General features: G+C 48.2%; 2 protein-coding genes and 1 long non-coding RNA gene across 5 annotated transcripts; 2 read left to right on the top strand and 1 right to left on the bottom strand.

Annotated features, from left to right (window-relative positions):
* The first annotated feature begins 2,334 nt into the window (after nt 1–2,334).
* On the top strand, nt 2,335–21,394 carry DECR1 (2,4-dienoyl-CoA reductase 1). Its single transcript, XM_039877051.1, has 10 exons — nt 2,335–2,490; nt 9,279–9,478; nt 10,618–10,675; nt 10,794–10,880; nt 11,655–11,802; nt 15,786–15,885; nt 18,126–18,198; nt 20,148–20,294; nt 20,730–20,792; nt 20,870–21,394. Exons 1-10 carry the CDS (start codon nt 2,440–2,442, stop codon nt 20,927–20,929), a joined length of 987 nt encoding a protein of 328 aa, XP_039732985.1. The 5' UTR covers nt 2,335–2,439; the 3' UTR covers nt 20,930–21,394.
* Nucleotides 21,395–21,953: 559 nt separating this feature from the next.
* On the top strand, nt 21,954–33,497 carry LOC120614251 (uncharacterized). Of its 3 annotated transcripts, XR_005655908.1 has the most exons (9): nt 21,954–22,703; nt 23,365–23,530; nt 26,928–27,002; nt 27,297–27,370; nt 27,919–27,973; nt 28,087–28,150; nt 30,193–30,546; nt 30,748–30,995; nt 32,383–33,497. It is a non-coding gene; the product is annotated as an uncharacterized LOC120614251 (long non-coding RNA). The 3 variants fall into 3 exon arrangements; XR_005655909.1 differs by lacking the exon at nt 26,928–27,002 and having other exon boundaries at nt 28,810–30,546; XR_005655907.1 differs by lacking the exon at nt 26,928–27,002.
* Nucleotides 26,606–46,330, bottom strand: CALB1 (calbindin 1). The gene is made up of 11 exons (XM_039877052.1): nt 46,151–46,330; nt 45,623–45,699; nt 41,721–41,795; nt 33,881–33,964; nt 33,739–33,795; nt 30,990–31,067; nt 28,476–28,531; nt 28,350–28,389; nt 28,169–28,222; nt 27,276–27,347; nt 26,606–26,953 (listed from the first exon to the last, which is right to left on the bottom strand). The coding sequence occupies exons 1-11, from the start codon at nt 46,227–46,229 to the stop codon at nt 26,840–26,842; spliced, it is 786 nt and encodes a 261-aa protein (XP_039732986.1). The 5' UTR covers nt 46,230–46,330; the 3' UTR covers nt 26,606–26,839.
* Between the last annotated feature and the right edge of the window lie 24,036 nt (nt 46,331–70,366).

Below are 70,366 nucleotides of genomic sequence, written 5' to 3' on the forward strand. Positions count from 1 at the left end.
GATTGGCCGACCTTCGGAGTAGGATGGCCCTCCGAGGGATCATTTAAGATGCAGACTGCATTCCGGGTTCGAGGTGTGATTTATGGAAACCCTGGGCATCCTGACCAAATTCCTTATATTGATGTTTGGATTGATGTTGTTTCTGATGCCCCTAAATACTTACAGAATTGCAGTCGTGCACCCGTTACTGTAATGGCAGCCATACCCCAGGGTTTTAAGAAGCCCCCACCGGTGTTGCAGGGACCTCTTGCGGAGGATGACTGGCATCCGCCACCCTATAATGGAAATGGGGGTAGACGTCCTCCTCCAGAGGGACCGGAACCTCCTGTAACCCAGTCTAGGGGTCGTAGGCCACCTTCCCCTGATTCAACATCCCTGAAAAGAGCCAGTATCTGTTCAAGCCCCATTGAAGGTGATTCCAGGAGGTGGAGGTGAGCCTACTGTCATCTACTCGCCATTCAGTACTAGTGATTTATATAATTGGAAATTACAAACGCCATCCTTTTCAGAGAAACCACAAGGACTAACCTCCCTTTTAGAGTCTATTTTCTTTACCCATCAGCCCACTTGGGATGATTGCCAACAGCTCTTACAGGTCTTATTCACTACTGAAGAAAAGGAAAGAATTTTGCGGGAGGCGGCTAGAGGAGTAACAGACCCAAATGGGCAGCCCACAGCAGACTTAACCAGGTTACAGGCTGTGTTTCCGACTCAACGTCTCCAGTGGGATCCAAATACAGATCAAGGTAAGGAGGCTCTCCTAAGGTATCGCCAGTTTCTGCTACAGGGACTCCGGGCTGCTGCATGTAGACCAATAAATCTGTCCAAGGTAAGTGAAGTAATTCAGACTAAGGACGAGTCACCTGCAGCATTCTTGGAAAGACTATTAGAGTCTTACCGCTTATATACACCTATTGACCCGGAGGACCCCAACAATAGAAGAGCCATTAATTTGGCCTTTGTTAGCCAGTCGGCCCCTGACATTAGAAAGAAGTTACAGAGATTGGAAGGTTTTGAGGGAGAAAATTTATCCAAATTATTAGAAATAGCTCAGAAGGTCTTTAACAATAGGGACGGTGTGCAAAAGGTCATGTTTGTGGGACAACAAGGAAACCGACCTCCTTGGGAAAAAAAAACCCCTAACCATAGAGGGGAACCTAGCAACGAAGAAGGTCAAAATAGAAAACCTAGGCTAGGAAGAGACCAATGTGCTATTTGCAAAAAGAAAGGACATTGGAAGAATGAGTGCCCTGAAAAGGAGCAACCAGGAGGTGAGAAGAAAAAAAGGCCCCTCATTCTTTTAGAAGATGAATAGGGGCGTCAGGGCTCTTATCTAATGAGCCCCCGAAAGCCCAAGGTAACTTTGCAAGTAGGGGGCAAACCTGTGAACTTTTTAGCTGATACTGGTGCAACTTACTCAGTTTTAACAGAAACTGCTGGTCTGTTATCCAAAGAAAAGACTGTAATTCAAGGAGCCACTGGGAAAGGGAAGGCATACCCATGGACACAGGCAAAAATTACTGACTTGGGAAAGGGAACCATCACGCATTCGTTTTTAGTTATGCCTGAATGTCCTTTTCCTTTGCTTGGAAAAGATTTGCTCCAGAAATTAAAAGCCACTATTTAAGCAACGAGTGGCATATCTCTCAAAGAGACTAGATCCGGTGGCTGGAGGAAGGCCTAGTTGCCTGAGAGCACTAGCTGCTACTGCTATATTGCCCAAAGACGCTTTAAATTGACCTTGGGCCAAAATATTGAAATTGTGGCTCCACATGCAGTTGAAGCCATGCTGCGCAGCCCTCCTGAAAGATGGATTTCCAACGCCCGGATTACTCAGTACCAGGTACTGTTGCTTAACCCCCCACAGACCCAGTTTTTGAAAACTGCACATACCCAACAAAACTCAATTCCAGATGGATCATAGATCTAAATATGAAAGTAAAATGAAGATTTTAAAAGCAAACATGAAGAGATAAATCTTTCTTAAACAGAACACAAAAAAAGTATGCCTTGGACCCCAGAATCCCTAAATTTCACTGATTTGGTGGACCACAGGGGTTTTCTTCTTCAGGATTATAGGCACGTCTCACCACGGCCTCCAATACACTTGCAGATTCTTGTGAATCCAGCCAGCCTGATTGGCAGAACGACCGTAGAGGGTTCAAGCCGCGCCCCCTAGCTACCCTGTGCACCTGCAGTGACGTGGTCACTGCCGGGCACAGGCCCCTGGCCGCCACCGAGAGCGAGCGGGAGCCTTGAGGGACGCCTCTGCACGGCGCCCGGCTCGGGGGCGGGGGCGCGGTGAAGACTTGTTTCCAATGACCTTCTGGCCCTGGGGTCCGCCCGCCCCCGGCCCCGCCCCCGGCCCCGCCCGCGACTGCCCCTCGACCTCCGGCGTCCGGCCCGGCTCACTGCGTTTCCGGCCGCGTTCTGCCCGCAATGGCGCTGCTGGGTCGCGCGTCTTCGCCTCCTGGCCGCGGCCTTCGGCGGGTAAGACGGCACTGGAGGGGCCGGACCTCGGGTCTCCAAGGGCTGTTGTTTCGTTGATACCGTTTCCTCATCCTGTGAAGATTTAGGTTATAGGTCCTTGTAAGAGAGGCCTGTGTTTTCTGGTTGCTTCTGAAGGCCTTGTCATGTCCTACAACATTTCTGTGGGGCAGAAAAGTCTTCAGACGGGGGTTAGAGGGCAGAGGACCTGCTGGAGGGCGTGTGCTTGCTGGCACAGCACGCTGAGGTGGGAATTCCCGGGAGAAGACAAGTCTTCACCAAAGAACATGCTTTTCTGGGCAAATACAAGTTGTTACAGTTAAAATCCCAAATTTGAATACTTTTGTAGCAAGAACCAAGAAAAATGTTTCATTCGTCACACCTCCTGAAGGAGGCCTCATTTCAACACAAACATTTATTCAGAGGTGCTCTATGCCTGGCCCTGGGGAAGCCAGAATTGAAAAAATGTGAACCCTGCCCTCAAGCTGCTCTGAGTTCCCTCAGTCAGTTGTTTATCAGAACATGCTAATTAACTACCCGTTAAGTATTGGGCATTCTTTGGCATCCCTTGGTTGAAAAGGTATCTGCATTCATTGAACCTCATGTATTTTTTCCAGCTAGGGATAATACCCATGATTGGACCTTAAAATCAATTTAGTAGAACAAAAATGAGTTCAAGAACAATGAATTGGAATAGAAGAGGAAGGTACCAGGAGTCATCCCATGTAGTAAGGTTAAGCTTATTTTAGGAAACTTCTTTTTTAATTTACCATTCTTTTGTAAACTCGTTCTTCCATACCAGTGATGCACACTGCCAAGCTTTTCCTTTTGTTCCTAACAATAGTAATAACTTTACTATTTTTGTAAAAATGATGACACTGGTCAATATGAATTCAGGTAATACTATTAAAGAAAAGTAACATGGCCTCACAGTGGCTACCCTGAAATAACTAGGGTTGACATCTGGTTAATGTCTTCCAGCCCTCTGTGCTGATAAGAGCATGGGCGGAGAGACATAGTTTTGCTTGGATGTGTTCCATTTTTTCCTTTGAACTTAATCAGCATTGGTTTGTTGTCTTTTAATACTGAGTATTGTCAGGGAGAAGTGTAAGGCCAGCTGTATTTTTTTTCCCCCTTTTTTTTCCCTGTCTGGAAAGCCTAAGAAATCTTTCTTTACTCAATTTAAAATTCCAGAATATAAGCTTCCTGGAGCCAAGGATTTTATCTGGTTTGTTCACTGCTTTTTTTTTTTTTCCCATATAAGCAAAATTGCAAATCAGAATAACCCTTTTCAAGAGCAGGGGTTGTTTCTTGTCTGAACAGAGTCACGCCAGTTTTGGCTAATGTGATAGGGATCGATCGGAGATGACGTGAATGAGGGGCAAGCTGGAGTGGAGACCCCAGCTGAAAATTTCAAATCGCCTACTAATTTATCTCCTGGCTTTTGTCTCCTTTATCATGTAGCATTGGTGAAGCATCTGTTTCGTCCACGTCTAACTGCCAACATAACTGTAATAAAAACAGGAATACATCCTGTAGCACAGGTCAACTGCTTTTTCAAGGCCTCAGGTTCATTGCTATAAGATGTGTCGTTACTCAAAAATGTAATTTCTGTCTTGCTACTGGCAACAGCTGCATAATTCATCTGGCCACAGGAGCCTAGAGCCCAGCTAACTTTATTTTATATTTACTGAGCGGTCCCTTCAAGTTGCTGTGGCAACGAGATCCCTGTCTGCAGAAGCTTAGAATGTCAGGGGCCTCTGTGCAGAGCCCTGTTTGAGTTGAGCGTGTGCAGGTGACCAGGCCACCCACTCAGGCACAGAGCAGGAGCTTCACGTGGCCGGTGGCAGCCGTGGGCTGGGTCGTTTGGGCTCTTGGGTTCTCTTAGGTTTACAAACTATTGGCATCAGTGGGCGAGACAGCACCTTGTTCTGCAAGACTGACTCTGCCGTGGCGCATCGAGGGGGTGTCCCGTCCAGCCGCCCCTCGTGCGTCCCGATGTCTCCAGCTTTTAACCACGTCCACTGCTGCAGTGGACATGGTCTGGGTGTTGAAAGGAATGCATGCATGGCACAGATGGTGCCTTCTAGCAACGGGGCAGAATTAAGTGGCGAGTGGTGATCGGAGACTTAATGTGTGCACGGACTGTCTGAGTTGCTTTGGGAATGCGAAGATGTGCATTTTTCAGTCATCTTTTGAAAAATAAGATTGTCCAGTCTTTACCAAGTTGGCATTTTTATATGACAGTAAGGCCCGTTTGCAAAGCGCTTATCATGTGAATTTGAGTCTGGACAAATTTGATCTAAAAAAAAAAATTCATTTTGACCTAAACCTGCAGGTACTTAGAAAGTCCCCCAAAATAGATATGATAATACTACGTTGTCTTGATAAACATAGCTCATACTTAAATGTGGAATGTAGAATACTTACATTTCAAACGGAGCACGTGTCCTTATCATGACACTGATCCTATGCTAGGGTATTGTGTGCTTGAATATATAATTTGATTTTTATTTTTAATGAAAAAATAATTTATGAACATATCAAACATTCAGCTGTACAATAGGACACGCAGTGACAATACAGTAAGTCCCTCTCTGCAAAGGTTACTGCTATGAATAGTTTCCTGTCGATCCAGCAATTCCTGTGCACATATCCACATATGTATGAGGATGTCCTCATTTAGGAAAAAAAAATACACACAAATGGGAGCATTTTATGTGTATTTCCCTACCTAGGGTTTTTCCTTAACCCGTAATGCCTCACACCATAGGTATTAATGCATATATGTTGAGTGATTGAATAAACATGTAGATGTAGCAGTGTTTACATATAGCTGGTAATCTCTAGCTTCTCTTAATAGATACAGTGTTTGTTATGTGTATGAGCCCTAATGGATTTGTTACACCCCCTTTGGAAATGCAGATAGGTGTTTTAGCCTTTTCTTTTACAAACAAGCCTTAATAAATATGTTGAGCTATTTTGAGCCCCTTATACTTGAGTCCCTAAAAATAAATTTAAGGATAAGCTTGTCAAGTTTCGCAAAAAGCCAACTGGGATTTTGATAGAAATTGAATCTGTAGATCAATTTGGGGAGTTTGGCCATCTTAACAAAATTAGATTTCCAATCCATGAACACAGGATGTCTTTCCATTTATTTAAGTCTTCTTTAATTTTTAATGATCTTTTATAGTTTTCAGTTAACAAGTTTTGCACTGCTGTTATTAAATTTATTAGGAAGTATTTTATTCTTTTTGATGTGATTGTGAATAGAATTTTTTTAATTTTCATTTTCACCTTAATGGATAGCCTTTGAACATAGCTTTCCCCACCCCACCAAATGAGTGAGTGTATCTGTTGGAAAAAAATTGCCAAATGTGGAGTTATTGGCTCAAAGGGTATTTATAAGTAACATTTTGATAAATGTTGCCAAATTGGCCTCCAAAGAAGTTGTCCCAGTTCATATCAACGAATCGCAAGAGTAGACTTTAGTCAGCAGTTTATTGTATACCGCGTTACAAAATTTTGAACCTCACCGATCTGGTAATAGAAAAACGGTGTCTTCCTTTGTTTAAATATGATTATTCAGCTAGCAGTATGTTTATGTATATTTTCTTTGTGTGGACTACCTTTTAAAGCCCTTTGCCTAGTTTTTATATATACAGATGACTTCTTAATACTCATATCAATAGACTTGGATTTTCTTTTCTTGGGTGTAAACTAATTTCAAGATGCCATTATTTGAAGTCCTCGGATATAACTATTTTAATTGGTCAAAACAAGTGGCAAAGAGTTGGATTTGTGGCATGAGTCTGCGTAAGACTCTTCTCGTCTGTTCTCATACATTCTTGATGGCATTGGAGCCTGGCCAATCAATGTTCCATGCAATAAAACAAGCATTTACTGAATGCTGTTGGTGCCAGGAACCCTATACAGTGGGGAGTGGAGCTTTCTGCCTTCCTGATGTCACAGTGCCCTGTGGAAGCTGCCACCTGATGGGAGGAGGGAGTCGTTCAGCCCGTTTTTAGCAGAGGGACCCTTTTAAAAGTGTCAGCAGAGTTTTTGACACTTTGCTCGGTTTCGAAGGCTGATTCTGCCGGATTTAGAAAGAAAGTGGGTGGTTCAGGCTGAAGAGAAAGCCCGAGCAAAGGCCAGAAGGTGAAAGTAAATCTGTATTGCCAAAACTAGGAAACTCCTTTTAAGAATTTGAGAGATTTTAAAGATCTCCAGAGAACTCAGTCTTGACATGAGAGGTGTTATTTCCATGTTCAAAAAAATAAAACCTTATTGCTAGAAAAATGAGCAAGATTTGAAAATCTTTAAAAGCCTATTTTGTATCTACTTTTTATGATCCAACTTAAACAGCCAAAATGCAATTTCAGGTTATTCAGCATCCTTTGTAGGAACATGAGTGTGAATACAACATGATCCTGTGAGGTCTGCTCATGTCCATGGGTCTCAATGTTGAACAACTTGCTTTTAGGCAAATAGGCGGCTCTAATTTAATATTCAACAGCATACATGCTGTGAATGATCAGAAGGTAATGTGAAATAAAACAGCATATCAGTATGCTCACTTTTCTCTGGTGGGGAGGGGAAGTCGTGTGGTCATATCCATCACATCAAAACAGGTGCAGTGGATGAGATTGTACTGTGTTGTAATCTGTTACATGATAGACACTTATTAGGAATTTTTATTAAATGCGGTTATTTTTACCTTTAGAACATTTTATCTCCCAGTAAGGAGATTGAAAAGTATTTTTAAATAAATGAAGAAAAAAAATTTGTATGCGGATATCTTGCTTAATTTATCTTTCACAGAGCGCCACATCAAATGCCCTACACAAACCAACACTAAGTAAAAATTCAGCCTGGAGCCTTTGGAAAATTAAGAACAGATTTTTTCATTATTACTTGGTAATGACAGAGCGGCCTACTTGTGCAAATTTCCCAGTTCATCACCTCGGTGGACTGGTTCTGGAGGTGGCGGCAGCCTCGACCAAAGCCAAAAAAGGTTCCTGTAGGCTATTTGGGTTTCACGCTTTGGCAAAAGGGTACAGAAAGAAAGTGCTTTGTCAGCGAAGCTAGAGGAGGTGACGTATGACGTAGCCTGCGTGGACCAGATTTGCAGTTTATCTTCACCAATTTTACACATCCTTAAATTTTCTTTCAATAACGTCTTTTTTCCTGATTATAAAATCAAATTATAATTATTGACTAGGTTTTGGAAATACTAAAAACCAACCAAACAAAAAGAGCAAATAATGATCCATAATCTCATCACCCAGAGATGATAACTGTTTGAGGTAATGGAGGACTTGGAAGTCAGACACGTCTTGGGTTTGAGTCGTAGGTACTACTTATTAGTGTCGTAAGTTCGTAACTTGACCTTTCCGTGCGTCAGTTTCCCCATCCATAAAATGGGGATAACAGCAGAATTCTCCTTACAGCGTTGTCGTGCGGTCAGTAGACCTCGACACGTGGTGAATAGGGAACCTGCCACTTGCTGGTGTCACTTCCTTGCCATGTTTTTTCCAAGCATGTATTTTTATTTACAGTTAAGAACATGTTGTATTTTTCTTTTTTCATCTAACATCTTATCCTAAGTGTTTTCTGTGCGATTTCCAGTTGATGAGTAGTCTCACCCTAAGCTGTTGACCTCGTTTCTAGCTGTTCCCTTAGGGTGCGTTTCTAGGTACCCGGGATCAACTGATGGTGGCCCACGTGCTCACAGGAATACTCCAGCAGGAAATGATAGGTTCTGGGGCTTGAGCCTTGCAGGGTGCCCGGATGATTGTCACGCACCTTGGGGTGGCGGTTAATGTCAACAGGAGCTCAGTGAGCAGAGGGAGGCGGTGCACAAGGCCGTTTCACGTGCGAATCTCAGTTCTGCAGCCTGGTCCATATGTTCGACTTCTCTGGGCCCCTTCTGTTTATGGGGTAAAAATACTTCCTATTTCATGGAGCGGGAAGGTTAGTCAGTTTGATATCTAATCTCGACAGGTGATAAACCTTTCATGAACATTAGCTCTCTATCATTTGTCATGATGCTCAGCACGTAAAGTTCGTTTTCATAGATGCGAGAGAATGGCAGTGATTTTCACAAGGATGGTGAGAGTGTAAACTAAAATCTAAGGTCAGTGCAAATGTTTTTTAGTTCAGAATGGTTTCACCCCCTCTCATTTTAAACATAACAGAAATAGTTTATCTGTTCTAAATTTATCATCCAGAAAGCAGCATGGGAAGAGGCATTTGATCTGATAAACCTTCTAAAGAACTTTTTATGGATTTCTCCAGTGATTCAAAGACAAGGTGATTTTTATCCAAAATATCCTTGCTTAAAGACAAATATGCTTTATGTTAGCTTTTAAAGTTAAATATAAGTAAAAACATCTACAAATAATAATGCTAACATTTATAGGGTGCTTAGCATGTGCTAAACAATGTTGTAGTTATTTATATGAACTCGTGTAATCACATTTAATGGGGAAGATTCTGTTATTGTCTTCATTTGCAGAAGCAGCTGAGGCACAGTGAGGTTAACTAACTTGCTGAAGGTTATATACTGGAGAGGAAATTCTGTCCTGTTGTCTCGCTCCAAAGCCCTTGGTTTTAACCATTCTGCTGTGTCACAGCATTCCAATAGAAAAATAATAATTGTTTAAATTCAATACCAATATATGTTAATCCAAAGATTCGAATAATATTACATTCAAGAGTAAGGTTTTGGAAATTCCTCTAGCGGTAACACATAGATGCAAATTTCAATTAATCCCCCTCCTTGCTTTTAGTTTTTCAGTTATGGAACGAAAATGTATCAAAACAGTGAAGCTTTTTCGTCTAAATTCTTTCCGCCCCTTCAAAAAGCGATGCTACCGCCTAACAGTTTTCAAGGAAAAGTGGCGTTCATCACCGGGGGCGGCACGGGTCTCGGCAGAGGGATGACCGCCCTTCTGTCCAGCCTGGGTGCGCAATGTGTCATAGCCAGCCGGTAAGTCACCCTCGGGAAGTCGTGAAACAGGTCAGTGCCTGCAGATTGAAGCGCTGTTTGCCACATTTGTTTCATCTTGCGTCTTAATCTTCCATGAAATATCCTTTAGATTATTTAAATAAAGCTCCTTGGAAAAACCAGTTATAACTTGTGATGTTAGAAACATTTCCCAAAGGTAGTGACAGGATTTTTTTCTGTAGCTGGGGATGATGATAAGAAGTCCTGCGTTGAGGCTGCTCTGATCTCAGTCTACACCACAGGCAGTCTACACCAGGAAATAGGAACCACCCCTCCGTGTTCTGAGCCGGGTGGGCATCTCAGAACAGCTGTTGTGGTGATGGGTGTGGGTGCTGAGACCATGTGAAAGGAATTTCTTACTAGAGAAGCGTGTCCTGGGCCCTGCACCTTAAGTCTAGAACTTCAGACTGGTCAGAAAATCTACCCTTCCTTTTATTTTGAGCAGTGTAAACTTTTGTGGAGGTAAGCAGCAACCTGAATGACAGATCACCATGTTACTCACCAGGGGCCAGAGGAACCGCTTTCCCGTGCCTCCGTTAGTGGAAAGGGGCCAGGCCCTTTTTGGTTTATTTTTATATTGTATTGTTTTTAAGAGTGTTAAAATTTTTTTTGTAACACTACATAATTTATACTCAACGGTTCATTTTTATATTTTTTTCAAGGATATGAGGTTCTGAATTCATACAGTGCATTTATATCCATAAATTTGGTCTACAATCTGCTATCATAGGTTTTACACACAATCTAGATTTTACATAGTATGATAAAGGCTTACATTACACCACGAAGGTATTTTCTTTCTAAAGCAGGTGTGGGCAAGGGAACAGATGGAAAAGATTGTGATTAAGGAAAAAAATTTAATCTATGAGTAGATATAAAGTAACTGGTTTAAATGTAAATAACTTAGTATGTTAGTTTCAGAGATACATAAGTGTTTGAATAACTTGAAAATGAATTCATGCGAACTGATTTGTTTGTGGATATGTAACTTTCGTATTGTCTCAAGAATGCATCTCTTTAAGCTGTAGATTCTCTAGTTTTTAATTTATAGAATTAAAAAGAGAAGATATTATACAACAGCATTCGAAAACTCATGCAAAGCACTGCATGTTTATCTCTAGAAAGATTGATGTTTTGAAAGCTGCCGCAGACCAGATTTCTTCTCAGACTGGAAATAAGGTACGCTCAAAACATTTCATTTAAATTTAGGAATCACAGCATGCTTAAGTAATCTACTCATGGTTTTGGTTTAGGAAGTTTGAAAAATATGGGATTCCTCCTGTCTGTTCCTCTGCAGGTCCATGCAATTCAGTGTGACGTGAGGGACCCTGACATGGTCCAGAACACGGTGTCGAAGCTGATCAGTGTCGCAGGCCATCCTGACGTGAGTGTCTCGGCAACGGGCTTCAGTGGTGGTGCCCCTCCCAACATGCCCCGCGGTGCTGTTCTCTGCCTCTCGCCAGCAGCCGGCTGCCTAGAGCAGGGAGCAGATCACAGCAGACGGAGGCACCACTTAAAAATCGCACTTGTGGTCATGCAGAACACGTTTCACTCTGTTGAATAAGATCGTGACCGGCGAGGCGTCGTTACCCCAGAGCACTGCGTCCGGGCTGAACGAGCCACGCTCTTTGTGTTTCCTGATGAACTCCCATCTCTGTCGGTGGAGAATGATAAAACGGGGCCCACGAGAGAGTCCAGTCTCCTGTCGAGACCTGCGACAGGCGTGGGTGCTCCGCTGCTGGAAGAAGCCATTGCTTCCAGGGGTCCTCAGGGAGGGCATTAACGATGCTGTCAGACGGCCCTGACATCAGACCAGCTGTAGGGACCTTCATTGACAGTGAAGAAACAGGTCCTTGGCCAGAGTCCGATGGAGTAAGTTAAGCTGAAGTGACCCCGAGGTTAAAGGCGTGGCAGGCATGCTTCGTCTGTGTTTATGTTCTCAGTGATAGACTCTACCCTGATTTTGAGAAAAGAGCTGGGACTCTGGAATGTGGTAAGAACGTAGGAGATTTTAACAGGCTCGAGGACAGCGGCCACCTGTCGACTCTCCCGGCATCGTCCCATCGTGGACCGTGCCTGAGGTCGGGGCAGAAATGCCCCTGAGGGCAAACCTGTCTCCTCATCTCAAAGTTGCGGTAACCGTGTGTCCCTCTGGCAGATCGTGATAAACAACGCAGCCGGCAACTTCATTTCTCCCACCGAGAGACTGTCTCCCAACGCGTGGAAGACCATCACTGACATAGTCCTGAACGGCACGGCCTTCGTCATGCTGGCGGTCGGGAAGCAGCTGATCGAGGCGCAGAGAGGTGTGCGTGTGTGTCCTGCCATGCGCGGGTCCCGTGCGCAGCCCCGCAGCCCTGACAGTGTCCACCCCTGGACAGCTCGCCGTGTCCTGGGGAGGAACAACACCTCCCTCAGCACCCTGCGCTGTGGCGACCCAGGAAAGGAGTGACCAGTCCCCCCAGGTGACTGTCAGGTCGACCTGGACTTTGACGGGAGAGGCGGGGACGCAGGCGGGCCTGGGGGAGGTGGTGATGACTCCAGGACTGGTCAGCGCGGGAGGGCCGGGAAGCTGGCCGGGCGTGGTCGGGGCGCTCCTGGCACCACGATGGGAGACCCGGGTTGGTTCTGAAGGAGACGAGGGGTCTCGTGAGGCTGGGACTGGCTGGGACGCGTGCCGAGCGTGGGGTTGGAAAGGTCAGGGACCGTCCGGGCTGCCAGCTTTCCATTGGCAGGCGGAGGGATTGGAACAGATCAGGACCCAGGGAGGATACAGGCAGCAGGGCTCATGGTCAGATGACAGGGTTCTGAGCTGGCGAGTGGTCCGGACAGTGGCAGCAGCGAGGCCGAGGGCACCAGAGGGGAGCAGATGTAGAGGAAGCTACCAGAACGTTTTGTTTGCACGTGAACAGACTCTGGGTAGAAGTCCGTGTGCTGTGACTAGTAGGTCATGTGTGCGTGTGCACGCCTGTGTGCCTGGGGCGGTGACTAGGAGGTTGTGTGTGCGTGTGTGCCTGTGCACGCCTGCGTGCCGGGGCAGTGTGCACTTGCTCATCCAACAGGCTCTACTGGTGCGTGTGTGCTGGGCCCCGCACTGCACACACCGGTGACAGGCAGGCAGGCCTCTGTGCCCGAGCAGGTCGGGGTGGGACAGGGAGCAGTGTTTCCTCTCGACGAGGGGCATCCCGAGCGGGACGTGGCGGCAGCGTCCTTGTGTCCCCTGAAGGATATCCCTCGCGGCCAGAGGGCAGGGCAGTCTGGGCGACTCTGAGGCCTGTGCAAGGGGGTGTAGGGACAGACCGGAAGGTCAGGCGCCAGCTGTGTGTCCAGCCTCGTCCACACTGTCCCTGAAACGCAGACACAGGCCTTCCCACCGCCGCAGAGGGTGAGAGAGGAGAGGAGGCCTCCGAGACAGCGCAAAGGAAGCGGCCTGTGGAAGCGACCGGCCCGGCCGGTTGAAGCTGCTCCCCGCCATGCCGCCCGTGCCTCCCACCCACACGTTTCCCCACAGCTCCGTCCCCCACCTCGAGGACTCCCCGGCTCACATCTGTTGATTCATAGTTTGCCATCCCACCAATGTTCTTATCTCTGTAGCCATGTAGGAATAACAGGACTGGAAAACGGCCTGTTATGTTACCATCAGAGCTCAGGCTTTGGATGGGAATCCGCCGAGCACGTCCCGTCTCCCTGTACGAGAATCTGATAATGGTGCTGATGTCGCTAAGGTCACGGGTTCTACAAAATAAACGACCTGTAAGACCAGTGGTCTGGAAATTCCTCCTCTGCAGCCCCCCACCCGAAGCTGCCCCTCCCGTCCTCAGTCACGAGGCGCCCGGGAACCCTCAGAGGAGTCAGGCCCCTGGCGTGGACACTGCCAGGGTACGTGAGCTGGAAGAAATCTAGCCAAGGGGAGGCCGTGCTTCGGCTCTGTTGAAAGCCCCACGCTCTCTGCGGGCACTAAATTCTCCTTCCTCTAACGAAGCTGTCTGAGTGTCTAATTTCCTCGGACTGTGACAAGGGGTGTGACTTAGGGTGGAGTCTGCGTGATGCTTTTGTTTTTTCTGGTTTTTCAGAGGGGCGAGCAACTGGACAGAGAGACCAAGGTGGGCCGGCTCCTCCGCCCCGTCCACCCGAGGACCGAGGTCTCTGTCGTCCCCCCCACCCCGCCTCCCATGTGTCTCTCCCGCGTCTCCGCCTCCCCCGCACCCGTCCGCTCCTCTCTTCAGCCTCCTCACTGTTCCCGACCTGCTCATCATGCTTCCTCTCCTTCTCACTTCTCTCCCCGCCCAGCCCTGCGGCCCTGCTCCGCCGGACTCCCGTCTTCTCGTCGTTGTCTTTCATGCTAACGCAGACTTCCATCTATTTTTATTCATCACGTTGGATTAAAATTCTATGGGTTCCATTAAAAATATATTAGCCAAGGCCTTTTAAAAGATGGGAGCCAGCCTTTGCCCGTCCAGGAGCCCGGTCAGATAGCGATGCTGCGACCTGGCAGGGCTGAGGACTCGCACACGGGTCGGTTCTGGGGCCGGCGCCGAGGGGCTCTGGCGTGACGACCCCTGGAGTACGTCACGTAGGGGAGCCGGGGTCCGTCGTGGACAGCGGCCCGGTAGCCTGTGACCAGGAGGGAGGGGGTGCTCCGGCGTCCAGGGAGGTGGTCAAGGAAGGTGAGAGCGCAGAGGAGGCGGGCCAGAGCGCGTGAGGCGCCGGCGGACACAGGGCGGACGCGGGCTGGCTAGGCAGGACTCGGGGGCGACGCGCACTCGGAGTGAGGCCGCAGCGGCCTGAGGACCCAGAGCTGTGGCCTGGGCTGGGGCAAAGAGGCCAGCATCAAGCACGTTTCCAGGTGGCGCTGACAGCCACAGCGACAATCAGCAAGTGAGAGACGTAGGAGACCCTTGGAGACAGCAGCTCAGTGCTTTTCCAGCCACAGCGGCCGGCGAACGCGTGGCTGGGCCTTTCAGGAACGGTGTTGGAAATACCCTGTCATGATTCATCACTAGGATATCACGTGTAAATGTAAAAGTTGGTAAATAGTGTGGAAAGAATACCTACTTTTATTAAAGAACTGAGAACTTACAGTGAGGAAAGACTAAAGGACTAACATGGGGTTTTATTGAAGAGTCTGGTCACAAAGGACTTGGGTAGGATACATACTGAATTTTCCCAGCAATCCCTACATCACTAGAAATGAGAGAGACACCTTACAAAGTGACCACCCGATTGGCCGTACCTAACGCCATACATAGTCATTACAGCGTTGCTGACCGCATTCCCAACGTTGTGTACATCACTGTGACTGTTTTGTAACTACTAATGTGAACTTCTTAATCTCGTCCCGTTCTTCACTCGACTCCCCCAAGCCCCCTACCCCTGGCGACCGTCAGTTCTCTATCCGTGAGTCTGTTCCTGTTCTGTTTGTTCGTTTATTTTGTTTCTCAGATTCCACACATAAGTGAAATCATATGGTGTTTGTTTCTCTCTGTTTGAGTTATTTCACTTAGCATAACACCTTCTAGGTCCATCTATGTTGTTGCCAGTGGCAAGATTTCATTTTTTTTTTTTTAATGGCTGAGTGATGTTCCGTTGTATATGTACCACCTCTTCATCCACTCGCCTCTCTCAGTGGACACTTAGGTGCTTCCACGTCTTGGCTGTTGTAAATAACGCAGCAGTGATCATAGGAGTGTATATATCTTTTTAAATAAGTGTCTTTGTTTTCTTTGGATAAATACCCAGAAGTGGGATTGCTGGGTCCCAGGCAGTTCCGTGCTCAGTTGTTGAGGAACCTCGGCGCTGTTTTCCGTCATCAGTCCCACCAGCAGTGGGTGAGGGCTCCCCCTCACGTCCGCCAGCGCTTGTCGCTCGTTGATCGATTGATGATGGCCACTCTGAGATGTGAGGTGACGTCCACTGTGGTTTTAATTTGCATTCCCCATATGTCTATTGGCCATCTGTATGTCCTCGTTGGAGAAATGTCTATTCAGGCCTTCTGCCCGTTTTTTAATTGGATTGCTTCTTTTTTTGCTGTTAAGTTGTATCAGTTCCTCGTATATTTTGGATATTAACCCCGTGTTGGATATATCGTTTGTGAATACCTTGTTCCACTGAGTAGGGTGACTTTGTTTTGTTAATGGTTTTCTGTGCTGTGCAAAAATGTTTTTGGTCACTGTAGTCCGTTTGTTTGCTGTTGTTGTGCGTGCTCCAGGAGCGAGTCCATGGTGGCGAGCGGGCAGAGCGGCATCAGATTGAGCGGGACTGCCACCCACTGTGTTTTTCTCACTTCCAGGAGCAGCGTTTCTTGCCATCACCACCGTCTACGCTGAGACCGGGTCAGGCTTCGTGGTGCCCAGCGCCTCCGCCAAAGCGGGAGTGGAAGCCCTGAGCAAGTGAGTGCCTTGCGCCGCCCCCGGGAGGTCCGCGGTGGGCCCTCGACCCCTTCCGCTGTGGCTCCCGTGACTGAGAAACTAAATGTTATTTAATGTTAATTACCTTAAAATTGCGTCGCCCCGTGGGGCTAGCCAGCACAGGGCGACGGCCCGTTCTCTCACCCGTGTCTTCACGTGCCCGCCCTGCCCTCCGAGCACACCTCTGCGCTTGCGTCGCGCCTACGCACAGGATGGACAGGACAGACAGACCGGTGGCCCCGCAGCGCACGGCGCTTTCGGAACCTGCTCATCGCCGGCCGTCCCCAGCGTCTCTGGCGGAAGGCAGGGTCCGCTGCGCGTGCGGCTCGCTGCGGCCCTGCAGCGTTTCTCTGCACCCAGCCTCTTCCCTCTTTCTTTTTTATTTACATTCCCACCAGAACTTTCTTTCTAAAAATGTATCTGCTTATGAGACTACTCACGGAAAGCCTGCGTCATTTTCCCATCACCCTTTGGAATGGAAGCCAGGCCTCAGTGTGGTCTTCTGAGCAGACGTGTTTATTCACCGACTCGTTGGGTCAGTGTTTACTGCGTGCCTTTGGTGTGCCTGGCCCTGTGCCCGGTGCCGTGGTCATGATGGAAGCGGGGAGACCTCATCCTCGCCTGGGCTCTGCTTCTGCTGAACGGCCCCCACCTCCTGCAGCGCGCTGAGCGTCCCCACGGCTCTGCGCCTGGCTTCGCGCTGTTGGGTCACCCCGATGCTCTGCCTTCCTCCAAGACTCTCAACTCATCACCCTCTTGGGGACGTTCTGTCCAGTTTCTCTGGAACAGAATTAATTGTTCTCCACTCTGTGAACTCTTAAAACTTTATTCCAGTTTAGCGAGGAAACTAAGCCTCTAATAAGTCAGTGCCATCCGGCGTCGTAGATTCTGAAATGCTGGTCGTATAGCAGCACGGGGGGCACAGAGAAGGGCCCTGTGGACAGCTGTTAACGTGGCTTTAACGCCCCGACTTCCCCGCAGGATGTGAGGTCGGTCTCAGCGCTCCCGGAACTGCTCGGCTCCGCCTGTCGTCCCAGCACGCCTTTTGACATTTAAACCAGGCACGCTCGTTTGTTTGAGAGAAAAAGTATTACTTTACTCAGAAGCGGAGTCAGTCTGAACAGCGATAATTGGCCTTCTTAAGGTCGGGTGGTGTCTTAAGGACAATATTAGTATTATAATACACAATTTTCCTTTTGTAAGTCTTGGAAGAAATGTTTTTCTCATTATTTAGCATATCAGAAACGATGTGCTTTTCCTGAGGATCGGCTCGCTCACTTCTCACGCGCACGGCTGGTCACGTGGCCGCCTGGCTTGCCGCTGCTGTGTGGCATCACGGAAGGAGCGACGCGCTGTGGCCTGGTCGCTGTAATCATGTGCAGTGTCGCACTACGTGTCATACTAGCTCCATTCCCGGTATCTTTCCAGTGCCTCGTCCTTGGTTCTTTTCCTTTCTTACCTTCTGCATTTGCACAAATTACCTGAAGTGATTTTTTGAAATTAAATTAAATGTATACATACACAAATGTACATATGACTGTAAAGTCCTAAACTAAGTTTAAAGAATAAAGTTAGGCCTGTCTGTCAGGTAGGCTCTTCATACAGGTTGCTTCAAGGTTCCATGTTTGCTATTAGTGTTGTATCAGTCTCAGGGCACTTCGCAAGATTTTGTTGAATTCCTGTTTCCTTTCGAGTGCAGGCCAACAATTGTATTAAAGCCTAGTTACGCATAGATGTGGTCAACATTTTAAATCTGTGTGATGCACCTCTTCATGGAAGCGTGTGTGGCGTCGCAAACATCGTGACCCAGTGTACTGAATGAAGCCACACTGAACTTCGTAAAGGCGGGACTGACCGTAGAGCACTTAGAGGGGCCACACTTCTCGTGTTTTTATACCCAGCAGTGATGCCCACTCTGAGGATGTGTACTGATATTGGACTTGATTCTGAAATGTAAATAGCGTCATGATTAAGAACACTAAAATGTCAATGACAGTGCAGCCGAGTGACTAAGGGCACAAGCTCTGGAGCTAGGCCACTCACCAGCCATAGCGATGGCTGATTTAACCTCTGTGCCCAGCTTCCTTGTCTGGAGCAATGGTACCTGCCGGCTGGGGTCGCAGTCTCTGGCGTGTAGTGACCATACGTGTAGTAAACATGGTCACTATCATTTTTAACATTTAGTCTAAACTTTAGAATATGTTGTTTATTTTAATTTCTAGGTCTCTCGCAGCCGAATGGGCTAAATACGGAATGCGATTCAACGTGATTCAACCGGGGCCCATAAAAACCAAAGTAAGGCTGAGTTTGCGTGTCCTCGCTGGGTGACTGAGGAGTGCCACATGGGTGGGTGTATTCGGATGGTCGTGCGCCCGAGTTTGGAGCCGTGGGGACAGCAGGAGGGTCGTGCCGCTGTGCGGAGTGAGAAGAGGGAGGGCAGCATGGCAGCGCCGTGCACCCCGCTTCCCCCGCCCGGTCCCCTGCAGCGGCCTCATCTTTCGGGATCTTTCATGTCATCGGTTTTGGTATTTTGTCCAGTTTGCGTCAGTGATCTGTTTTTGTTTTATAGTTTTTAGTTTGTACTATATTTTATGATTCTTACTTTGATTGCATGCTTTTTTTAAGTAAATATGTATATTTAATTGAAGAGATGCCAAAGAAATTTATCGGACAGGCTTGGCTTTGCTCGAGGTAGCATCTTCTCTGACGTGTGTCTGTGCTTTCCACTTTCAACACTCATGCACGTCGTCTGGTTAACAGCCCTCCTGACGGCACGCACTTCACTTACAATCAGCAGTCCTCACGCATGCTCTTTGCAGCTCGTCATTGTCACTGGTGTGGTTACAGATGGTGCACAGAAGGCTCTCTGCTCCCTCACAGTACCCCAAATAACTTCACCCTCACACTTGTTGTTTTCATGGAAGCAGGAATTTATAATCCCTACCGGCGTGTAGCTTTGAAAGCCTAGTTGAGGTTTGATAACCTGGTCCAGTTGTAGAAACACATTGGAAAATAATGCAAAGGCGCATTTGGGTTGTAGGTAGTGCCGGGTGTTAAATACTAACTTGAAAGGGGCTATATTAACTTATTTAGGAGTTTAAAGAGTAGAAAATTGGAAGAAAAACCACCTGAGTGAAACGTCGTTGAATACCTTGCATGTTTAACACCACAGTGATAAAGAGTCACTAAAATAAATGAAAACATAACTCACAAGCACATGTACATCACACGATGCTGGTGATGCTGTGCTAAGGACTCTGAAGAGAATCATGTGGTCACTGAAGCTTCTTTCTAGGACCTCAACATCTAGGAAAGTTCAGCTGCATTTTACTGCTTATTTAAAGTATTTATTGAGTGCCTGCTGTGTGCAAAGGTGCTGAGAAAGGTACGTTTGTGACAGTGCCTGCCATCAGAGACTTTGCAGTCTAGCAGTAGAGGTATGAATTGCACACAACTAAGAAGCATATCGTTTTAAAGAGATCGAAAGGAAATGGAAGTCTAGAAACTCTTGGAGCATTGACAGAGGCAGGATTAGGACCAGCTGCCACCTTTTGTCCCCATAGCTTCATCCCTGCCTGGGTGCTGACCGTCTCACACCCTGTGACTTGCAGGCCCTGGTGCAGAAGGTCCAGGCATTGTGTTGAGCAGTGCGTGCCCAAAGCCCACCATCACCTGCTCCCTCTCGCCCACAGCAGAAGGCAGACGTCCACTTCAGATTCAGTTACGGTGTTCCTCTCTCTGGGATATACCTGAATGTATATTCCTACACACTTGTTTTTGTCCTTGCTTTTTATTTGAGAAGAAAGGAGAAGAAAAGAAATTTCCTCTTAAATATTTCCTACTTGACTCATTTTTCTGTGTCCGCTAAGTCAAATGACAGTGGCACCCCTACCCCACACACTGATTTCTGCATATTTCAGACTGCTTTCATGTCCATTTTCTCATTTGATGCACCCAGCAGCAATTGTGTGAGGTAGCTAAGATGGGTATCCCAATTTTACAGATGAAACTAACATGTATAAGGTTACACTTGCTAGCGATTTTTTTAGGTCAGTATTAGGTGAAATGACCTGTTTTGAGCTAAAGTTAATGTGGAAGAATTTGGCAAAATTCTCCATTGCTTACGAAGCCTAAGGTGTGACTAGGCCACCATAGTAACATTCATTTTACACAGATTTGTTTCTTAAATAGGAAAGGGGTTACGTTAAAGAAAATGCAGCCTAACCATTGTCTTAATTCTTCAGGGTGCCTTTAGCCGTCTTGACCCGACTGGAACATTTGAGAAAGATATGATCGAGAGAATTCCCTGCGGGAGGCTGGGCACTGTGGAGGAGCTTGCAAATCTCGCTGCTTTCCTGTGTAGCGATTACGCTTCTTGGATCAATGGCGCAGTAAGCACTGTGGTTTCTCTCAGCTTTTTGGGGAAGTAGATTTAGGGTGCAGCGTGGCATACTGGGGAACCAGTCCTGACAATGTTGAATGTAAATATGATTTAAAATACTTACTTAAGCTGTGAATAATGTCACAATATTTAGCCTATAGAATTGATTCATTGATAAACTAATTTTATTAAATGAAAATTACTCTGGTAGACATGCCCTAAGGTGATCTTTAAGATTGAGTAGAATTTGTCATTGTGGAGATGGTGGAAGGAAGATTCTGCAGAGAAATCAGTTTAGGTTTAATCATCAGTTCTGTCTTTAAAATTTGGGATTTAGTTGAAAGTGCCAAGGATATATTCCATCCAATGAGGATAGAAAAGTGGCCGATGGTTCAGAAACTTTTGAAAAGGAGTTCGTTTCAGAATGTTTATTAACACGTTTCAGGTCATCAGATTCGACGGTGGAGAGCAGTCGCTTATTTCCGGTGAATTCAACAATCTGAGGAAGGTAATGCCACTTCGTGAATGTAACGTAACATTAGCAGCTGGGAACCACATTAAATTGTTGTTTCTTTTTTGTGTCAGGTCACCAAGGAGCAGTGGGACACCATAGAAGGACTGATCAGGAAGACAAAAGGCTCCTAAGACACTCTGGCCTTCATCTTGGTTACCATGGAAATGACACAAACGATCTCTTTCGGATATTTTCAAGATCTATTTTACTTTCATAGGAATCACTTGTAATCACCAGACTGATCAAGCCCACTGTCCAGCTTCCATCCCACCGCCTCTGAACGGATCTGCCAGGGCATCTGGTTCTGTTTGGGTGGACGTGCTGTGAGCCTTACGCGGAAACCTTACCACTGCCAGGCACGCCCACCGACGGCGACACCGTGGGCCTGACTGGCGGCCTTCACGGTCCCGGCCCCTGCCTCCTGCCTCCTGCCTCCAACCTGGTCTTTTCCACCAACTTACAGCCCAGGCGCCCAGGCTCTTCCTTCAGCAGCAACCCCACCTCCCGCTCAGCGGTCCTCATCTCTCTGGAAGTTGTCAGTGCCTCTCGTAGTATAGGGGTAAGAAGTGCCAATAAATGACCTTGTGCACATCCCACCTCTTCTTATTCTCTTCATTATAAAAGTCAGTTTTATGATATCTGTTACGAGGATTGCATGAGCGGCAGAGTGTAGAACACATAAAGGAAGGGTGGGCTCTCCGGTCTCCCTAGGACACGGTGACGGTCAGCAGCGTGAGAATACAGGAGAGGAAGAGCGGGAGCTGACTCCCTAAAGAGGACGCGTTAACCCTTCGCTGTATTTGTCTGCAGCCTTTGATTTTTCCAAGTGCTACGATGGTGCCCGCCCAGCGGGTCTCTCCCCATATACTGCCTCCGCCATCTTCGCTTTGAACTGTTTCTTTTGTTTTTTTGAATATACACTCTTCCTCTCCACTAATTCTACCAATATAACTATATCTCTATTTTTAGTTAATATTTAGTGTTCACATTTTTATAACTTTGTAAATATTGTTTTTTTCCCAGTGTTTTTGCAGTCTCCCTTTTTTTTAACAGTTTAGATTACGTAATAAATCAGATCTTTTTTTTTTCATAAATATGATTTATTTCATTGTTTATATATCAGACTTTATTTATTCTTGGACTTAGGCCTTTTTTTTTTTCAGTATAATATATAAACCTATGAAGAACGTCTTCACATAAAACATTTTTAGAAATAGGAATTTTTTTTCCTTATGTTATATTCCTGGAAGTAATATTATTAATCAAAGGTTATGAAGCTTTTAAAGACTCTCGATGTACATTTCCAAATTGTTATTCCTAAGGTCCGTATGGGTTTGAAACACCCCGAGCTGTGTGCGATGGTGCCATTTCAACAGAGACCTACCGACATGCAGTATTCTCACTTTCAAACTGTTGACCAGTTTCCTAAGTAAAAACGATAGCTCCTTCAAATGTGTGTTTATGTAGTTATTAGTGATATTGAATACTTTTCTGTGCTTGAGAATGTCCTGTTTGCCTTTTTACCTATTGGTGTTTTAATGGGTAGCATACAATTTTTTATTTGAGTTTGCATACGTTTTTCTTCTGTTAATTGTTTCTTAGAATTCGCTTCATCATTACATATTACAAACAGTGAATAAGCAAAGCTTGCAGGCATGAGAGGGGACCAGGGAAGAGAGACCATGGATATCAGTTCATCGAGATTTCTCCTGAAGAAAGAAATTTCTTAGGCTGTCTGAAAGAGAAACACATCACTGATGGATGGTCACTGTGTTATGATGTACCACCTTTGGGCTGCAACCATATCAGTGTTTCACCTTAAGGATCATTACTTTGTCTAAGAGTCCTGCTTCTACTGCACTAATGGGAGAGTTAACACTCGGAAAATGAAAATGAGGGTTATTTGTAAGTATCACTCATTTGACAACGTGTGAAAACACCTCCCAGAAGTGTTTCGGGACGGAGTGACAGTTGTTCCTTTATTCTGGTGGGAAACTAAAGCAGCGGAATTTAAGTGACTGAAGACCAGAATTTTAGAGGTAGAACAGCCTTAGGAGACACTGTTCTCAGCCCTTTTGTCGTGCAGGCGACAACGCAGCTGAAGCTAAGCAGGTATGACTTGCCCGGGGCCACACAGTCAAGCTCCTGTCTCCTGCCCCACTGGACCAGTTTCTCGGGATCCCAATTTAAACCTAGAGACAATAACAGTCTTTATGAGATACAGTGCTATTGCAAAAACCCTTCAAGGGGAGAAAACCCATTTTTCTTTTGTTCTTGATCAACTTTATTTTGTCCCTTAGACAACAATATTAGACTTTCATAAACCCATTCTCAATCTCAGTCCCTTTAATTCTCCTCTAAGATCTTACATTCTCACCGTGAGGTAAGCTAGTTCTCGGGTTGAGGACAGAACACGTAGTGTGCGTTGCATGGGACGTCTTGCCGCCTCTGCCCCAGGCCCTCCCTGCTCTGGCCCAGGCTCCGGCCCAGGCTCCGGCAGCAGCTGGCTCTCTGCTCCTCTAGGTGGTTCCACCTACAGCCTTGACTCACTGTTCCTTTGTTCTAGGAATGTCCTAGGAATGAGCCCTATGGCCGGCTCCTCCAGACAGCAGCCTTCCCCAAATCCTTGCTCACACGTCATCGCTTTAACCTTTGAATTGACATAGAACTTGGAAAAGTATACAAATAACCAATTCTCACAAAACGAATGCACTCGTGGAACCGCCACCCTGGTAAGAAGCACGACCAGGGATCCAGAAGCCTCCTCTGCGTCCCTTTCTCTCCTTAAAACAAACCCGTATCTTGACTTCTGACACCATAACTAAGCTGCTTTTGAAGTTTCTCTGGTTGGAACCACGCGCTTTGTTCTGTGCCTGGCTTTTTTCTGTGTAGCAATTGCTTGTGCATCCTCATTATATAACATCCCAGTGTGAATACACCACGGTCTAGCTCTGCTATTGGTGAACTTTGGGTTGCTTCTCATTTGGGGCCATGGCAAACACCGCTGCTGTGAACACTTTCGCCTCTTTGGGTGAAGATGTATACGCCTTTCGGTGTTAAGTGCAGTTGCGGGTTACAAGGTACACGTTTTCAAGTTTGGCAGATGCTGCCACACGTCCCAACGGTCTGTTTAACCTGCCGCAGAGCGAGGCGGTTTAAGAATCCCAGGTGCCTCATCCTCCTCATGGCGGGCTGCTCAGAACCGCTTCAGCCCTGGCCTTTCTGATGGGCACGATGGCATCCAGCTGCGTGGTTTGCGCTTACGTTGGTTACTTGCACCGTTTGTGGCCATCTAGATAGCTTCCGGCTCGTGAAAGGCCTGTCCGGCCTCCTTACACATCTTTCCGCTGGGGCGCCTTTCTAAACTCGCGTCCGGGAGCGCTGTGTGCCATCTGGATCCCTGGTTTGTGAGCCCTGCGCGCCACGTGCCGCTGGGGCAGGTCGCGGGGTAGGTGGTCCGGAGTGGGGACGGGCAGTGGGAGTCCCTCCGGCCTCGCATCCGCGGACCATCCCCGCAGCTGGGCCGCTTCCAAGGACACGGCCGGGCGGGAAGGTGCAGGCCAGCACAGGGCGGCCCCCAGACAGTCCCGCGTCCCCGTGTATCCCTGTGCTCCCGTGCTTCCCCGCGCTCCCGTGCTTCCCCGCATGTCCCAATGTGTCCCCGTGGTGTCCCTGACATGCATCCCCGTGTCCCTGTGTCTATGTGTCCCCGTGCCCCTGTCCCTGTGTGCCCCTTGTAGTCCCCACAGTACGATGCCCCGTGTATTGTCCCATGCATCCCACGTGTCCTCTGTCCCCGTGTGCCCCCGGTGTCCCCCGTGACTTGTGGTCGTGTCCCGTACCCCGATGTGGCCCCCAGCAATGTCCCTCGTGTCTCCCTGTGCTCCCGGCGTGTCCCCATGCGTGGGTCCCAGCGTGTCCCCTGCGGGGTGTGCATATCCCCGTGCATCCCGGCGCGTCCTCGTGTGTCCTCATGTGGCCCCATGTGTCCCCGTGCCCCTCCGCATGTCCCCACGTGTCCCAGTGCGTCCCTGTGCCTGCCCCAGGACCTCGGAGGTCGCGAGCCCGTGACTGTCTTCTCAGGACCTTTGCGTCGCATTCAGGACCGCCCGCCCTCAGGGACAGCGCTCCTCCCCGGGGCGCGTCGGGTGTCCCACGGTCCCCGCTGGTCCCGTGGCCGGGGCGTTAGCGGCCTCCCCCACGCCGCCCACGTTCGTCTGCACACCTTCCCGGCCGGAGGTGGGCTGCCCGCGCCACTCGGCTCATCCCGCCCCAGGAGGCTGGCCCGTTGCAGCCGCAGGTGTGGCGACTCCGCTGATTCCCTGTCCACCAGCCCCTGGGGAGTCCTGTGCGTCCCCTGCCAGGCGCTCGAGGTCAGAGGACAAGCGGCAGGTTCTGCTGCACACCTGGCAGCCAACAGCCGCTCCTGCCAGGAAGTGTGTGAAGCCTGCATCCTGCCTGTCCCTTTGGAGACGACCTCCCATCAAGGAACAGTTGAATGTCAGTTGGGCAAACACTCCAAATATCTGGATATTTTGAGATTTGTTTGGATTTTTAATGTTAGAGGTACCTGTTCATTCACTGAGACATCGATAACTACGGAATCAGGCAGGATTCTGTTTATTTAGGTTTCTTAGGCCGTAATAATTTGAGTATCCTCCATCTCCACCGTGACCGATCACAGGTTACTGTCCATGGACTTTTCCAGAAGGAAACAGAAAGACGAGAGATTAGAGTTATTTTCCTCTTTATTTACTCTTAGAAGTTAGGTCTGCCTGAGGTCAGCGCTCCCGTTTACACACTAGACGCAAAGCCAGTCTCCACTCACATTTCACAAATTTTACGGTGGCGTATCTCTTTTCTGATCATTCTTGTAGGAAAGAGATACCTCACTTTTTTATTGTTATTTCTATGAAATGAGAAGGCGCTGAATTTATAGAATAGAGACATTCAAACTGACACAGAACCATTAGCTCTTCAGCGGTAACTTGATAAATTCCACACAGATATAGCTCCCATAGCTTCCTGCTTCACAATCAGAAAATTAGAAATCACCAACCAGCACGTGTCCCCTGAAACCTGAATTGGCTAGTCTAGCTACAAAGAGATGAACTGTGGGAGTCAAAAGAATGAGAATTTCCCTTGATAAATAAGATAAACGATTACGTTAGCATTTTGTGAATGTTATTTTTAACTCATTTGAAACTATTTGCAGATAGAAACAACTATTTTAAGTACCAATCTCAATATGAAATGTAGAACTGACAATACACACACAAAATTATTGATGACAAAACATTTGGCGATCAGGGTGCTATGAATTTTACATTAAATTCACTTATGTAGTAAAAAATAGAGTTGTTATAGCTAGAAAAAAATATTTTGGGAGGCAGCAGATACGCTTGGTGGGAATGAACAGTTCTACATGGAAAGAAATCCAGGAAGTATGCAAACCAGACACCACGAAACTCGATCTATATAATTTAATCAGAGATTACACAGAATAAAACATAAAAACAGCAGGTTGCTAGAATAATTATAATCTACAACACGTGGAAACAATTTAGAAAATGGGTTGGGGTCATACTCTGACAGTGGGCGTGTTGGCACTACAGGCCTAGACAGCTTTACATGTCATCTGGCACTGTCTTTCCTTGGGGTCAGATCGGTTTGAACCGGTGAAAAATGTACATTTACATATCAGAGACTGGAATTTTAGATTAATCCCGGTGAAATTTTTAGGGAAATCTTGTCCAGCTACGTTTATGAAAGCAAGACTATGTTATGTTATGTCATATTTTTAATTAGGCGTGTTGATTGGCCTACAGATAGACGATCTCCTTTTCAGTCATGTGGTTACAAAAACTGTACATTACAAACAGTATAGAAACAAGCCAAAAAGATCGTGCCGCACACCCTGGACAGTTACCTATACGCAGTTAAATGTACAGATATAAAAGAAAATACAGCCTACTCCCTTATAGTGCACAGTTACTTTTTAGATACGGTGTATCGCTAGTGCGTGGCCATGGTCACCAACTCTAGTTGTCCTCGGCACAGAGAATGAGAGCCAGATCCGTCCGGTACAGCTTCCCCCCGTCCGACAAGGCCATGATGCTCTTCTTGTAGGTGGGGATATTGTTGGTGTCCAGATCCTGTGCAGAACACAGACGGCATTGTGGGCCAGTTAGATATGGAGGCTAGGTAAGCACTGCCAAGTGAGAAAACATGACATAGAAACTGCTCATTCCATCAATCCATTAAGAGAAGAGCTGGGTGACATTCTCACACAAACATGAGTAATCACACCTGATCCCAACCGCACTGATTCGGGCCAGTGCCAAATCAGGCGAAAAGCTGAAATCTACCTTTGTCCCTCGACAAACGTTTAAGGTGGATTTCCGAAAAGGGGCGTGTGGTTGCTTCTGGAGGTCTGCAAAGTCTGCTTAGGAAGTAAGTGAAGTGGTGACTAATTACCTGTTTATTCTTCTCACACAGGTCCTTCAGTAAAGCATCGAGCTCGTTTTCGTCTATGTACCCATTGCCGTCCTGAGGGCGGAGAAGCAAAGCAGGTACAGCCAACACGTGCCAGCACGGGGGACAGCGGAATGAAACGCAAGGCACTCAGGCCCTCGGAAAATGTCCCTCCCGAATCCTGGGCAGATGCTCTAACCCCTTGTGTCAGACCCTCAACTTTTCTGACTGCTCCAAGTTCCAAAGTAGATCTGAATGGCCTGTCATGCGGCACCTCGCATTTATTAAGTACCCTGAACGTTTCGAAGTACTTCCACATTTAATACTTCACTGCCTCTTCACTTCACCTCCTGTCGAAGTCAGGGGTCAAAACTGCGTTCCTATCAGTGAGGACGTGGAGGCCTGGGGAGGCCATACAACAGGCCCGATGTCACATTGGGTGCTGGCAGAGCCTACGGAGGCCTGGTTTGGTCCGGGAGTAGAGAAATTAGAACAAATAACGGAGGGTAACTAGCGTGCCCTGGCAAACAGCCTTTACGCACACTGGATGTTACCATCTGCTGCGGGGGGCGGGGGGCCTGCTAGGTATTTTTGGATAAATCCTCACCCCACCTGTAGCGTGGGTGTTTTTGTCTCTTGTCTACAGGTGAGGAAACTGAGGGTCAGAGGAGTGTGAGATCTTATCAACAGCCTCACAGCAGGTAAGTCGGAGCATGAGATTTGAATCCAGATTTGCCCGATTTGGGATGTAACTTTTCTTATGACCAGAATGAATCAGCTGGGTAATTTTAATGGCTCATATTTCTTTTAATAGGAACCTTGAATTTGTGGATTTTCCCCTTAGTCAACATTTTCCAAATTCCTCTAAAGACTTACAGGTAAGAACAAACTTTTACCTGATCGTATAATTCGAAAGCTTTATTGAACTCTTTCCCACACATTTTGACCCCCTAGATAATGGAGAAGAAAGCAAAGGTTAAAACACTGCTATTCTGTGTCAAAGCGTTTTTCTCAGCAAGTCTCCCACATTCTACCTTTTCAAGGAAAATATTATTTGTGGTAGAGAAAAAGAAATACCTGAAATTTCAGAAGAAAATTCTCCTGCACTGGGAGCAACCTTTGAGAGAAAAACATTATATTAGCGGATTAGATTTTTTGACAAGGATCGGCTTATTATAATATTTGCACAGTCCCTAAACTCACCTGGCCATCTCAGTTAATTCCAGCTTCCCGTCATTATTTGAATCAAATAATTTCAGCTGAAAGACAGAATGTCATCATTGTAGCCATCGAAGAATGATGTATTGCACGAAGAAGAAAATTCAAAATAAAGCAGTCTGAGTTATCAATTACAGAAAATTCTAGAAACTAGCATTTCTTAAACTTTCGGTGCAGATATTCAATTCTGTAACTTCTGTAATTGCCAGAGTTTCTCAGAACAGTTTAGAATAGTCAAAAAGAGTAGCAGTAATCTTAGCTAGGCTTCTAGAACACTGTCATTTCTTTTTCTTGCAAATATGTGTATATATGTATCAAGCTGTGGGAGAGACGGTGTTGACAGTATACAACACATCCGGAGTCTCCAAACAATGGTATGAAAATAAATATTTAGTTTGTTTTTTTCTTTTCAAGCGTAGCAGGGTACACGCACAAGTAATAGGCAGATACTGTGACTAAATCCTTGGGGAATAGCAGTTTTGAGTAATTTGGAATTGTTTTAGTTTCCCTTGGATGCAGATACTCTGTAAAGCTCTCTCCTGCCCATTGCACACACATCCACGTCATATACCCAGACACACACGGCGTAAACACTCAAACACTCACATACCTGGACTGAGGGGCAGTCACGCTTTTAGAAAGTAGCAACTGCTACTCTACTGTATGAGTTATGGGTGCAATGTATTAAATGTATCACATGTGTATATTAAATACATGGAAAAGTAGCCATATGACTATCCACAAAGAAGGGAGTGTACTCAGGTCATAATGGACATCAGCTTAGTGAGGTCTCTGGGCAGAAGGGCACCCCGTGTTTGCACCGTCCTCAGAGCCTCTCGTGGGAGGCATGTTTGTTCAGCGTCTGGCACTGACGTTTTATAATTCATTGACCATATTTGCGATACTGCCGCCCTGTCTACTAAGACGCTGGACACCAGCTCTCACAGTTTAGTGCCCATAGGGAAATACTTCCCCACATGTATATTTAAGTTTTAATTAGTTCTTGACTAATTTGCTTCTCCGTTTTGAACTGGTTTATGACATTTAATCAGAAACGCCAGGCCAACAGGGGAAAACTCCCATCTGAGTGGTTTTAAAAAGGCTGCTTCACATCGCTACCTGGGAAAGAGTCTTTACTTTAAATAGATATCCCTTGAGATTGGCACAAAACAGAAAATTGATAAATGTAGGTTACTGCCCATTTCCCAAAAGTTATTCAGCCTTTCGATCTGCCCACCATGACACAATTATGAGCCGGCAGTGTGAGAAGTGGGATGTAATGAGGACAGGTCCTCTCAGCGCAAACTTTTTAAATTGTTCTGAAACCAAAGATTAGTCCCACTTTATAATAAAGGTCACTGTACGTTGAATAAGGCAATAGTTAAGTTCCAGTGGGTTTTTTTCCCGCACTTAAGTAGGCCGACAGGCTGAAAGTAAACCCGAGTTATACCGAGTATAATCAAATCCTTTAGAGAGTTATTTCTCAGGGTAATTAAAAAGTTTAACTTTTTATCAGTCTTCTAGAACAATTTTTATAATATACACTTACATTTTATAGGTTGTTTATTTAAATCTATGAGGTAAAAATTCACTGTAACTTTACCATCCATAAAGCGTGTATGTATAAATATGTGTTCTGATCTGAATAATTAAACTTTTTCTGAATTTAAGAAAAAAAACAATTAAAATCATATTTCCACAGTATTGGCCCGTGGCTTAAATCCATCTAGCAAAGACTTTTTCTTCATAGTCCCAATGCCATAATGAGTCAAAATGAGCAAACTTTACCCACTTGGAATCATTTAACTTCGTGGGCATGAGACCGTTTTATCTGGGACTCCGTAAACTGCTTTGACAGTCGTTCCTAAAGCATCCAGCGCCTGTGTGCACGTCGTTTTCCCGGCCCTGTCGTCAGCATCCCACGCTAGACCTCGCTGACACCGTCACCCAGCAGCAAGGTGACATACTGAGTTTCCTTCCACAAAGCACCGAGACAACATTCCGAAACAGCAGGCTCAAAAGGAAGAAGGAGGAAATAGCCATTTCCAGTCGCTCGGTGAGTAAGATAAACCGGAAGTTCTCATTCTAACAAAACCTATGATTTCCTAAGTCATGAGAAAAATTGGTTCAGAGCTTCTACAATTAATGAGTTTCTAGGGGCGTGATTTACATATCGATAACATAACGTACGTAAGTCATATAATTTAGTGATATAATCACACTGGCTTTGTGAGAAAAACAAGTGATCTTTCGACAGATAAAAATGACAGCTCCGCAGAAGGGAAGAGCTCTGCGGTGGAGCCGGGGAGCCCAGGCCTGCAGCCCGCAGCGTCACCAGACGGCCGCGTCCTTAGGCGTGTGGCCCTTCAGAGGAAGGGGCGCCGTGTGAGCGGGGCCCGCACCACGGCCGTGCGCGTCACGCGGAGCAGCGCGGGAACCGGCGGGAACGCAGCGCGCCTCCCGGGCCCTTGGCCACAGCCCTGCCGGGCTCGGTCTCACCATCAGGTCTGTGTACTCGGCCAGTTTTGCATCATCGACAGCCTTGTTCGCTTTTTCCAGCAGGTCCTTCAGAAAGTTCTGTGAAAACAGAGAACACTCAGGTCAATGTCACCGCTCACACTGGGTTTCCACTCCAGCACGCTGTGGGCGCGACGTCCCGGAGCGCCAAGGACGCCTCCCGAGGGTAGGGGCCTGGAGGGGCTCGGAGCGGGGGGCGCCACATGGCCCCGCTGGTTCCAGCAGGGACGCCGCCTCGCAGGCACCGCGCCGCCTTTCCCGAGACCCGTGAAGGGTACGTGGGCGGCGCAGTGCGCCCAGGACCCTCAGCAAGGACTCGTGCGACCAGCCAGCCCCGTGCGTGCGTTTCCAGATGACGACAGCTTCAGCATCGCTCTCGCGACTGCAGGGCAGGCCGAGCCCCGCAGGCAGCGCGCCCGCGTCCGTCCGTCCACAGCCCGCGCGGCGCTGTCGCAGTGCGGGGCCGGGCGCAGCTCCCAGCGCTGCAGTCGGACCGCCCTCGCCCACCGGCCGGACCGGGGCGTCTCCGCTGGGACACGTGCGGTCGTGCGAACACAGAGGCGCATCTGGGAGGCGTGGGGAACGGGGATTCTTCATCTGACGGCTGGAGTTTAGGAATCGGTTTAAATCTCTTTGAACAGAAAGCGATCAGATGACCGCGTGCGGCGAGCTGGCCGCAGTAACGGCGGCGCGAGGACGTGGCACGCTGTCGTCCCCCGTTGTGTCCGGGGCTGCTCCTCCGCAAGCTCACCGACGCCGGCGTGGAAGCGGGGCGCGGCCTGCGCTCCCACACTGCGGAAGGACTGGGTGTCCGGCTCGCAGCGCGCCCCCGCCCCCCCGCACCATGTGGCAGCTCTGCTGGGGTGTGACGCCTTTCTTTGCACAGGAAACTTTTTTTTTTTTTTGGTCTGACAAATTTATTTTCACTTCAGACATTCCCCTTCAAATCCAAACTGAAGAATGGAAAATTCAAGGTTATCTGTTCGGGCTGAATTTTATTTTTCGGTCTTAGGAGGCTTTTGTCAGAGATTAATTGGGTTAAAAATCCTCAGCAGAGACAAAAATGGTGGTCACAAAAATAGCCCGGGAGAAACCTTAGGATGCGGAGATTCAAAGTCACGTCTGAGAGCCAGCGATATTTTACTCTATTATAGATCTTAAAATTAGCTTTCTTGAAAGATCCATTAAAAAGGAACACCAACTTATCTGCAAAATTCCCCAGAGAGGAGGACTTTTATTTAGAATCTCTTTCTGAGAGTAAAATTTAGAGCAAAGAAGGAGACCTTTAGAGTATTTTGAGGTCAGTATTGGAAATGAGCTAAGGTTTTCATTGCAAACTTGATAGAATTTTAAAAGAATTTTTTTGGTTCGACAGGATAAAAACACAAAGGCTTCACTGTTACCCTGTGGGCTCCACGTCGCTGAGCTGCAAGCTTGCTGAAGGCGTTGTTTCTGGTGATTTCACGTTAAAAATGTTTGCATTTCCAAGAAGCTGCTCTTGAATACGTTTCAGCAATTTTGTCCTGAACCCATCTCTAAAACTGTGTGTGCCAAACGTGGTGGGGGACCTGGGCGTATGGTCACAGCTCACACACAGAGCAGGAGCGGCAGCCCCCCAGGACTGGAGCTTCGGAGCACACGGCGCGCGTCGGGAGCGTTAGCATCACCGTGTGCTCCACCTATATCTAGGCTTTTCTCCCAGGCAGCTACGTCACCCTGAAAGATCACTCAGTCTCTCGGAGTTCGGTTTCTCTGTATAAATGGGAATGATAACACCTGCCCTGCAGATTTCTGTAAGGATTAGACGTTAAAATACAGTTTAAGAGCTAGGACTGTGCCTGCCACATAGTAGCTGCTCAATAAATGTTAATTTATTTCCCTTTTAGTCATCATGTCCTGAAGATAGAGAAAATAGGGCCTTCTGGACTGAGAAGCCTTAGGGTTGATTTAAGGAAATGAGAGAGAGAGAGGCTTCCCCATTTCCGAGAGGCTAGGAGTTGTTGGGTTCACGAATAATATCATTTATTATGCCTCGGATTTCACAAAATCTTTCATGTGCTACCTCTAACTTGAGCTTCGCAATAAATCTGAGAGGAAAGGATCGTCAGCCCCAGAGTAAAGGTGTGAACGTGAGAAGCCATAAAGATCGTCCAGGGAAAGACGGCTTCAGCCCTCGGGCCGCTCCCGTGCCCTCCGCCCTCGCCAGCCCGTGTCTGTGAAGTGTGGGCGAGATCCGTCCCCAGCTGCGGTCCCTCCGGAGTCCGACCACGCCGTGCCTGTCACACCTGTGGCACGCTGGGACCGCGTGGCCTGCGTCGTACTTCCGCGTGGCCGTCCGTCTGCCACGGTGCTGCTCCCGCCCTGACCTCACAGAACTCACCTGGCTTGCGGTCGGTGTCCTGCAACTGTTTCTGTTTCTGTCTCTTGAAAGAGAAACCTATTTACATAGGTATTTAATTTATGAAATAAAGCATCCCATTTCAGTGAAAAGGAGTGGCTGATTCAGCTTCGTATGCTTTATAGCTGTCCGCCTTATGCACACATTTTTGTGCACCACAGAAAGCGCTACTTTCCTGCATTGCCGGACGGAACGCGGAGAAGCGGGAAAGTCTGTTTTGACCTGGGGCCTCGGGGGTGGAGCGGCGCCCCGGCTCCGCGCGGGTTTCTTTCGGGGGAAGTTTTAAGAAACATCGTGTTGGGGAGGGAAACAGAGCACGGGTTCTGCGCTTACCTTGAGCTCCTCGGTTTCTATGAAGCCGCTGTGGTCGGTGTCGTACTTTCGCCAAGTCTGTGGTGACCGTGGGGAGGAAAAGCAACGGGTTAGGGACGCGGCGGCCCCGGCGGCGCGCGCAGCCGGCCCGCGGCCCCGGTACCTTCATGAACTCCTCGCAGGACCCGAGCTGCTGGCAGCGGAACAGCAGCACGAAGTTCTCCTCCGTGGGCAGCACGTGCGCCAGCTGCAAAGAGGGGGCGGCTGTCAGGGGCGAAGGCCCCGGGACCGCGGAGAGGGAGCGTCGGGCGCGCCCGCCGGACCTGGGGCCTGGGACCCGGGGTCCCTGAGCCCCGCCTCCTGGCAAGGCGCGGGGACCACAGGCTCCCGGTGGGGGGCTGTGGCCCGGCCTGAGTGCCCCGTCTGCTGGACGGCAGGCCGCTGCCCACAAGGCCTGGGCCCGGCCCCTGCTCCGTGCTGCGGAGCCCCTCTCGGGGCCCAGAAGGGACGGGCGGCCACACGTCCCCTGTGGACAGGAAGGACCCAGGTGGCCTGTGCTGCAGAAAGGGCCTGTGCGCCCCCAGGTCCCAGGGAGGCCCCCAACACGCAGGGGAAGGCCACCAGGAACAATCGCGGGCCAGTGGAGGGAGGCGGAGGAGACAGGCCACGCGGCGGGGACACTGAGGGGTGACGGGTAACCGGGCCCCCAAGGCTGCGTGGCTGCGGGAGGGTCCCCGCCGCCTGAGCCCGGGCCGCGGTTGGTGCTGTGGTCTCCATCTCAGGACCCTGTGACACCGCACAGACCTCGCTGCGCAACTTCACTGCTCCTCCCCCCACCCACCCCCACTTTTTTTTTTTTTTTTTTTTTGAGTAAAAGCGGGCTCCGGCTCCACTTTGAGATGGACACGCTCAACCCCCAGCGTGGGGGGACGGGGAGCTGGATTGACGGCCGCAGCGCAGGCCGGTTCTATCCCTGGCTCAGCTGCCAAGGAGCTGTGGTCCCAGCAACTGCCCCGCCACGTCTGCCCTCATCACTGGAATGAGGAGCTGGGACGAGTCCAGGGCCTCACCAAGCCCTGGGTTCAGGCGGCCGTGACAATCGCTGGGATGGCTGCGTGGCGCCCTTAGAGAAGGCACCTCGCGCCCCGTCTCCTCCAATCCCCAGAAGCCCGCGAGCCCCGAACCGCGGTGGCTGGACCATTCTCCCTGGACTTCCGCCAAGAACCCGGGGTCTGGATCAACCCTCAGGTGGGTAGAAGTTCAACAGTCCTACCAGATTATAGACAGCATGCTCACCCTCTCACACTGTTTTGAATTTCGTCCTTTTAAGTCCACTAAAAAATTTAAAATTCATTTTAAAATCGGTCATTCTACCTTACATGCAAGTAATTTCAGCTTCTTTATGCCTGTATGATATGTCCTTTAACTTATCTTGTTTTTAGATCTTTGAAATAATATCTCGAATTAGAACCATTTAGTTTCTAGGCACCTTATGTGGGGGTGAAGCCTGGGGGTGGGGCCAACATCTTATTAGGGTGTTTACTATGGCTCAGTCAGAAAGCATTTTATTTATTTTGGACGAAAGTCACTGGTTGGTTGTGTATTACATAAGCATTCATTTGGGAAACAGGAAACAGCCAAAGCCAACCCTTTCTTTCTGTGTTGGCGGGTGACTGGTCAGATACACTTTTCAAGTATGTGCTGGACCTCCCCAGGGACCGCCCACTTCAGGAGGGCAGAGGCTGTCCTGTCTCTGTCCCCAGAGAGTACGTTGCAGGCCTGACATAAATGCTTATGGATCAGTTAGTAATTTTACTTCAGAAAAATACCTACTTAGCATGATCTATAGTAACTGAGTTTACTATCTTCATTGCAGTTTTCTATATTACTCGGATGTTAATATGTCTATTGTTTCGAACAACAAAAGGTTTTTCCTTAAAAATATTTTACTGATCAAAATCCACTGAATACGTGAAAAGAGAAAAAGTAAAACAACAAGCTAGTCAGCGACGGCCGCGTGTAAAGTTAGAGGAATGTTACCATCTCCGCTGAAAAGTTAAAGTCGGTGTCGCTCGCATTGAGTTCAGCGCTCTGGAATGACAAACACGGAGGCCGGAGGGTCCCTCGCCATGGGCAGGGTGAGTGTGCGTGCGCCTCGCTGCCCACGCTGCTTCGGTCTGGCCAGGCCTGACTGTTTTGTGTGTATATGCAACACATTCAGTCTTCTAATTTCATGGACCCGTGCGTGTTAAATCGAACACAGCACCATCCTATTTTATAGGCATTAGAAGTGAGTCTTAGAGACACGTAAAAGGCCACAGTGAGACACACCAGCCATTGAGAAATAAGCAGTGACGTCGGGATAGGAGTGGCTGTGGTGGCTACGAAGAGGCCACCTTCCACAGGCGCGCATCACAGCACAATGGTCCTGAGCCCTGCTGGCCCGGCCCCTGTGCACTGAGACGCCCCGTCCAAATCTCAGAGCTGGGCACTGTCGCCCTCCAGCTGTGGCATCTCAGACCACGTCTGCGAAGTCCAGGGGCCTTTTCTAGCAGGTGTTAGGTAAGGTGGCTTTACTCTCAGATCTGCTAGGTCACTGCTGTCCGTAGAAGCATGCAGTTAGTTGCGTGTCCCAAGATCACTGGTGATTCCCGAGTCTGTGGGCTGCCCGCCTGCTCATTTATGAATTCCCGCAATGTTCTGGAGGAGAGGGTGGGCGACATCGGGGGAGTGAGCGGGGGGCAGTAGCGTGGCCAGGGGCGGAGCCCTCGGGGACTCATGTGAGAGATGGTGGCCAGTCCTGGAGCGTGGGGAGGCAAACCCCTCTCCCTCCTTGCCCGACCACCCTGCCAGTCTGTGCAGGTCTCGAGAGCGAGGCCTGTGCCTCGGTTACTGTCTCTTTGCCCAGCACCTGCAAGAACGCCAGTCGGTGCTTTACTGAACCAGCGAACGAAGGCTGTTGACTCTTGGTCTAGGGTTGGCACAGGTGGACACGCAGTTCCTTTGGCAATATTGCCAAGCCGTAGGTGGACACCGTGACGTGCCACCCAGAGCTCCCTTCAGGTGCTGGCAGCGTCACTGTAGCCTCAGATGTCAGGTCTCTTTGAGACATTACCTGGGTCGAAGAGAGCTAGCTGTATCCCTAAGGAGGCTGCATCCCGTGACTAACTGACAGGGACATATAAAGGCCGAGACTCTCACTCAAAACTTAGGACATCTCTGGAGGGTCGACCCAGCGTCAGAGCACACTGTAGGGCCAGCCGAAGCCGCTGTGGGGGCTGCACCACGGCCCAGTGCCCCCCTCCGCCCTCACTGCCCTTGGACTGGTGCTGGTCCCCAGAGCACTCATGAGAAAGGCCTTGCTGCTGGTCTCCAGGGAGGTCTGCCGCTCAGGGCTCAGCGCAGGCTCCCTGTGCCTCCCCGTAGCTGGCACAGCATGGAGCTCTGCTTCAGCTTGCAGGAGGTCCACATCCCTGCTGTGGCTCACCGGGCTCTGACTCAGAACCCCGCATGTGCCTGTGGGCGCTGGGGATTTGGTCACCGCTGCTGAGAACCTTGCAGGGAGGCTGGCAGGCCTGATATCCGCTAAGGGAATTATCTCTACTGAATGTGAGTACCAGAGAAGAAAGTTCTATTATCTGCTCAACCATTCATCTTCCTCTTTAATTATTTCTAATCAGCCTTCTCTGCAAATGATCTGTTTTTACCAGACAGTTTCAAAGCAGGAGATAGAGCGGCGAGGCCAAGTCCGAGGTGCAGGGAGGGTTACTTCGCCAGAAATAGTGACTGAGCGAGGTACGTGAGGACACGCAGGCCTAACCCTGACTCTCCCCGACCCTCCGAGGCAATCCTGGTGCAGTTAACCCCTTCCCAATCTTAGCAAAGCACTCACGGCTCTTTTGGGGACTGGAGAAATGTTTCCTCTCACCGCTGACAAGTGGGAATTTGGAAAGCAGTCTTCTCATATACACGTAAGACTCGTTGAATTTAATCATCTGAATTTGACAAGTTATATAAGAAGTGGGAAAAGGGCTTGGCATCTAGGAGAATGGAGTAGATTTCCCAATGAATTATTTTTATTTAAAAAAATAATAGCAAATACATTTATCGAATTTCACATGTGCCCAGGGTTTATCTATTTGCTTGACAGGCATTATCACTTTGATGCTGATGCTCAGGTGCCACCCCTGTTCACAGGGGGACAGAGGCCCAGAGGCTCGATGGGCTGCCGTCATACAGCTTGCAGTCTGAGCCACATCTGGAATGAGAAAGCCTGACTCCCCTGGCTTGGAGACGCTGACCCTTCCTCGCCCTCCACTAAAACCTTCCATCATTTATGGCTTTCCTAATAAACCGTTGGAAATATCTCTGCAGAGCAAAATTTCCAATCGGATTCCGTTGTCCATTGTTTCCCCAAATTCTGAGGTGAAAAAGTCAACTGCCAGAAAAATTACACCCACTGTGTCTGAACTCACGTGCTCAAATCCCACTGTGGAAACAGAGAGGGGTCGGCTACACGAACGCCTGCCTTCCCGAGAGGGTCACGACAGTTTGGGGATTAAAATGGCATTTAGATCTATCTTTTCCTTGGATGCACTGACCTGGACAGAGAGTGTGTGCGCGGAAAGGTGCGTGGGTCCCACACCTGCCCCGGAGGTGGGGGAGGCTGGCAGGCCTGATATCCGCTAAGGGAAGTAGCTCTACTGAATGCGAGTACCAGAGAAGAAAGTTCTATTATCTGCTCAACCATTTATCTTCCTCTTTAATTATTTTTAATCAGCCTTCTCTGCAGTGGAGCCATTAGTCTGAATAAATTTAGAACATTTTGACTGTCATGGTATTTGTTAATTTATCTTTGAATTTCAATACTCCTGTTTTGGCTTCATATTAACAATCTCTTTATTACTGAACTATGTTCGTGTGAATTTTAAAAGCTCTTTAAAGACATGAAATTAAAAACCTCAGAAGAAAGCGCCGTTTTCGCACGTTTCCAGGTGCCAGAGCATGTCGTTGGTGAGTGGCAGGCGACGCCGGGGGAGATCTTTGGAAAATGACCTCTGTATCCCTGACCTTCTGAACAGCGTATTTCAGTTAAGGTCAAATAAGTCCGGCCCGTTCCCACCAGGGGAGCAGACTGCGCGTGAATATCACCTGCTTTACCCGGCTTCGTTTTCGATGAGCCTGAGTCACCTATCAGGGAGGCATAACATTTAGGCAGATCCAGCCCATCTCCCCATGCACCCCAGGGCTCGGGTTGCCCGATGCCAGCGAGGAGATAACTACTAATTCGGAAGACTTGCGTTTTCTGTTCCTTTATAGCTGGCTGGGATTTGTGCATTTGTGTCTCATGTTCTATATAGGATTTCTTAGCAAACGACATCATCTGCCAAGTTGGAAAAGGGAAAGGATGAACTTCACTCATCCTCGAGGGCTCGCTGAGCTCGGGCCGGCCCCACGCTCCCTCCCACGTGCTGCCGTCACCCGGGGTCCTCGGTTCCTTTGCCCGTGAGTTTCAGAACCTCTCCTTTCTGTCCTCGCCCTCCTTGCCCGCCCTGGACCGGACAGAGTCCGCATCCAGAGGGGGCCCCCGCGGTCCCTCCTGCTGCCCTCTCCTTGCTGATTCCTCCTCCCCGGCCCCTGCTCCCCCCACCTCCCAAGCCGGAGCCCGAGCCGGAGCCGGAGCCGGAGCCGGAGCCGGAGCCGGAGCAGGAGCCGGAGTCAGATCCGGGGATTCTCCCCGCTCCTAGTGGGAACATGGACGTTTCGTTCAACCTCTCCTGGCTTCGGTTTCTTCATCCTTAAAACGGAAAATTCGGCTACTTTTTTCCAAGGCCCGTCTAGGAAAAGTTCCACGTCCTCGGATACCTAACCCTTCTGATCAGGTCCTAGGGGAGTCACACTTCCTTCCTGTAACTTCCTGCCCCGGCTGATCTGAAAGTCCCACCCGAATTACGTCCCAAGTGCTTTGCCCACGTGACTTGTCTGCGCTCTGTGCTTCCTGAAGCCCCTGCTAACCCTGACGCCCGCCATAAGCAATTGGCCAACTGAAGCTTGAAAATGTTTTCTTGTAATGCAGAAAATGTACAGATTACTTATAATAATGAAAAAGGCAGAGTCGTCTAGAGGAACTTGGCTGGCTTCTGGCTGTTCTGCCATTTGTTTCTTATTTTTTTCTTCGATGACTTTAGTCAAATTCTGTTGATTTCTCCATTTCCCCAACTCGAAAACAGAGACTCGTTTTATCTCTAGACTTATTTCGTTGCTGTGAGGTGAAACGAGAGACCGTGCTGGAAAGCACAGCGCGGCAGGAACGCGGACAGTCCCTCCGGCCACCGCCGCGTCGGGCCTTCCTGCCTCAGCTCCGCACCTGTCTCTCGCACACGCACAGCCTTCTGTCCCTACAACGGCTTCTTATCGCAAACGTCTGGGGCGATTTCTTCCATCAAAGCTCGAGGACAGTGCATCTACCGGTGACCCCAGCCTCTTGTTCAAGTATAGCCGCAAACGATACTTCATAGAGGATTAGACAGTGTCGTATAAAGTAAAACCTGGGTCCAAAACGGCCTTATTCATCGTGTCCTTTCAGGAATGTGGAACCCACGGAAGTCAGATCCGTGCCTGCCATGCTGCTGTGCCACCGAGCATCACCGAGACAATGAAGCAAAATACATCCTCAGCCCTTCCGGTGAGATATGTTAAACACTAGATGACAGCCTTTTTTCTGGTCAATTGTAGTGTGCCAGACTCTGAAATGGCCACAGCTATAATCATAGTGATTTCAGAATTTCCAACTAGTTTTGAGTAGATGGACTTATCTCATTTATGTTCATTTTAAAGTTATCTTCTTATCCTTCATGATGCCATGTCTTGATTAGCTGGCCTCCTTGTCAATCTGTAAGTCCCACTACTATAAATTTATCTCTTTATATAGTAATGAGTTACACTCGGGCAAAGAGGAAAGGGTATGCTCCAGGGAAATATCTTAATTGCAAAGATAATAATAGTATGTCCTTCCTTAACTCTATTTGTAGTAGCTGTTTAAAAATAAGCGTATTTCACATTGACATCACAGGAACGCTATAAGACCGATTATTTGAAAACCAGGTTAGCTCTCTGAATCAAAGGTAAATTACGACTAAATGTCGTCGCCAGCCAGGGTGCTTTACAATCTAGCACACTAAGGACACTGTGTATAAAGAACATAATTACGCTTGTGATTTGGCATATTTTAAAATATGACCTTATTAATTTTTCTGAAAGCTATCCGCTCGATTTCTCTAACAGAAATTAAGATAAAAATAGGTTGCAGAGATTTTAAAAAGTTGCCAAGACACCAGCATTTGGAAAACTAGAAGGTAAGCAACAGCCTTTTCAGAAATCCAAGAATGCAGAGGAATTGATATATAATCGAAGTTTTGCTTCCCTGATTTACAGACCAAAAAGAGTTGTCCTTGACAAGAAAAGTAAAAAATAAATAAATAAATAAGATTTGACACCCATTTTTGAACCTTTAGAGAGTCAAGAAATCTGCGCCTGTAACAGATCACGACAACGCATCTGCTCACCTCCGTAAGTTCTGTTTGTAAGTTCTGTTTGTGCACTGTCAATTTAAAACAAATTCGGACACCAGGATGCAGCTTTTTGCCATAACATTGTCACAGGGACTGCAAAAGTTTCATTTTATATTTTAACAGAAAAGTCTAGAGCGCTAAACGAGAAGAAATGCCAGTGAACTGTGCACGTGGCAGTGTTTGGTGAAGCGGGGTGAGCGCAGCGGGCGGGGTGCGCTCGCGAGGGGCTGGGGCTGGGCTCCGGCTTTGGCAGACTCTTAGATCTCCCTCATCTCTCAGCAGTACTGGACTTGACATTTCCAAATGGAAGGGAACCTGTTACCGAAGCAAACTAAGCCTCTCTGAATGGGCCCTGCTTCACCACGTTTGAGCAGGCTGCAGCCACAAAGTGAAACGCGTTTATTAAGACCGTGTCAGAAAAATGTTTCTTACCTCTACAATTCCTATTTTTCCATCATCTCTCTGCCCGTACTGGTCCACAAAAGTCTTCATCTCAGGCGATAACTCCTAAAATAATGTAAAAGCAAGTAAAAATTTTGTAAAACACACACACACACACACACACACACAAAACCCAAACCCAACTATGCTTGTGATGGTTTTTGTAACTTTTGCAAAGAAAAACTGGAATCAGAACCATTCAGAATTATGCATACTGATTAACTATTCTCCTGAAAATTAAAGCCATAGCCGATGTACAGTGTTTGCTGGTTTCAAATGAAAGTTATGATTATTTCTGAATCCATCACTATGATTTATCTTCTACTAGTAGTCCTGAGAATATGCTATTTTTCACAATGTAGTCAGAATTATTCAATTCCTAACCTTTAGTGAATTTAAATATAATGATCACCGTTAAGGTACTTTAAATACTGCTTGCTTCAGGAAAGATTCTTTCATATTGCTGCACTAATTGTCTTACAAGATTGTCCTTATTCTAATATGTCTTGCCACGGAAAGTAATAATATATGTTTTCCATTTGAACAACAACAACAAAAAATGAGTAGTCACTCACTTAGTAAACAAAGAATGTTTCCAGCACAAAAGTGGTATTCTAAGTAAAAAAGTTAAATATCAGAAAATACCTGCCAGGTAAGAAAACAACTTGACCAATTTGTACTTTCATTAGAGACAATATTGGTGACCACAGGTTACATGTGCCTATGATCTTTGTCTCCAAGAGTGACACGGAGCAGTCGTCTAGCGTTTCCTTGTTTCCGTTTGTTCTGAGATAACATTCTTTCTCCATGAATTTTAGTACAGTAAAACATGTTTGAGAGTGGCAACGTGAAAGCGTTCGTCTCATTTGGGTCCCTCCTCCCCAACCTATTCTACTGCTTATGTAATCTCCTCCCATAGTGACAGACTGGAGAGCTGTGAACTGCAGACTTGTGGTCTGAACGTGGACCTAGTGTCCGAGAGGCTCAGAATGTGCCCTTGGGTCTCCAACACTGCCCATGTAAAACAGTCCTGGGGCACTAACTGGGGCCTGTTTAAAACAGGTCAGACTTTACCAATGGCCTGTTCTATGTCCTCGGGAAAGTAAATTAAGGTCTCAAGTTTTACCATAACTAAAAAGATAATGGTATTACTTACCACACGGTGGCTCTAGGGATAGACGTGTTAATATAATTTAAGGGCTGTATTCACGGTGAATAGCATTACTACTAGTGTTACAACATCTTTTATGAATCAAAGTAAATATGCTTGGTAGAACTGAGATAACAGATTTAATTATTTAATCACATTTAATTATAATGTAGTCTCAAAAAATCTTCTGGTATGGATTAATTTCAACTTGCATTTATTAAATTTTAGTACAACAACTATTTTAAAATGAAAGTGGCAATAGTGGGACTATAAGTTGTTATGTTTTTCACATATAACTTGAAGTAAACAAAAAAACAAAGCATTTGTTGTTAAAATCTCAAAACCATATAATACTACTGGCGTAACCAGCAGATCTGACATGTAGTTTGTGAGCTTTCTGGGTGATAACATTGCCAAAATCTGTTTTAAACAGTGTAAAACATAATGATAGTGATAATAATAATAAATTAAAGCTTTCTATTATAATGACTAAATACCATGTTTATTGTAAAAGGGTAGGAGATATATTGGGTTGTTACATTTCATTAATGTTTTATTCATTTATAGTTAATCTTAGTGAAAATTTTGGAATTTCACATTATTCATATGACAAGCCCAACAGCGTTTCCATTAGTGCCATGAACTCCGTTTGTTATCTGAGGCTGGAAACTCCAGGAAACCTAGTTGATAAGGTCAACCTTTACGCTCTAAAAAAAGAGAAGAAATTTGTAAAAGTAGGTTTATTGCAGTGGGGCCAGTAGCATAAGAGAGCTCTTTTTCTAGTACATGAACCTCTGAGTCCAGATCTTAATTTAGATTTTAACTATCCAAAGACAGTATGCATAATACATAAAAATATTCAATAATCAAGATATGAAGCACCTTGATATAATCCTTTGCCTGTGCTCAGATTTGGTATTATTGGATTATAATCTAATAATTTAAGTTTCCAGTACTCTGAAATTGGAGTCCTGGCAGTAGGAAAAAATAATTAAGCTCTAAAATCTTTAAAATTCTAATACGAAGTCATTATTTACAAAAATGTACAAATATTAAAGTGAGAAGAGGAAAATAAAAATCTGAAAAATGTATAATTTTTAAATATTTGAATTTCTAAGGATGAAAATAAACCTCAATATTAAAATTACTTCTAGAAAAATTAAAATATAATCGTTTAGCTGCTGTAGGCTCCCACAAGGTTTTAATTTGAAAATTTTTAGCAAGTAAGATTTTCCCAATCAGATATTTTAAAAGTATATTTTTAAATGAGGAAGAGACTTGTTTTTGTTTTATGAGTCCAAGATACGTAAAGTTGTAATAATAAAGTATTACGTGAATTTATTTACATGATAATATGTAAGTGGAGGGGGGTGTGGACCTATTTCATTTGATCCCAATTAATTATACCTTCAGATTTATATAATAGTAAATCTGGGTGAAACCATACCCAGAGCATTATCCCATTTTAAATTAATTCGGTCAATGATTTTAGCAACTGATAGTTCTGTGATGCATAAAACACATTTCAGAGTCCTCTGAGATTCTTTTGAATATATTGTACAGAGATGCCTACCACATGGTTTTCGATTTTGATAGAACAAAAACGAAACTCTCTTAGTAAGTTATACATATGTAATATGTAGTAATATTATAATCGTGTGTAACTCGTTGCTAGGGGTGGTGACCTGCCAAGGATCAGACACACCTACATTTTCCTCTGAAAATGTATATGTAGTCTGTAACTTAAACTCTCTTTCTAATGGGAAAGATCATTAACATCTCACTAGCCCAAGTCCAACGCTGCCTTCTGAAATGCAGTCTTATGTAAGTCTCAGATTTGTAAAAGTCTCAGCCTATTCTACTTTATGCAGTCATCTCATGTATGTTTCAAAGCTGGGTATATTTTATTTTATTCTGAAAACATCTTTTTTTTTAACAGACCAATTAATGACTACAGGAAGTCATTCGGAATTAGTGAGAATCGTCATTTGTTTAATTAACTAGTGGCTCAAATTACAATTATATCTTATTTTCAAAATACCACTAATTGCTTACCATCAAAGCATCACTTTGCTTTTTTTAAATAAGAGTCTTAAAATTGCTTTACTTTTTACATTTCTAACTTTTGGGTTTCTCCCTCTCAACAGAAATGAACACCTTTCCTGCTCCTCAAATCGAGTTGCAAGTCGTCCGACTCCTTCCCCCCCCCTCCCCCCCGCACCGAGGACAGATGAGACACTTTATTTTCTCATCTCTCCAACCACAGCATCACCACGACAACTGGCAACAGAAAAAGATCCATAATCTGCACATCTGCTTTCTGACCACCAAGGGGCAGAAATGTATTTCTGCCCCCTCACTTCTCACGCAGTTAATAAGTTAAAAATTACCCAACGGAACTGAGCCTCAGAGATGCTGACCTACTGAAAGATCTCGCACACCCACACTCTGAAGCGTTATTAAAGCTGCCCTCCAAGCTGCAGCTTCAGACTGTGCAGTTTTTCCCTTTAGGGAACATCCGCCCCCCCCTTCTGTCTCCCCCGTTTCTCCCTGTCTGTCTCTTTCTCTCCCTCCTTCTCTCTCCCCTTACACAATCTGGAAAGGCGCTCTTTCTCCTCTTTCTCAGTCGATAAGCATTTACATTCTCTGAAAACCACTTGACCCTGCTGGCCCTTAGGAAAACAGTAGAAGGTCTGTATTTTAAGCTCGAAGGTCCCTTTCCTCCTTTGCACTTTGAACCTACCAGTCCGGCCTTCTTCCGCGCCTGCTGGAGCTCGTGGATCAAGTTCTGCAGCTCCTTCCCTTCCAGGTACCCACTTCCTGCAAAGATAGGCAGGCGCCAGGTGTCAGACGGCTCGCTCCGAGTCCCTTTCCTATCCCCAGTCCCCAGGACTGCTGTCTTTATGGCCACCTCAGAGGCTCTCTCCTGCCCAGACCAGGATTAGCCCGCAAACGACAAGTCCGCGCCCCTTCACTTGGGGACGGGGGTTAGGGACGCTGATCACGGCTGTGGGAATTTTGGGGAGCAGCGTCCCCCACGCCTGCTTCCCCCACTTTCTACTGTTGCCATTCTTGGAGAGAAGTTTAAGGTGTGGGGGCAACGGAAGCAATATATAAACTTTCAAGTCGATGGTTCTGCAGCCAGCCTGGAGGTAAGATCGGGGAGCCGAGAAAGAAGTAAAGAAACGGGGGAAATGGGGCCGGAGGCTCAGGGGTGGGGAGGGGGAAGGGCACGGACGGGGCCCCGACAGATAAGGGAGAAGATAGTCACCATCGGCGTCGAAGTGAAGCCAGATCTCGAAAAACTGCGACGCTGTGATGAGGGGCGACTGCAGGTGAGACTCGGCCATGGTGCCGCGGAGCGCGAGCGCCGGTGCGCGCGAGGGAGAGCCGGGGCCGGGGGCGCTGTCCGCGGTGCTGCTCGGCCGGGGCCGGGGGCGCTGTCCGCGGTGCTGCTCGGCCGGGCCGGGGCGCTGTCCGCGGTGCTGCTCGGCTCAGCTCGGCGGCTCCCTCTGCTCGCGGCGCCGCCTTTATCCCCGTCCCGCCTGCCCCGCCCCCCGGCGCCCCGCCCCCCGGCGCCCCGCCCCCCGAAGGCCGCGGGGAGGAGGCCCCGGCGGGGCCCCGCTCGGACCTCGATCCCTCCACAGTCGCCTCGCCCAGAAAGCGGCTTATTCCTGAACATCACAGTAAAATAGCACGTGCAGAGGTCTGGATTTTCGGGTAGAGGGGAAGGTGACGAAGGGTAGGACTGTTTAGAGGATGCTCAGAGCGAGAGTGTGCGCGTGTGCGCGTGCTCTCTCCACGACATTTAAGAGTTTGTTTGAAGGAAGTCAGGTGAAAGCTTGGCAAGCATCGGAGTGATCTGATCAGTGTGTATAATGAGTTTGTTGACATCAGTGACCGCTTTGCTTTGTGCTTGTGGGGCCGTCAGACGGATGTTTCTTAAAATGGTTTATGTGAACGAACCGTGCCAACCTGAGAAAGCAGGATTATGTGGTTGTTTTTTCTGCTTGAAGTAGAGTTTTAATTGGAAAGTGATAGAATTAAATGATAAAATCTTAAAATGTTAGAGAAGGAAGTGACCTTAGAGACACCATGGCCTACCCCCTTGAGTTAAGGAAGAGTGAGTAAACTAAAGCAGAGCGAAACCAAGCATATGGCCCGCATTCGCACCTAGGCGAGAGGGCAGCCCCGCCAAGGCCCCGGCCAGCAGCCTGCGCGTCCGCTCTTTACGTCGAGCAGTCCTCCTAGGGGATAATTCAGAAACAGAGTTACCATCAGATACATGTTATGTATCTTATGTAATAAATAATATATTTAGATTATTTTTATTTACATACATACTCCTACAGTAGTATTTGGGTTTTGACTCTTTTGAGCCTTTGAGGTCTACTGAGAATTATCTCGTGTCTGATTGTAACGTCACAGAAACACGAGGGCACAAGAGAAAGTCCAGATACAGCTAGTCTAGACTTAAAGCAAATTAAAGTGAATTCACGAAACTCTTTTTTTACCCTTGCATAGTTCAGTATGAGAACTATGCAAGGGTAAAAAAACCAGTGTCGCTGAGGCTGTGCCTCTCCCAGAGTGCACCTGTGCAGCCTTTCACGTGTACCCCTTCCAGAGACCCACCACCTCAAAGCTGGTCCGTTTCCTTATGTTCCCTCTGCCTCCTCTCCCCCACGACACTCTGCAGTGCGCACATGGTCTGATTCTCACGCGTGGTCTCTGCGGCTTTCATGCAGAGCGGCGCTTTTCCTATTTTACACAAGAGGTGAGTAAACTATACTTTTGGACTAAATAGGCATGTGTTAAATGCTCGGTTATTTGTATTTTCATTCATCCAATCGACATTTATGCGTATTTAGTATGTCAAGCACTCTGCTAGACACTGGAAAATAATGAAATACAAGACCTGGTGTCTGCCTTCTTGAAGTTTAGACTTCCATGGTTATGGCCAGACGCGCTCACATGACAGTCCATATTGATATAACGGAAGTTGGCACAAGCTACCGTGCACATGGAGTCGAAGCTTAGGTTCTCTAACTTTGCTGAGATAACAAGCACAGGGTTCCATGGTGCGCCCTTTTGGTTACAAGGGGAAATGGTCAAGGGGAAATGGTCATGGGAATGAAACACCGAGAGCTCATCATAGCTCCCGGAAACTAATTCTGAGAAAAGTGCTGTCTGCCACTATGTTGGCAGCAGGATCTTTGTAGGAAAACATGGTTTGTGACCTTGGTGGCAAGTGCTAGAGGGTAAACCTTGAAAGGAGAGTGAGGAAGTGTCGACCCTGTCTCGTCCCAGCAGCTACCAACGTCTGGACTTGGCTGCAGTGGGGACAAAGAGAAAGGCCAGAGAGGAAGGCTAAGGGTACAAGAGGAAAGAGAACTAATGTTTTTCTTCTTTTTGGTAATTGCAACTAATCTCATTCCTGTCCTGAGCCTTCCCCGGCACACACATAGTGGTGTAAATTCCTAAGTAGTTCTACCACAACAGTTTTGAAAGAATTTCATGTTAAGTTCCAAAAATATTACATGATAATTTTTAAAAATTAGAGAAAGATATGTATGAAAAAGCAATCTCTTTTCCACTTCACGTCTCTGAAGCTGTGATGACTTCAGAACTTTCATGCGGCTGTGTTTCGGTGTAGCGACGGCGATGGGTGATTTTCTTGGAACTGGGTGCAAGTAGCAACCCTTTTACTTCTTTTTGTGTTTATGTAGAATGGATTTCGAGAGAACTGGAGTAGACCTTGGGAATCTAAAGCCCCCTTTTAAATCAGTCCTTAGGGCCCTCCCTGCCCTTAGGCAGTCAGCGTCAAAGGCTTCACGCTCACGCGGACATCATGTACACGTGCTTGGTTTTTATGGTTGTTATGTGGCTTTGCAGAATAAAGACCATATTCTGTAAGTTGCGCTGTAATTTTTTATATTAATTCAAGGGCATCCCTCCAGTATTAGCATCGACATCTAATTTGTGCTTTTTAAAAAGGCAAATAATACTTTTTGTTGATTAACCACAATTATATACATTCAGGTGTTTTTCTACTTTTTCTCTGTGACAAATAATGCTGCAATGAACACTTTCATACATTTATCTTAGATACAGGTGTTGTCGATTGCAACAGGACGGAGTCCCAAAAGTAGAATGCTAGTTCAGAAGTTTGCATATTTTAAACTTTAATACACATTTTCCAGATGGTTTTCTCCAATTCGTAGCAACTGGTACTCAAATGAACAAAGTCGGAGGATGATGCCCTCATTAGCTATGAATGTTCTTTTTTTTTTTTTTTTTTTTTTTTAGGCAAGGCAACCCTTGGTTGACCTCATAGATTGCAAGGACCTTGTCAACTTACAATCCCTTATTTTTTATTTTTTTATTTTTTACATCTTCCTAGGTGGTCTCTATGCATGTTCTTGTCTTTTAAACTTTGTGCTAACCTTTTGGGTAAAAAATAGGTTCTTATTCTTTCCTTAATTTGCACTCACTATTCTTTAAATATACTTTTCGGTTTTCTAAGGTGGAATTTTTATCATACATATTTTTTAATAGAAGAAATATAATTTCATAGAAATTTTTTCTTGAAATCATTGTTGGTCTATTATTGGACTGTCTCCTCAAACCAGTATCTTTTTTCAGACTATTTTCAGCCATTTGTAGATTAAATTCTACTTTACAGTGCCAGATTTTAAGTAACTTGACAAATACTTCTCACTACTGTCCTCAGATCCTTTGGTCCTGTGATTATGGAAGGGTCTTCTCAAGAACCCTTTCGTTTCTAAGGTTCTTGAAGAACTACAAATGCTTTCAATAATGAGAAAGATTTTTCCATAAGATTGGAGTTTCTAAAAAGAGCATTGCAAGCAAAGCATGTTTATGACGTGCTTTATAGGCCTCATTACCCAGCACCAAGGTGAGTGGGTTCATGATCCAATATTGTCGTAAAAATAGAAGTAGTTTATCTGAAGAAAGAACCTCTGGGGTAATTAAACTGCACTTTCCATGTCATGTGCTGAATTACCACGTCTCCATTCCCATTCAGGCTACCGTGTCTAATTCACTATGCCAAGCAGAAGACTCCGAACTTCCCTGAGTAATGAACGCTCACTGAGCCTCCGTTCAGAAGTGACGGCCCCAGGAATCCTCTACGAGGGCCCAGTTGCATGGGGAGATAACACAGCACTCTCTCTGCGTCCCAGGGCCTCCGACGCTCCTTAACCAGACAAATGAAGGTCCTGGGGGAGTCAAGGTGGTACCCTGTGTTCTCTGAAAGTGCCTTGTTGGCATCATCTTGACGTTTGATGTAGTTTTCACAAAGTGTGAGGACTTGCATAGATTTAGTGCTTTGGGCTGGCTAGGCATCCATGGGAAAGAGTTATATTTCATTCTAGAAAAAGAACTGATTACATGTAGCCCATACAGGGGACAGTGGAAAGTCTTGGAAACAATGACGTGTGGCAAACTGTGGAATGAAACAGCAATGTTTGGCTTGGAGAAGCAGCAGCCTGCAAGTATTTGTGAGGAGGGCTGTGGAGATGCCCGGGCCGGGGGCAGCCTCGCCTTACAACTTCCGGGGCCCTCCTGGGCCCTTCACTGCTGTGGCTTTGCGACTGCTCTGTCTGGCGTTTTTGTGAGACGCACGTTGTACGCATTTGCAAAATTGGTGACTAGTGAGGAATATAGACTGTGTCCTTGAGCAAAAGTGATTTTCCTGGTGACTAACTGGCCTACTTAGGATAATTCTGAAGTCCTTGCCCTCATTAACCCACTCTGTCACCTCCCGAGTTACAAACACTAGTAAACACTGTTCCAAATATTTTCACTTACATTAACTTTCACATTTTCAGAGACATATGGTCCTCTGATTCACGAAGAGAAAGGGATATAAAAATGAAAGGCAGGTTTCATGAAGTTTTTTCTTTCGCTCTCTGAAGTCATCAGGCTTCTGCAACTCTGCAACTTTCGCCAATTCTAAACTCCATATTTGTTCACATTTTCCTGTCTCCGGTACTGTGACGCATCTTATAACTAGTGTCTTACAATCACGTATCTTAAATCAGTAGCATTATAAATGGGATGGAAATCATTAACTCCCTTCTAAACATTTCAGAGCACAGCCATCTGCATGAAGAATGAAGTCAAATGTCTGGGCCAGGATCCAGAGACCCAGAGGTCTTTCCGTCCCGTCCCCAGCAGCGATCCCACGAGGTCCAGCTGTCCAGCGCAGAATCACCTGCGCCTGGGAGATTCCTTTGCTCACGCGGCTCTGTTCTGGGGGCTGTGCCTCCTCCCAGCCTGTGTTCGCAGGTTGGGGTGCTGCCAGCCGCTGCAGGCGCAGCTCTGCCAGGCTGCTGTCTCCCACCAGGAGGCCGGCCTCTGCCCGCAGAGCCGCTTCCAGGAGCTTGCCCTTCGCCTTCTCTGCCTGACCTCTCGGCCGGGTTACGCAGCTCTCATAAAGTGGTCTTAAAGGCCCACACAACAGGGACTGTATCCAGGAACTATATTTGGCTAATAACAGACAGGAAATTTGTCATATCTTGATTTTAATCCGAATGAATTTTACCCGACTAGGAGAAAGCCATTATATGTTAATATTTTTGCATTTATAACTGTACCTCCCTCCCCAACAGACTTTTGTAACATTTAAAAGTATGCGAGATAGAACATTCTCATCGATACCTGCAATGAATTAAAAAATTAGCCTTTGAAAATGTAATAGGAACTTGAAAATGGGTAGTTAGCTAATCAATGAAATGAGAATGTAGTGCTCAGGGTTTGAGCGTCACGAAGCTGGGCCCCATCCATACGACCTCTCCGCCAGGGCGTCTGCCCAGGTGCGTGGCTGGGCTAGCCCCCACTGTCACAGGGGACTACAGCGAGACATCACGTTTCAGGAAGTCTTTGCCCAAACTACCCCTGCCGCGTCCTGGCGAACACCCTGTGCCAGTCCATGTCACGATACCTTTCACTTTAATTTTTAACACCTCTTTGCTCACCAGATTCTAAGTTCTATGAGGACAGGGACCAAGCCTATCTTTCCTTCATTGTTCGCTAAGCACCTGGCCCACGGTATGTGATCCATAAATATTTTTAAAAATGAGTAATTATTTAATAGGTGTATGGATTTTTAAGGATCTGAACCTTCCATGCATTACGTATTTCTCATGCTTTGCCCTTCTGAGACCGAAACTCACACGGGTGGGGAGGCCAGGCGGGGGTGGGCGGGGGAGGATCACGGGAAAAGTGCCACCAGCTGTTCATGGAGAATGTAAAAGCTAATTAAGGTGCACGGCTGTGGGAGTGTGGCTGCAAATACTCAGGGACATTTCATGCACCGAATTCCCGCCCTGGCCTGAACTCACGGTAGCCAACCCCCACCTCGCCCAGCGGCCCAAGCCCCAGGCCTGGGGGTCTGGACCTTCCTGCCCCCCCACTCAATGGGCTTACTGCAGAGCAGTGACGAAGCCCTCGCCCACCCAGGCCCTGCCCAGGCCAGCCCTCCAGCCGCATCGGCCCCTCCTCCTTTCTGAAAAAACAGCTTTACAGAGGCGTGAACACCACACGGCAAACTGCGGGTGTTTACAGTGTACGCTTTGGCGAGTTTTGACAAATTAGTTACTCTGGCAAAACCATCGCCACAATCAAAATGGAGAGCACACCCGTCACCTCAAAAACTTCCTCCCGCCTGCTCCCCACCTTTTCCTGCGTCCACCCCACACCACTTTACCGCCCCAGGCAGCTGCTGGCCTGCCAGGCACCATCGGCCCGTTTCCATTTTCCAGGGTTTGGTGCAGACGAGTTCTGGCTTCTTTCTCTCAGCACGATTATTCTGAGGTTCGTCCCCGTCCCCCCGGGGATCAGCAGTCCCTCCGCCTTGTCCCGCCGTGTGCACACGCCCCGGCCTGTGGACTCGCTCGCGGGCCGTTGGCGCTCGTTGGCTTTGTCCTGGGTGTTCGGCCATCCCAGACGGAGCCCCGTGGGCACCACGCGCAAGTCTGGGTGTAGCCACGCACTTCGCGTCTGCGGGAAGAGCAGCGGGTGCAGAGGGACCGACTCACACAGGAGGGGCGCGTCTAAAGCTAAAAACCTTCAACTGCTTCGCAAAGTGGGGGCGTCATTTGCATCCCCACTAGCACTGCGTGGGATGTCCGGTTGCCCCACATTCTCGTCGACACTCGGAATAGTCGGTCTTTAATCTCAGGCACTGTAATGCGTATGCACTGGTATCTTATTATGGGGTTAATCTGCATTTCCCTGATGACTGATGATGCTGATCTTTTCATGGGCTTCTTTGCCATCTGCGTATCTTCTTTGCGACAAGTCTGTAAAAGGATTTTATAAACAGGATTGCTTGTCTTCGTTTTAATTGAATTTTGAGGTTTCATCCTTTCTACATACATTCTAGATCTAAGTCTTTTATGGGCTATTTGACTTAAGGCTAATTTCCCTCAGTCTGTGGCTTGTCTTTTTGTCGCCTTAACACTGTCTTTTGAAGGTCAGACTTTTGATGAAGTTCATTTCATCAGTACTTTCCTTGTAGGTTGTTTTTGGTGTTGTATTTAAGAAATCTTTGCCTAATACGAGCTCATAAACATTTTCTCTTCTGCTTTCTTCTAGAAGTTTTATAGTTTGGGGCTTTATATTTAGGTCTGTGATCCATTTTGAGTTAATACCAGGTATGAACCTCATTTTTGTTGCATATAAAAGTCCGAATGTTGAAAATACTACTGTTCGCCCAGTTTTTTGGACGTTGTGTATTTTTCAGAGCTTCAGCGTGTTGCGCCCCATCTTCCCACTCACTTCGTTTCTGGCGAGAAATCTGCGTTACTCCGTTTCTTTGTACGTGAATTGTCTTTCCCCAGCCCCCATTTCTGGCTGCTTCCAAGATTTCTCATTGTCACTGGTTTTGAGAGGTTTGATTATGATGTACCTTGGTATAATTCGCTTTATGTTGTGTTTAGTTTTCATTTTTCTTCTTGGATTTGTGTGTTTTTTTTTTTTAATTTGGAAAAGTTCGATCATTATTTCTTCACGCCCCCACCCTTTTGGAAACTCAATGACGTATATATTGATCACTTGAAATTGTCCCATGGTTCACTGATCATCTGTTCAGTTTTTTAAATTACTTTTTCTTTCTGTGTTTCATTTTATAGAGTTTCTCTTGCATTGTGTCAAGTTCACTAATCTCTTCTGCCATCTCTAATCCAGTGTTACTTCAGTATATTTTTCATCTCATACATTGTAGTTTTCATCCCTAGTTCAATCTGAGTCTTTTTATATCTTCGACGTCTCTACTTAATTTTCTGAATATATAGAAAATAATTGTAACTGTTTCAATGTCCTCATTTGCAAATTCTAATATCTGTGCCAGTTCGTGGTCAGTTTGGATCAATTGATTTCTCTCCTCAGTATGGACCACGTTGGCACGTTTCTTTCATGCCTGGTAATTTTTATTGGATTCCCGACATTGTACACTTTACCTTGCTGGGTGTTGTATGTTTCCACCTTCCCACAGACCGTCTTCAGCACGGGTGTGGGACCCAGTCGATATCATGGAAACAGTCGGCCCTGTTGGAATCCTGCTTTAAAGACTTGCGGCGAGGCCAGCGCGGTGCTGAGTCTGAGGCTCGTTATCCCCACTGCTAAGAGCCCCCGTTGACTCTACCCGAGGCCTCGTGACTCACGAGGGCGCCCAGGCAGCCCAGTGGGCCCAGACGCTGCTCCCAGCCTCACTCGGTCTCCTCACAGGCAGGTCTGGTCAGCGCTGAGCTGAAGATTCCAGAAGGACTCTCCACTTCCCGGAGCCTTCTCCTCTGTGCAGACTTCTCCTCTCTAGGACTCTGTTGTCCTCAGACCTTCGGCATTGTCCCCTCAGCTCAGGAGCCTGCTGTCCCCCACCAGGGGTGCTCTGCCCACTCCGCACACCGGCACCTTCTCAGGCGGTGAGCCGGGTGGCGGCTGCACCTCGTGGCTTTCTGCCTCTCGGGGTCCTGGTTTTTGTTTCCTGTCTCCCGCGTTTTGAAAACTACGGTCGTCTATATGTTATGCAGCTTTTTTTCAGGGGTGTGTGCGTATTTGATTCTTATTGTCCCGCGTCGGCCAGAAGTGGAAACCCGTCAGCTCCTGTCGACAGCACGGCCAGGCCGCTCTTTCTAAAGGACACATGTCTGCACGCCACCTCCTCCCAGCGGATCCCGTCACGCGGCACGAGAGCCTCTGCGGCTTCTCCTTGCCCTTCCTCGGCCCCCGCGATGTCCCTTCCTCCTTCCCGGGTTTTTGGGGGTTTGCCGAGCTCCTTGCTTCCCCCCCGCACCCTGCGCTTCGTGCGTTTTCGTCTGCCGCTTCCTTTCCTTCTGATCCCCCAGGGTTACGAATCGCTCTCTTAAGCTTTTCTTGACCTCTTCCCGCGTCGCTCAGAACGGGCCATTCTTTTCTCTTCGTGCTTTTAGCCTCGTCCGCACTTTGTTATGAACTCGGCTGAAGCACCACAGTTACTGGGTCGCACCTCTCCTGGTCCATTAGTCCGTGGAGACGGAGATGAGATGGTCCTTATTTTTGTCTCCTTGGTGACAAACGTCAAGCCTGGGGCATAATGAATGTCCAGCTGGTTGTCGAATAAACTCATAGAGAGTTGGAAAGGTGAGATTAGCGTACCACATTAGGGCTTCAAGGAAGGACAGACCCGTTCTGCAGTGGCTCTCTACCATGACTGCACATTCCAATCACCTGGACAGCTTCAGAACATTTCCGATGCCCAGACCCCAAGAATATTGAATCAGAATATCAGACAATGGGCCCCGGACAGGAGTGCATCTTCAGGGTACCCAGGTGATTCAAATACGCAGCCAAGGGTAAGAGATCCTGCTTGTTTAGTACCCTTAATGGCTTTAATGAAATATAGCATGAAGTTCACCCACTGTTACTGCATAATTCAGTGATTTTTAATAAATATCTGGAGTGTGAGACCATTACCCCAGTTATAGAAGTTTCCCCTCACCACCCAAATTTATCTTAGGCCTATTTATTGTAAATCTCTACTTACACCCCCAAGCCCCGGGCAGACACTGGTCTGCTTCTGTCTATAAATTTCATTTTTCTTGACATTTCACATAAAAGAATCAAACGATGTGCAGTCCTTTGCACCTGCTCTTAATGTGTGGATATTCGTCCCCGCTCTAGCAAGGGTCAGCATTCTCTTCCTCCGTGTCGCAGACGGATACGCCATTGTACGAATTCAGCCCGCCTCGTCTACTCGTCTGCCAGGCAGCAAACGATCGGTCAATTCCGATTATTGACTGTGACGACTAATGCGGCTGTGAGCGTTCACGTAGACGCTGCGTTCTAACGTCTCTTGGGTAGATTCTTAGGAATAGAAATTGCAAAACCACATGATAGATTTAGACTTAATCTTTTAAGAAACTTTTGAACTGTTTTCCGAAGTGGCGGGATCGCTTAGATTTATTCCTGCTAGCGAGGCGCATTCTCACCCGCAGCTGTGCGGTCTGTCTGTTTTATTATCGCTACGCTAGCTGGTGTGCGGCCGTGTCTCACTGTGGTTTCGGTTTGCATTTCCCGTAGGACTAGTGATTTTGTGCATCTTTCACGTTCTCGCTAGCGAAGCATGTGTCCACTCAGGTGAAATGTCTATTCGGCCTTTGTCCTTTTGTAAGATGGGTCGTTTATCTTCCTGTTAAGTGCTGAGTTCTTTATTTGTACTGTACAAAGTCGAGTTGGTAGCTGTTGCTCACATCTGTACCCTTGCTGAATGTCTATGCAGATGCCCTCTCAGTTATCGGGAGTATGTCATTGAAATATTCAGCTGCTGTTCCACTGTCTACTTCCCCTTTCGTGTTTTCGCTGCATGTGTTCAGGCTGTCTGTTCTTCAGTGCGTATAGAATTATGATCATTACATATTCCTGGTGTATGGATGCTCTTGTCATTGTAAAGTACCCTTCCTGGTCTCTTATACCATGTTTTATTCTAAAATCCGCTTGTCTGGTCTTAGCGTAGGCGCTGCAGGTCTTACGGTCGTTCGCATCGCGCATATTTTTCTCTCCTTTATTTTCGTCTGTTTGTAGTTTTTGAATCTGAGGTGAGCCTCTTCTGGGCAACCTCCAGTTGGGCTTTGCCTTTCTATCCAGCCCAACAGTCTTCTTTTGCGTGTATGGGAGAGTTTTAAAAAATCACCCCCTTTGGCTTTTACTTTTATTCTGTTATTCATTCAATGAGAACTGGTATCTCAGATTAGGAACCGCAGGCTTTGCAGTCCGGACGACGAGCTGGACACCCTGATCTTGCTGCTTGTTGCTTGTGCGACCTCGGTTAAGAGCGGTTCTGAAGCGCGTGAGATGGTGAAACCTGTCTCTACCAAATTGTTGTAAAACTAAAAAGGAGTCAGGGGAAGTGCCTGTAGGTAGGGTGCTGGCCAGGTGAAGTAGCTAGTAATTAATGCAGCTCTAATAAGCATCGACCGAGGTTAGCATATTAGAGTGCTCGGTTAGAGTCGAGATCCTGTCTGATATACGTAACCCATTACGACTGACTGGGAAAACGCTCCCATGCCCTTTATGACCGAAAATTCCATGAAATAATCGAGTTTGGTACACTCACGGCTAAATTAGGTGGAAAGATTTTACATCATACTCTTAATTTCCTCTAGGAAAATGCAGTTTTTTCCCCCCCTTAAAACATCATATGTGTGCCCAGGGAGAACGGTGAGGAGCGGGAAACAAATTTCTTGCTTTATAGCTGGAAAGCAGATGGAATGTGCTTAGAGGTTTGCTGCCATGGAAACACAAGTGAATGCGCCAATAATGGTGCTGTTAATGACGAGCGTGGTTTAAACATCGAGTGGAGATTTATCTACAAACGTGTGCTGTGTGTGTGTGTGTGTGTGTGCGCGCGCGTGTGTGTGCGCGAGCACGTGTGGCTGGAGCCATCTCTCACTTTACAAAACGTCCTCGTGCCGGCGGAGTTGAATCGATGTGCTTTTCCACAGAGCACGCTCTGTTTTCCAAGCCGACCCGTTCACATCGTTCGAGATGATTTTCCACGGAAGAGAACGAAACTGAGAAGCACATACAGGTCTGGAATTGGTTAATAAAGTTTTAACAGCGATTTTTCAACGATGGCTGGGGATTTGACGGTAAATCATAAACTCTCTATTTGTAGAGGTTTATCGTTTAGTTAGAGACGCAGAGAAGAAAACAAAGCATTTTAACACAATGTGCTACACAAAATGAACCGTGATGCTGACTGCTGTGGCAGAGCGCAGAGGGCGCCCTGCCCTGCCCGAGGGGGGGGGACAGCAGGGGACGCGTCGCCAGAGCTCCTTGCGCTGTCCCCACGGCCACCACAGGAAGTCCCGTCTCCCCGCTGCGGCTTCTCTGACACCCCCCAGCGGGCACCTCACCGCAGCCCGAGAGGGTGGCAGTTGGGGCCCCTCACTGGGCCTTTGCTGGGACGCTGGGCTGTGGCCACAGTTTTCTCTGTGATGTTCGGCCGGAGCAGGGCGGCTGTTGTCTAAGTTTGTTTTGCTAAGCGGCCCCGTTTCTGATCTGCTGGCTACACAGTGAAGAAAATTATTTCCCTTCGCAGTTATCGAAAACTACAAAATGTGAGACATTTCCTTTCCTTTGGGCTCTTTTCTGTGCCCCTCGGTGTTTCTGGCCGTTGGCTTCTTCAGCGCCATTTACTTGTCTTCTTGCCTTTTGTTGAAAAGTTACCTTAGAAGGCCAATGGATGATAGAAAATTTAGGGATTTTGATTTCAAAATTTAAGAAAAAGACTGAAAGTCAAAACCCCCAGAAATGCAGTGTTGTCAGGTGGGAAGCTCTGTCACCAGAGAGGGGGCTGCACTGACTGACTGAACATCTGTGATGTTCTGAAGCCAGCAGCTTCGGACGCCCCGCTCCCCCCCACCGCGGGAGGAGGCCTGTGGCAATCAGGCACCAGGACGTGGACGCCCACGAGCCTTCCACGGGCCCAGCCACGAGGCTTCTCATCCACACAGACCCCGTGCGAACAGCGGAAGCAGCGGGGTGCAAGGCCGGGCGGGGGAGGTGGGTAGGGGAAGAGCTCGTTCTTCATAGACATACAGGAGACTGGGCTATATGCTCAGCATGTTTGCATCGTGTTCAGCATGCTGAGAGCTCCACGACCAGTTGTAAATGATAATATTTCTGATATTTTGCCCAAATATAATTTTAGTGTATGCTGAATACTGAATAACCCTCAGGAAAGGCGGCGGTGGCCTTGGCCTACATGTGGGTGAATGTGCTTATTAGTTCACAGCATAGGGTCTGGGATTTCTTTAAGAGCTTTTGGGTCTCAACTAAGGAAATACAAACTTTTGCTAACACGTATTTAATGTGATTTCATTCTACTTGTCAGTATCCAAGGGGGTCATAATTATCCCTTAAGAAAATATTCGTTTTAGCAACACGGTGGAGCCAGGGAATAAATCCTGGTAGCTCTGAAATGAATACTGGATTCTGAACTGTGTAGTTCCAAATGCTTTTATTATGGCAATCAGTTAATTGCATGTGATTCAAAAGCAGATACATTAAATGACTGGCATCTAAATAAAGTATTATCATGGAAAAAACAGTTACTAAAGTACACAGCCTGAAAGGTTACCTAGTTCATCACTTCACCCCTCTGAACTTGAAGTAGGTCTATATTGCCCTGGGGATGATAAGGAAACTAGTTAGCGTAATTAGAATTTGCTAGTGCAAACCTGTTACTCAGCTGTGGAATTACCCCAAAGAGATTTGTATCGTCAGCTGTGCATATTTTCAGCTAGCCACTTGGGGGGATCCTGCGATACTTAAAGACAAATTTGGCATTTGTTTCCCAAGTGTCATTAACATTAGTGGGTGTGAAGTGTAAACAGTGAAGAAAAATTATTTCCCTTTGCAGTTATCAAAAATCACAAAATGTGAGACATTGCAAAACAACTGAAAAATGTTTCTTCGACTTTTTATTTGCTGGGCACCATCCCTGGAGGCTTTTTATGTTTGTTGTTTGCTAATGATTAGGAGACTAGGTTTTTCGATATTCATTTATATTCAAATTGTGAGCCCGATATAATTATTAGCAATGTTTCATGCAGGCAAAGGTGGTGACCAGAAGTCACAGGCGAGTTAGGGACTTGGCTATGCAAATCTGTATGTATCCATATATATGGATCCATATATGTGCATGTGTGTGTGTGTGTGTGCGTGCATGTGTGAACTGTTAAAAGTTACACTGAAGCACATTAAACTTTTTAAGAGCTGGCCAGACCCTTTGCAGCCAGTTGGTCAGCCTTTTGGTGTTTCAAGCTCCCTCTGCTCTGGTCTTTCCCAGTCTGCACTTGGTCCTGGGATTCGTCAGTTTCCCCAAATTAATAATGGGTTCCCCAGCGTACCGGGTAACGGGGCTCGGCATGGACTTCACCTCGCGTCCCAGCTGCTGGGAGTGGACCAGAGTATCTAGGTTTTCGTTCCAGAGGTGACTGTGACTGGATCGGGGCCCTCGAAGGCAGGGGCAGGGATGGTCTGCCTCATCCCTAACTCCCGGAGAACTTACCACACCTCCTATCGATTCCCAGCGTCTCACGTGCCCAGGGAGATGCTCCTCACAGGGCCAAGCCTCCCTGCAGGCTGGAATCGTCTCATCTGTAAGGGAGCAGGTTCTTGTACCCCAGAGGGCCATGCGGGTGCTGCCAGGCAGAGCTGTGCCCAGCTGCTTAGTTTCTCCGCCTCCTGCCCTGTCAGAGAAATATCCTCGTCCCTAGCGCCCACAGCCCCACTCGCCATGCCCAGATGCTTTCCCCGGCCTTCTATGGGAATCTGGCGGCTCCACCGGGAAACGCAGGAGCATATTCTGTCATCGGGAACGGTTCCTCACCTGGAGGCTGCCTCTCTCTAATTAAGATTATCTTTGGTAAGGTAAACCACGTGTTCAGCCTTAAAAAATAATTTCATTTATCGAGGTCTCACAGTGCACCCAGTCCAGCTAAAGTCGGGCCCGGTCCCACCCCGACCCAGTCTGGTCTCTTGGTCAGATTCCCGTTTCTCAGTCAGACCCGGTCCCACCCCGGACTCACTCCAAATTCTTATGTGGGTCCTTTTCCTATGCTGGACAGGGTCCCTCACTGGACCCGGTCCAATATCGTAGTCAGATAGAGTTTCCAAGCCGGAACCACTCCAACTGCGGACCCGGCCCGGTTACTTCATTGAATCCTATTTGCAAGTCGGACCCGGTCCCACCGCGGACTCGGTCCGGTGTCTTAGTCGGGCCCAGTTTCCAAGTCGGACCCATTCCACCACGGTCCTGGGCTAGTTTCCTAGTCGGATCTGGTATCCAAATCAGACCCAGTTCTACACTGAACCCGGTCTGGGTACTTAACCGGAGGCCATTTCTAAGTCGGACGCAGCCCCCGCTGGACCCGGTCCGGTTACTTAGTTGGAATTGCTTTCTAAGTCGGACCCGGTCTGGTTTCTGAGTCGGACCCCGTTTGACCTGGTTCCGGTCTAGTGAATACTTCAGGCCCAGGCTGACCCGGGCTGGGGCCGGGCTGTCTGACGCACTCTGGCGGGTTTCCGGCCCAGTCTGTGAGAAGAACCGCTCCCGGGGAGTCCGAAGCTCCCGCCGGAGGAGCAGCCGGGGTCTGAGGGAGCCCACGGGCTCCAGAGGCGGCAGGAAGCGGGGAGACGTGGCCCTGGACCCACAGGTAGGCGTCTGGTCCCCCGGGGCCTAACAGGGTCTCCTTGATGAGGTACGGCCTTGAAACGTGTACTTCCTATATCTTTAAACTTGGACTTCAAAGTCCTTTTTATGTAACACGAACTCCCAAAGCCAAGCAGGCTGTGTCTCAGGGAGCAGGGAGGCGTTTGACCCTGACATAGACACCGGAATGTGGTTTCCAGGGCGACGCGAGCTCCCATCTGAGTTTCCATCAACTCCCCGCACCCCGCGTGACATGTTTCTGTTGATTTTTTGTCAACTGCAACTGTGGAAAAGTTTAAATCTGACCCATGAATTCTAACTTGGGTGATTTCCAAATCAGAGGCCCGTCTAGGGCGGGCGTTTCACACCTGTGTCAGTTTCCCTGCCTACGAATTGAAGAGGTAAGAAGGATCCATGTTTTGATGGGTTGGCGTGGACTAACGCTTAAAATTTGTAGAACTTGATGGCCCTTGAACCATAATAACTGAATCCTCCCATGAGACAGTAAGTCTGTTCTTTAATTAAAACACATCTCTGTTCTATTTTGACCTTTCTCCAGCCTTATTCCAGCATGTAGTGACCTTCATTTAAAATAAGTAGAATTTAACCCTTTTCCCTCCTGTCCCTGCTCTGCTGGAGAAAAGAAATATGCAGATTTTAAAACAGGAATGTCTCACCCCATTGCTCAGAAAAGGTTAAATGTTGAGCGTTACTGATACTTGGCGATATTTCACCGGCCCGGCACACTTAGAGCAAAAGCTGTTCTCGTAAATGACTCAAAGTAAGCAACCTCCAAGACGTGTGTTCTCGTGGGACGGTGTCTTTATACGTTTGTTTATGTATCTTCCGGTCTACGAGACGCGGTTGTTTGTCATGGTCCCCATCATCATTAGTGCCGGCTATCAAGCGAGCGTCTCCAGCCTGTGGCTGGCTTCTCGTCGGCAGGAAGGGCCAGGGCTGCTTTGCTTGGTGGGAAGTGGGCAGAGTGCTTCGGCCAGCGGGAACCAGGGGCCACACAGCTGCAGCCCTTCCATTCGAGACGTTCACAACAAAGCCATGTGCTGGCACTGCACGGGGTGATGGAAGGGTGTCCCTGAGATGACGCTTCCTCCTCAGACCACAGACCACACCCCCAAGGGCGCAGCTGACCGGCATCCAGAACCGCTGTCAGCCCCAGAGAGAGCCAGATCGGTCAGGCCGGGCCTGTGCTGTCTCTGCTTTACTTACATCAAGTTATGGCGCCTTTGGGGGCAAAACAATGGCTATTTTTAATTTTAAAAAAAAAAAAACCTCCCAAGAGGGAGAGATTTTACTTAGGATGCCCTAAGTCCCCCCAGTGTGGGACCCTGGTTCCCTCCAGTCTCCTTGGCAAAGTGGAGCCCCGCCAGTTGCTCCCGCCCCCACTTCCTGGGGGAAACTGAGTCCGGGACAGACGGTGGTCCCCGGCCACTCTGGAGCCACGCCCACCACCGGGTACTGGGAATGGAAGTCTCGATCTCTTAATACTTGGTGACTGTCACTGTAGAAGACTTGAAGGGTTATCGGGGGCGAGCATGGGGTGGGGTGGGGAGCGTGATTCTGGCCCGAGCTCTGTGTCTCATTAACCACGGCGCCTCGGGCCCCGTGTCCCTGCATGGTGTCTCAAACAGAGTGATTCACACGTGACGCCCAAGCTGATCTAGAGGCAGATCCCGGTCGCCACAGATGTCTGCACTGGCTGCTGGCCTGGGCCTGTGAGGGCCGCGTGGGGAAGCAAGGAGGCCGGGGTTGGGCTCAGAAACTCGGGTTTGACCCTCGAATCCCACATTTATTACCGTCGTGACTTTGGAAGAGTCGCCCTCCTTCCCTTCACCTGTTTCCCTCGTGATGCAGGGCGAGACAGCTTAACCGCCGGGAGCACTTGGAAGGCGCCCCGCTGGTCTTGGGGTGCCGTCTCCTCCGCCCTTCTCGCCGCCGCCGGCGAGCCCCTCGCTCGCTTCATGCTTCTCCCTCTCCTGTCCCCTCGGTCAGCCAGCCTGACTCACAGCTCCGCCCTGAGATAATCAGAGTCGGCCAGTGCCAGAGAGATTTGACAATAAACATTCGTCGCAACCCTATTGCTTTGGCTTTTCAAATCAAACGATGGTTTAGCTGATTCTTTTCATCACATTGGCTGCTTTTCCCACTATTTAATCCAAAATGGTAGTTGGATGCTTTGGTTATTGAGTACACTTAGAGGTGTTAGGAATATTGCTTATGAAAATTAAACTGCTCCTTTGGGCCCATCTACAAATTAGTTTACTAAGTGAAGAGAAACCATCGACCAAGAGTTTGTTTACGGGACTGAATTATTTACCATGCAAAATGAATTCAAACACAGAGTCCCATGTCTTCCAGATAAAAGTATTCTACTCAATAGTTTTGCTTTTGGAGAACCTGTAATAAATATGCTGTTTTAAACAGACAACTCCTTATCTATTTTTCACACAAACCCCTTTTATTAGCCTACAAAGATGAATCCTGAGATTGATTTAAAGGATAATTACATAACTATGAAATTCCAAAGAATGTATGCAAGCAATGCAGACAGGGCATTGTTTTATGAACTGTTGCATTTGGGGGGACAAATACACATGTGCAACGTAAAAAGCTTTTACTGGGCTAGGTGTAGAACATTTATTTAAAAGAGTCGCTCGCTTGGCTGGTTGACTTGATTCCACTGAAGCTAATGGGTCTCTGAGGAAAAGGGCGCATCCTTCACGTGGGTCTGACGGACATGCCCACGCCTTTGTTCTCGTGAATGACCTGCCGGGAAGACGTGCAGGAGCAGGGAGTCGCTGGCCCCACTGGCCGCAAAGCCTACGGTTAAAATTGGTCTTTCGTTCTCTGTGAGGCGTTAAGTCGCCAAGCGCATCGTGCTGTCCACTGGTTTTTGTTCAACATTAACTTTCAAAAATGAAAGGAAAAATAACCTCATTATTTTTTCCTATTTTTTGCAGAGTCTCTCTGGTAAGAATTTCAAATATCTCGGTGCTATAGATACGTTGCTTTGTTAGTAGAAGTTTTTTCTCGAAACCATCAAAACTCAGCTTTGTTATGGATCCAGTATCAAAACTGTGCTCTGCATTAAATCATAACTTTATTCCTAAGCTCTAAAGACTAAGTCCCCTATTTGACTGCTTCCTGGGGATGATGTAAATATTTACCTAGACCGGTGATTCCATGGGAAGACAGTAAGGAATAAAAATGTGAGTCAAAATGATGAGTTTCCCCAAAATATTAAAATTTGATATGTCTTATTTTAGTTTCAAAATGGAAGATATTTTCCTGGTACTACAAATCATGGTAAAAATTACGAAACAGAAAAATTTTAATTTCACCTTATTTACTACTGTTAATGTTTTAATGTACTTCCATCTACCCTTTAAAATATGTCTTCGATTTTTTTTGTTAAGATATAATTGTCACATAACGTTACGTTTAAGGCATTCAGTGTGTTGTTGATTTGGAGCGTTTTTATGCCGCAGTACGATTCGCCACTGCCGTGTCAGCTGGCATCTCTGTGGTGTCACACGAGTCCCGTTTCTTCCTGTGGGAGGAGATGTTCGTGGTCGTCTCGTGTGGCTCGGCAGCCTGTGACAGTGCTGTGTGCTAGGCATGCCGTGCGCACCGACACCTCCAGCCCTCGCTCGCCTTAGTTGTAAGTCGGCGCCCTGTGGCGACGTCTACCCAGCCCCCGGCCCCCACTCCGCTTTCTTCTGCGAGTTTGGCTTTCGAGATCACGTGGTGTTCGTCTCTGCCTGTCCGGCTTGCCTCACGCAGCAAGCGCCTCAGGCCATCGTGTTGCAAGTGTAACTATATATGTAACCAGACGTTAATTTTAAACTTTTTAAGACGAAAACATGATGAACATTATGAACAAAATTAAAAGATAAGTAAGCAGAAAAACATCACAACGTATACAACAGACAAGCCATACTCTTAACAGAAACCCATTTATCCTGCCCATTTATCCCAAGCTGAAGCTGACGCCAGTCAGGTAAACAGTTGGGTTTTATGGCACCGCCTACAATGGCAATTTGTTTTTTAAGAAATGTGATTGTTTACTTCTAAGCAGACAGTGACAGTCCCATGTTAGTGACCTGTGACTGAGGTCCTTGTCACCACGCAGATGACGGTGGTCGCTGACTTTGTCGGGGTGGAGGTGGCAGCTGTGGCTGCAGAGAGAGAGTCAAGTCCAGCCCGTCCAGCCCGGCCGCCCTGCGGCAGAGAACACCCCGCAGCTGCCCTTCCCTGGAGAGAAGCCTCGACCTGCCCAGCGAGGCTCCGGTTCTGCTTCCCACACCCTCCGGGCCGTGGTGAAAACCTCGAATGACACGTTGCCCATGACAACACCCTCCCATCGTGCTTGCTGCTTTGGGCGAGTTGGCCTTCCTGTTTTGATTTTTCTCAGAGGTAAATTTAGGTAATAATGAATTCATGAGAAATATGCTTACTAGAGAAGGGAGTTGGGAAATGAAATCATATATTTTTAAAATTATTCCTTAACATAAAGAGAATAAATCAAAGCAAGTGAGGGTTCGCGGGATATCAAAAAATAACATGAAACCAACACTTCAAAGCCTCGAGCCTTGTGATAATTAGTACAGCAGAGAAGCGCAGGATGCATCTGCAAAGCGAATGCTAAACGGGGCCGAAGGCCGGAGTCAAAACGAAAATGAAGAAGGCTGGGGACCGGACTCGTGGGCTGGACTTCGCCCAGACCGGGGTGATCGGAGGCCGACTCTAGCGATAAAGTGGATCAAGGGACGGCGCCAGGCTGGCCGCTGCCGTTCATGGGTGCCCCCCTCCCCTCCCCCTGCCCCCTCTCTCCCCCTCGTGGTTTTGCTCGGCTTGTGAGCAGTCCAGTGGCCGTCGAGTCTCCCTGTAGATTTAGTCCCCTCTTCTAGTCCGTACTCCGAGACGGTTCACGACTTTCCTCTGAGCCCCACGCTGCGTTAATGCCACACTGAGCTCCTGAGGCCCGCCGGTCAGCTCTCGGAGGACACAGTCGTCACCCGCCCGCAGCACTCGCCCGGCACCGAGCATCGCCCGATGCAGCTGGAAGCTGGGCGGTGCTCAGACCAGGCCTCTGCCTCTTCGCTACTGCGGAGGCTGTGCCTGGGACACCGCACCAGCCTCCCAGCGAGCTGGGGCAGGGCCTGGCCCTGGAGCCTCGGCCGTGGCCGGCGGCGGCTCAGGACATGTGCCATCCACTCTCCGCGGCTTGTGGGGGTGCCGTCCGGGAGGCTAGCGGAAGTTCAGTGACGGCGAAGTCCCTTGGGCAGTGCGTGTGCTGTGTCGGTCACTGTGGGTCCGAGTTCACTGGCAAGGTGAGCAGCCCGTGCAGTTGCCAGTACGTTAAGTCGAGACAGAAATCTAGATCTTAAAAAAGTTGCTTCTATTAAGGGAGCATGTCACTGGCTGCGATGGATGCGGACACTGTATTTCCGGAGAATGGCGGAGAGCTCAGGACCCTAACACAGCCGGCACTTGGGAAGCATCGTTTTATTTTAGCCATCACTATAGCTTCCTGTTTTTGCTTTTTTAATTCTCTTTTTAAAACTAAGTTGACTCAGCAGCCGTGAGTTGGTTAATATGATAGTTTGCTGATGGATTTATTTTTCTGTTCTTTCTCCTGTTGTGAATTTTTTTTTTTCCTATGAGTAAAATATTGAAAACAAAAGTTATCTCGAGCCAGATTCTGCTCGGTGGCTGATGGTCTCGTGCCCACGTGTAGTGGGGTCGGGGGGGGCGCGGACACACTCCCCGCCGTATTGCACGCGCCTCTGGCCGGTTCGGCCCTAACGCGCCGCAGGGGGGAGGCCACGCTCCGTGAGCGGCTGACCGGGACGGCCGGGAGCTCTGTTCACACTTTCAGGGGCCTTAGACTCTACTTCTGAACACGGACTGTGCCACGGTCAGACTCAGTGAGTGTTTTGGTGGCGGCTGTGCCGTGAGGGTCAGTCCAGCGGCCTGGGGCCGGCCTGGGCGGCTCCGCCGGTTGCCATGCTCACTGGCTCCGGTCGGTAAAGCGGTGCTCTTGGCCGTGAGCCCGAGGGGTTTGGGGCGGTTTCCGTCATTGTTTGTGGAAAACGGTGAGGTTGGTAAGTGGCGCCTGGATGTGGCGGCCCCCGGAGGAGCCGGCTGTGTGGGCTGAGGACGCAGAATGGATGACCTGCACGACCAGCAGAGGACACGGGCACCAGGGGCGACTTTGCGTGGGCATCTCCGGTTCTGGACGGTTCTGTGCCGCGTTGGTGGCCCCTGATGCAGAGGAGGATGCCCTGTGTGAGGACGGCTGGGTCTGCGGTTGGCGTCCAGACCCTCCGCGGTGCGACAGCCTCAGGCCGGGACGCATGTTGTTGCTCTAAGGCCGCGTCTGTGCTGCATCTGTAGATGTGTAAGCATTGTCGTGCTGGGTCCTGGAGGCCGTCTGAGCAGCTTCAGCTCTGTCTGTTCACTTCCACCACTAGAGAAGCGACGGCGATTGTGTGTGCGCTGTGTGTACACTGTGTGTGTGTGTGTGTGTGTGTGTGTGTGTGTGCATGCGCTGTGCGTGCGCTGTGTGCGCGCGGCGTGTGTGTAGCCTGCGAAGGCCTCACACAGAAGACGTGCTCTGCGGAAATCGATGTTTTGTTTTGTTTTGTTTTGTTTTGATAAAGGAAGGTACCGGCGACAGGGGTTCGCAATAGGCCAGAAACAGCTTGGGCGGAGGCGAGAGGTCCAGGAATAACTCGGCGTGAACAGTCCAAGACCCGGAGTCAGGTCCAGGCGCTGGCGGAAGGCGCAGAGCTGGGGGCCGCTAGGTGAGGGGGGGGATGAGGAGACCACGTCTGAAGACCACGTCTCACCGGCGACCTGTGTTTCCCGCTGGCGGAGAAATACCGAAGAGAATCGGCCTCGGAAACCCAGGGCGGAGGTCGCTTGTTCCAATACTACGTCCAGCAGGGGTTCCAGAGGGAGGCTTTTTGAAGGGGACGGTCGGAGGCAGCCTCTGAAGGACGTTCCACGTGGGAAGGGCAGGGTCAGGAGCACGTGGTGAAGCGGGGGCACCGGGTTGGAGCTCAGAGAGGACCGATGCGGCTGAGCTTGCTCAGGGTCACGGAGGACTGAGGGGGCAGGTGGGGACGCCAGAGGTGGGCGGCAGCCCGGCCTGGGGGACGAGGATGACATCAGAAGGCCCTCTGCCTTTGTGCAAGAAGGTGTCGGCTGTGTGGAGACGAAGCGGACGTGAGGCCAGGCCGCTGGGGGCCAGGGCAGGAAGAGGCCATCTCCGGTGGACCAGGGTCCGAGCAGGCCCCGCGAGGGCTGCGGGCCGTCCCGGGCTGTCGGACACCCGCCTGCGTCGGCCGTCTGCACCGGCAGCAGGCGCCGGCTCCCCCGGCTCACGCTCTGCCGTGGGGCCGTCGGGCCCTGGACCCCTGGGCCGTGCGCCCCGTGCTCAGAGGTCTGGGGAGGGGAGAGGCGGCTGTCAGTGGAGCTGGTCCGTCTCCAGATGGACTCAGTCTGTGGGGCAGCGATTTCTTTAACCTGCTCCTCAAATTAATGCGCCGATTCTCCTGAAACGAGTCTTGACTGTTACGTGCGCTGATCCCCACGTTTAATCTGTGTCCTATTTCTTGCACAGTTGTGATTAGTTTCACATGTAACCGAGCACTTACACTTTCAACCAAAATGGGGTTATAGGGACTAGATTGACCATCTTTCCCCAAAACAACCCCAAATGGGCAAATTGTGAGGAACAGCAACTTTTCAGACATCGGGCAAAAGGGAGCGAAGGGCAGGGAGACACGAGAGGTGGAAGGCGAGAGGGATCCGAGTTCCCCGCTCTCTGCCTTGGAGGAGTCTCAGGAAGGAGGGGCCCAGGCAGACCCCGCAGTGGAAGACCCAGAACTGAGAGTCCAGGGGACCCTCAGGGACAGCGTGCGTGGAGGGACATCCACACAGGGCAGTCCTCGGGCACTCGGGCGAGTCCTGGTCAGCTGTGTGTCGGGACTGACCCAAGTGTGGGGCGGGACAGCCTGAAAGTGTCAGCGGTGACAGTGCTCAGGGTCACAGCAGCCAGGACGGACTGCCTCACGACGCCTGGGACACCAGGACACCGGGACCCTGGGCAGACCGCACCGAGGGGCCTCGGCGGTGGGCGTGCTTAGCCCCCAGGTCTCACCTCCCAATCTGAAAAGTGGGACATGGAAGGACCACACGGCTCCTGACAATCCCAGAGCAGCGCCCACGAACGTGCAGGGACAGGAGACAGCAACACCTCCAGCCTAAAATGTACCACGTTACGCGCTCAGCAAAAAGCTCCCAGCGGGGAAGAAGCAGGAGGATCCTCGGCACGGCGAGGGCTCCCTGCAGTCGGGGAGAAGCAGCCTGCAGTGGACGAGATTCCAGCGTTAGCAGATGGGAACACGAGGGGCTGGACGTAACCGCTCCTCGTTCACCAGTCCAGACATGGAAGCTGCAAAGAGACAACCCGGACTTCTGAGGTCAAACCTACACTGCGGGGAGAGAAAAAGACACGCTACGGTCAGTGGCAAGTTAGACATGGCACACAAGGGATTCGTGAACGCGAAGGCAGAGCCGCGGACGATCACAACGAGAACAGAGGCCGAGGGCGAGTGCGCGCATGCCTCGGCCGCCGGGCCCAGCTTCCAGCGGCCCGCACACGCGCGGCCGGGGCGGCCGCCGGAGAGCGCGGAGCGAGGCCCGGACGGCGTTTGAAAACGTAATGGCCGCAGATTTCCC

The sequence above is a fragment of the Pteropus medius genome, unplaced genomic scaffold (assembly GCF_902729225.1).
Source record: "Pteropus medius unplaced genomic scaffold, Ma_sr-lr_union100, whole genome shotgun sequence".
In the NCBI taxonomy this organism is placed as follows: Eukaryota; Metazoa; Chordata; class Mammalia; order Chiroptera; family Pteropodidae; genus Pteropus; species Pteropus medius.

Coding starts and splice junctions, on each gene's coding strand:
- DECR1 (XM_039877051.1), top strand. CDS start 2,440: ATGGCGCTGCTGGGTCGCGCGTCTTCGCCTCCTGGCCGCGGCCTTCGG. Junction 18,199..20,147: donor CGGGGCCCATAAAAACCAAA/GTAAGGCTGAGT, acceptor TTAATTCTTCAG/GGTGCCTTTAGCCGTCTTGA. Junction 20,295..20,729: donor CTTCTTGGATCAATGGCGCA/GTAAGCACTGTG, acceptor AACACGTTTCAG/GTCATCAGATTCGACGGTGG.
- CALB1 (XM_039877052.1), bottom strand. CDS start 46,229: ATGGCCGAGTCTCACCTGCAGTCGCCCCTCATCACAGCGTCGCAGTTT. Junction 41,796..45,622: donor CGCGGAAGAAGGCCGGACTG/GTAGGTTCAAAG, acceptor ACATTATTTTAG/GAGTTATCGCCTGAGATGAA. Junction 26,954..27,275: donor TGTGTGAGAAGAATAAACAG/GTAATTAGTCAC, acceptor TGTTCTGCACAG/GATCTGGACACCAACAATAT.